The following is a 72,089-nucleotide window of genomic DNA, read 5'->3' on the forward strand; positions in this document are numbered from 1 at the left end:
GTCTTAATGTTGTCGAGGTTGTTACATTGGATGCTGCTAGGAAACTTCTTCTTAATCTAAATACATGTACTTGGAGTTGCTAAATTTAATGCACCAATTCATGTGCATAGACAATGGGAGCAAAAGGAGCTTAATGTGACCATTTGGTTCATGTTCATGTATGAGCTATATGCATGAACGTCCAAGGGGAAAGAATTCAGCAATTAATGCGGCACAATGAATGGTAACAAGCATGCACATCATGGAGGATGAATCTATAAGATGCATGTAACTAGTTCATGACCCTACATGCCATTAAAGCGCCTATTTATGAGAATGCATGTTCCATGCAAGTGCATGAATGATCCAAGGAGATGAATGAGACTTTTCATGATCATACAAGGCACTTGAAGCTTTCTTCTATGCTAAGAATTCATGCACAATAAATGGAGGAAGAATGTGACTCTTCAAGTTAAAGTTCATGCATGAATATCATTCAATGAGGTGCATGAACGTCCAAATACATGCCAATACAAGGGATGAACGTCCATGAACCATCAAAGGGGAGGGAACAACCATTTATATGCATTTAAAGAAGTTCATGAATCATTCGGTTCATTGTATGACTTGTGTACATGAACTACATCAATGGCTAAATGTTGGCCATTCATCTTCTTTTATATTTTCCTATAAATAGTTGTTTTGTAAACATTTGAAAAAGACTTTTGAACCTTTGATGAATTTTAATCTATTTGTGAGTTGTTCAACTCTCCTTATTCTTTTGTGACTCAAATTGACTTACCTAGCTATCCTAGTGGCGTCAATCTAATTCTTTTGTGAACTTATCACTTTAATGAGTGTGGCATTCAATCTATACCATTTGGTTCCTATCTCATATAGATAGTGGGTCATGGTTCAATCTACCAACCTCATTTCCACCTTAAGAGCTATTATAAGAATTAGGTTGATATTCTCTTAATATTGGTTCATTCTCCAGCTTTTAAGCCCATCCTTAACTCGTCCATTTTCCATATCAACCAAACAACCCCTTGTTAAACCTATCTTTGTCTGAATTCAGCCTTTTGACGAACTAGTCTGAATACTACTTAATTTTACGATCGGGAACACAAGCAGCTCAATTCGTCCAATGAGTACGAGATTGCATCACTAATCATTCCTTCACAACTATTATTTTATCAAGTCCTACTTATAATAAATCACTTATCCACAATTTAAGCCATAACCCATACATGACTAATCCACATATCAAGAACTCCACTAGCAAATATCATAGCCAACATACATATATACATACATGATACTTCAAATACCAAAATATCATCCAAAAATTGTAACTTGTATAACCATAAGACTCCTTAGGTACATACCATTAACTAACAAGACATCACCAACTTGTTAAGTTTAGGATCATAGCTAGATGCTGATATTGACAAATATACAAGATCGAAACGTATCTTACGCACAGAAAACAAAACCTTACACTGAGTATAACTCAATGATACTTCTATATTCGAATATTAGAACATAATATACATCACATAATGATTTTAATCTGTTAATCTGCAAGTCTTAATACATCATCTAATTATTCATCTAATTTGCTTATCTTAAACTAAGTTATAATAGTTGCAACATAAACATTTTTCCTTTCTATATATATCAATCGAATCGATGAAATCGTACAAGATCAAAATCACATTTCCTAGCTTATAGTCTGGTATCCACTATCCAACCTTATTTCAATTCATTATACTCAATTTCTCAATTGCACATATGTGATAGCTTACTTTATTATGAAATTGATTCAATTGCACATTTACAACAATATACAATATTTACAGAACTATTCAATTTTGTCCTTATTGCTAACAATCAATTCAATTTAACTCATTTTATCATTTCTAACTTACCTTATGATCTTTCCATGCAACACAGTTCATGAACACAACAATTGAAAATGTTCGGATTATAGAAATAAAAACTGTAAACTCTGAGCTATTCGTCGACGACTTTGTATTTTTCCTTTGCACTTTGGGGAATCTGGGTTGACGTTAACTACAAATTAAAATAAAAACAAAAATTTATCAATACACAAGCAATTTCACACTCAATTGCAATTTAGACAATTTTTGCATTTTATTCAATTTAGTCCTATAATCAGGACTAACATAACTTTCAATCTAAAACTCATATTTTCAATCCGTTTTCACTATAGTCCATTTAGGACCTCCTAGCACCAATTTCGAAATTTATGCATTCTAGTCCCCATTGAACAAAATGATAAATTTACTTCACAACTTAGTCCTTTTTCAATTCTAAGCTTAAAGTTTATCAATTTAACACCTATAACTTTAAAAGTTCAATAATGACATCCTTCTAAAACTTTAATAGATACGAAAAATAACACATGGGTCAGCTGGTTTAGTTCCCAGGATTTCAAAAACATAAAAAATACAAGAAAATGACTAAATTGCACTAACAAATTGAAGATCAAAGGTTGAAACTCCTAAAGGTTGAAACTTCCTTTCTTCGTCTTCTTGTTTCGGTTTGCATGAAAATAAAAAGATGAAAGTGTGCTTTGTGTTCCACTAACTTAGTTTTATCACATTTTATTTATTAATTGTAACACTCCAAACCTTGCCTAAATATTATGGCCGAATCTGGCGATGTCACATGACAGTGTGTTCGAAAACTAAATTATTACAATAAAATCATTTCCATGTTATTACCTATCTTTATCTTTTATTAGTACTAAAGGAAATCATTTTACTTATTTAAAACATTTGCTTTAAAACGTTTCTCGTTGCGGAAGCTTTTAAAACAAAGTTGTTTAAGTAATCGTGAGTTTGGAAAATACATTAGCTTTTGAAAACCGAACTTTCTACGATTAGAAATTATAATTCCACAAAAAAAACCAAATTTAAGCAAAAGTCCCAAGAGTCCTCAAATTACATCCCAATAATAATAAAACCATAAAACATAAATTAAAAAAATGTAAAGTCCAGAAACTATGGTCACCGTTGAGTCCTCCGCCGCACCGATCCGCCTAGGTCTGGGGATTACCTGTGCACATTAAACAGAGGGGTGAGTTTACGTAAACTCAGTGTGTAATCCCACAGAAAACAAACAATAGTAGACACAGTGCAAAGTCAAATACAATTTTGGGCCTAATCCCCTTTCAGTATCAGTAACGTTTTAGGCCTTAGCCCATCTCAGTACAATATTAAATATGCAGTAGGGCCTTAGCCCATCACAGTATCAGTATGCATTAGGGCCTTAACCCATCACAGTATCAGTAGCAGTCATGCAGTATTCAGTAACAAAGTCTTACCTAACCAGCCTCTATACACCATTTCCTCCAACCCTACACTCCATGTTGGGATTAAATCAACCCACCCATTCCTACATTTCAAGTAGTACCAAATGCGGCACAAAACAGTAATTTGTAGCTGAGCTGCCAGTATATTAGGCTTAAGAGCCTTTCAGTACACTTCCTCTGTTGGAACACCAGTTCCTCCAAGGCGCAGCGGAAAAAAAAAATAATTAAAAACATCCCGGCGATCCAAACCATGGATCCATGTGTAAGGAACGTATCGGGGTGATAAAAGGTTTCAAAATTACCGAAACTTCAATCGAGTAGACAATGACGCCTAGGCAACGGAATTCGAACCACTATCGAACCAAGCCGCAACCTTTCCGATGTCGGCCTCTATGTAGTCCACCAGTTGACAATGAACGGTAGAGAAAATCTCGAAACTATTTCATGATTTTTATGCTTGACTACCGCTAGACCCTTTTGCATAGTTTCGGGCTTATTTATATATTATCTCTTTAGGGTTTTTACCCTTGCCATATATAACACCCTTTTAATTGGTATATCTTTTAATGAATATTAATTCATTAAAATTAATCAACATAATAGTCATCATTAAAATAAATATAATAATGTTTAACCGAAAATTATAATTACATTAATTATAATAAAGATTTCAGTAAACTATATTTATTTAAACTTATATACGAACCAAATTCATATACTAATGAAATTATGTTCTGAATATGTGTACAACATCCTTGTACGTAGAGTATGTTCAACAATTTGATTGCCCAATTAAATTAATTCTATAATTAATTTAATTCATCTAACAATCAGAATACAATACCAACTATGTTTTACTCCGTTCATTTCAACCATAGGGTGTGACCCTATAGGTTCTTGTAACGTTAGCAGTAATATTAGAACGATTCTAATGTTACAAACAATGAGTGGCATCTAGCAATGCATCATTGTTACCTAAGTTACGAGAAGTCATGATTCGACATAACCTTTTGTGGTTAACCTTTCATGCATTAATCCTTAAGTCCTATATCTTTGGAATGGACACAAGTCATGGAATAGTCACACTTGCATAGTCCATCCCATGTTTCTTGATACCTTAAGTGAATTATGATACACAAATAAGTATGACATCTCATATCAACTTATTTGAGCATGGCCATGCATTTCTAGTCTCAATCAATCAAGTGGCCTAAGATATTACTCCTATTATGTAGGAGAGACTTATCCTATATTGATCAACCATAACCCTCTACATAGATTATGGTATATCCAACATTAGTCTTTATAGAACAACCAGTTACGATGTTCGTTTGACTATATCAAAATATATAACTCATGATGTTGGGATAATGATGATCTCAAGTATGAGGATCATATACATATTAATCACTATGAGTAATGTTGTGACAATTACATAATAATCCAAAAAACATACTCATAGCAGGTCAGTCCAATATGTTGTTCTCTAACACACATATTCATGCATTGATTTTAACACTCCATATCAATGACAACTCTTTATCATCAATCAATTACATGTTAGTCTTAATGCATTATTGTTGTCCTAGCCAACAATAATACTTGACTAAAGATCTTTTAAAAATAATCATATTATTCTCAGGACATTATTATAAAACGGTTTATTTATGTACACAGAAAAGAAATTGAAATAATAATGGCAACGCCTTATATCAAAAAACATGATAAATCAAGTATGTTATTACAACCATCTCGTGATTGATCTTTGGGCATACTCTTACATCCTCCACATATAATCAACCCAACCCTATGCAATGCAACATACAAATCATGACATGCTATCTCATGATATCAGTACATATAACCAGTTCAGTATACATGCTTACTATCATCATGCTCAATATATATAAATCAAACAGTCAATTCACACAATTAGGGGTCTAAGTGATGCTTACCGACCCTACAGTAGGTTCACAGTCGACTTGGGTGACCTATGCAACCTTAGCAATCAATTTAGTGAAAATGGGCTCACACACCCATGAGACCTGCCCGTGTGGGGCCATACACGTCTGGCCCGCACAGCTCAATTTGGCCTTGGCCTTCATACGACCTTGTCTTGCACGTACGGCCTGGCCTCGTTGATTGCACTACCGTGTGGTCGCACACGGCTTACCACACAGGCAACCACAAGCCCGTCTGGCGTCGATAGTGGGGTTTTCGGCTTTCTCCAAAACCCTTTTTTACGTTTTGGGTACACACCTGTATCATTTTCAACGTAAAAGCAACTCGAAACAATCCCCAACCTAAAATTGATGAATATTTCACTCCATTAATCACTTAAACAATTGAATTGAACTAAACCTGAACCGGGGTATTCATCTATCAAACAAAAAACCATTACCTTAGATCGAACAACGAAGTCTCTTCACCACTACGGTACCGATCGAATAACTTTAGCCCTTTAACCTTTTCCAAACACAAAACAAATCCCATTAACCATTATCCATAACCTAAAACGAAAAATGGTACTTACCACACTTACCGATAACACACGAAAAAGTGCCGAAGAACGAGATGCGAAACAACGATAGTAAGGAAAACAAAACAAAAATGAAAACAACAGTAAGAATGGGGAAAGAATTCGGCAGAGAACAGAGAAGAAGAGAAAGAAAGAAGAAGAAAAAAATGAAAAAAGAAGAAGTGGAGGAGAAGATTATCTTTTTTTTTTTGCAGAGAGAATTTTTGGAAAACTGTTTTACTCAAATCCCACTACCTACCCTATCTCAATCCCTTAATTTTCTCTCTCAACTCCCACTACACATCCACCACTCAGAATCTCAGTTCAGCATAACTCTGGCTAAACTTTAAGCTAAAATACTACTCCTTGCCATCTAGAACGACGGAAATGTGCAAGTATACAGAATCGCAACAAGTAATAAATTGACAAGTAAATGTCGAGTTATCGTACCCACAGGGACTGTGAAAAGAATTATTTATGAATGCTATTCAAAACACTTTGGTGAAAAAAAATATTTTGCTTGAATAGGGTGATTAAAAAGTAAGATTTTAAAGTAAATAAATAAATCTCAAATGCACGATTTCGAAATACGAGTTCAATCAAGATGACATAATTGTGTTAGATTAATTACATTTCTTAACTTAGAGTTATTAAACTCATGTTTATATTGTTACAAATAAATTCACGGAAACTCGGTAATTTTCTAACTTGTAAACATACTCACCTACCAAAATTCATTCATCTTTTGACTATATCCCTATGTCAATTCAACCGATTAAACAAATCTTAATAAGCAAATATGTTATTGCACATACCTACTTATTAAATCGAAATGATCTCTTGTACATATCTCTATGTTAATTTAAACGATTAATTAAATCTAATAAGGACATAAAAGACTATGTGAGGTAATAAGGTATCCCTACCTCGAAATAGTATAATCACAATAATCATGCAAGTTCTGCAAGGCAATTGTATTGTCAGATACCGTTGCTAATTTAACCCTCAGCTACCTTAGACAATTAAACATGCATTGATTAATTACTGTGTCTAATAATTACAGTTTCAATCCGTTTAAATAATTAATTCATTAGCTACCTCACAATTGTAATGCAAGAGTAACTTAGTCATGATTTTATTTAACCAAGCATCTTATCGAAGCCTATAACAACATAAACACAATTTTAACAATTTTAGGAAACGAAATGCAATCAACTTAACACGAATTAAATTAAATATAAATTGATTAAATTAACCATTCCAACAACATAAATATTCATAGATATGTTCATCATAACAACAACAAAAATTAAAGAGATAGGGAACAAGAATCAAATCCGGTGTTTTTCGGTGGCTTGACTAGTTTGCTCCATTCTTCCTTCTCCATTGTCCTTGTCGACCAAGGCTGCTATGAACACTTAATTTCTGGTCCAAATGGCTGATGAATACCCCTTTTCCAGGAGGAGAAATCGGCAAGAGAGCAAGGGAATTTGGAATGGAAAAGAAGAGAGAAAGTGGAGAGAAGAGAGAAAAGATATAAATGCTTGAAGTGTGTTTCAAATGACCAGCCTAAGGGGGTTTTTATAGCTAAAGAGGGCTGCTAAAAATAGTTAAAATTATCAGCCAAAGAGCCCTCCCTTGGCTGGCCACACATGTGGCACGGTTGATGGTTTCAACTTTGTTAATTTAGGCTTGGGGCAAATCTATAAAGCCACCAATTGTGGAGGGGTTTGTTTGCAACTTGAACAAGTCTTCAAGGGACTCTTTGCAAGCTAAATAATCAGAAAATAAGCTGATTTAGGTCAACATATGGACAGTTTTGGGCTGCCTACTTCTTGGTTGGTTCGGTTCACTCAGTTCGGCTCAACTGGGCCACTTTTCATAATTAATTAATAATAATTTATTTAACCCAAATTAAATTAGATTAAAATTAAAATTAATTATATTATGAATTAATACACATAATTTGGACCGTCTTTAGCTAAAAATTCATTCGTCTCAATGCCTCAAAAATCACTTCTAGGTTTTGCGCTTCAGTAGTGTTTGCCGAGCCAATTCTCGCCCTTTGTGCAATTTTGTCAAAAATAATCACAATTAATTAAAATTTATTATAAAATTAATTAAAATTCATAATGTTAATAATTTCAATACAAAATAATTATTTTATAATATTTATATATATTTCCACAATAATTTTACCAAAACTGCATGAATTTGAGTTAAAAAAGGCATGAAAGAGCGTGTATATTTTTGTGCTTCCACTATCGTAGAGAATCGAACACAAGCCCTCCAACACACCAACACTCCACTTAACCACTAGACTAGCTGGCCCATTTTGATATGGTTTTGCAAACAATTAAATAAAAGCTTATTGAACAAGAATAAGGCTTAACTTAGAAAAATTTCAAAATTTGCCAAAGGCATGGCTTGAACTTGGGACCTCCCACATACCCCTAGAACACTTAACCACTAAAGCAGACATATATTCGTGTTACATATTCACAAAAACGAACATAGAAATTTTGGGGTGTTACAATTCTCCCCCAAAAAGAATTTCATCCTCGAAATTTACCTGATCAGAATAGATGAGGATGTTGCTGACGCATCGAATCCTCAGGTTCCCACGTGGCCTCTTCAGTGCTATGACTTCTCCACAGGACCTTTACCAGTGGAATGGAGTTCCTTCTCAGAACCTTAACGTCGAGATCCAGAATTTGAACTTGCTCCTCCTCAAAGGTCAAGTCTGGCCTAACCTCGATCTTCTCAACAGCGATAATATGAGTAGGATCAGACCAGTAGCGCCTCAACATCAAGATGTGAAATACATCATGAATGTGGTCTAGCTTTGGCAATAGCTCCAACTGATAAGCGACCAGTCACACTCGCTTCAGAATTAGGTAAGGCCCAATAAACCTAAGGCTCAACTTACTCTTACGACCAAATCTCAAAACCTTCTTCCATAGCAAGACCTTGAGAAATACGAAGTCCCCTGAAGAATACTCAATCTCACGTCTCTTCAGATCCGCATAAGACTTTTGTCTATCAGATGCTACTTTTAGTCGATCTTGAATCGATCTGACCTTCTCCTCGGTCTCAGAAACTAACTCAGGGCCTAGAACACGTCATTCACCCAACTCAGTCCAACATAGGAGAGTGCGACACTTACGACAATACAGAGCCTCGTAAGGTGCCATCTGAATGCTAGACTGGAAACTGTTATTGTAAGTAAACTTTGCTAGTGGTAGATAATCCTCCTAACTTCCTTGGAAATCAATAACACAGCTCTTCAACATATCCTTTAGTATCTGAATCACCCTTTCAGACTGACTATAGGTCTGAGGATGGAACACAGTACTGAGTCCAACCTTGAAGCCAGAGCCTCATGCAACTTTCTCTAAAATCGAAACGTAAAATTAGAATCCCTATAAAAAATGATCGAAACCGGTACCCCATGCAGTCTCACTATCTCAAAAATATAAAGCTTCATCAGCTTCTACAGAGAATAATCAGTACGAACCGGTATAAAGTAAGCAGACTTGGTCAATCGATCCACAATGACCCACACTGAATCCTTCTTAGTGGGTGTTAGAGGCAACCCACTAACGAAATCCATAGTTACATGTTCCCACTTTCATAGAGGAATCTTAACCGGCTGCAGCAAACCCGAAGGTAACTGATGCTAAGTCTTAACCTGCTGGCAAGTCAAACATCTAGCCACAAAATCAGTAACCTCTTATTTTAATCCTGACCACCAATATAACTCACGGAGGTCTTGATACATCTTATTTCTGCCAGGATGCATAGCATAAGGGCTACTATGCACCTCTCCTAGTATAGATTGTCTCAAATTAGTATCATTTGGAACACAGATTCTCCCACAGAAACAGAGTACCCCGTCACTATTCAGTCCAAAATCCGTAGTGCTACCACTCTGAATCTATTAGAAAAAAAGACCCAAGGACTCGTCCTCTAACTTTTTATCCTTAATCTGCTCAATCTAAGTCAGTTTAACCTGAAACTCGGCTAAAAAGCTACAATAATCAAATAAACTAACTCGGCTAATAAGCTACAATCATCAAATAAATTAAGTCGAGCAAACATCGCCCTCAAATCAGTTATAACTCTACGGCTCAGTGCATTGGCTACCACATTAGCCTTGCCCGGATGGTACTCAATGGTGCAGTCGTTGTCCTTAAGTAGCTCAATCCATCTACATTACCTAGGAATTAGCTTCTTCTAAGTAAGAGATACTTGAGGCTCTTGTGAGCAGTGTAGATGATACACTTCTCACCATACAGATAATGCCTCCAGATTTTCAGTGCAAATTCTACAGCGACCAACTGCAAGTCATGCGTCAAATAATTTGCCTCATGAGTCATAAGCTGACGAGACGCATATGCTACCACCTTACCATCCTGCATCAACAGGCATCCTAGACCGACATGTGACGCATCACTATAAACTATGAACTCTTTTCCAAGCTCTGGCTGTATCAAAACAGGAGCCTCAGTCAGTATAGTCTTGAGCTTCTCGAAGATCTCTTGCTGCGCATCAGTCCAATTAAATGGTACACCCTTACATAGTAGCTTAGTTAAGGGTGCTGCAATCAATGAGAATCCTTCCATAAACCGCCGATAATAACCTGTCAATCCTAGAAAAGTACGGATCTCAAACACATTCCTAGGCTGCTTCCACTCCAACACAGCCTCAACCTTTCAAGGATCGACTTGAATCCCCTCAGCAGAAACTATATGACCTAGAAATGTCACCTTCTGTAACCAGAACTCGCACTTGCTAAACTTAGCATAGAGTTACTTTTCCCTCAAAGTCTGAAGAACAACTCTAAGGTGCTCGTCATGCTCATTCACAGTCCTCGAGTAAACCAGTATGTCATCAATGAACACCACTACAAACCAATTTAAATAAGGCTGGAATACTCGGTTCATCAAACTCATGAAAGCTATTGGTGCAATGGTCAATCTAAATGACATCACTAGGAACTCGTAATGACCATAACGAGTCTTAAATATCGTTTTATGTACGTTAGCCTCCTTGACCCTCAATTAATGGTACCCATATCGGAGGTCAATCTTGGAAAATATCGAAGCTCCTCGAAACTAGTCAATAGGTCATCGATCCTCAATAGTAGGTACTTATTCTTAATGGCCAGCTTGTTCAGTTACCGATAGTCGATACACATCCGCATGGATCCTTCTTCTTCACAAACAGTACCGGTGCTTCTCACAGAGATACACTAGGGCGGATGAACCAATGATCCAATAACTCCTAAATCTGAGCCTTAAACTCTACAAGCTCTTTTGATGCCATTCGATAGGGAGCGATGGACACCGAGGTTGTACTAGGAAGTAGCTCAATCCCAAACTCCAATCCGCGGTTCAAAGATAAACTTGGTAGCTACTTAGGAAAGACTTTTGAAGAATCTTTTATCATTCTGATGTCCTTAACAGAAGAGTCCCTAGAATCAGAAACAGTTACGTAGGCCAAGAATGCCTCACAACCCTTACAAACCAACTTCTCCACCACCAGCGCAGAGATCACATTAGACAAAAATTTCCAGCGTTCTCCAATCAAGACTACCTCATTATCCTCCTCAGTCCTCAATACGACCCTCTTAGTCACACAGTCCAAACTGACACAGTGCTTGACCAACCAATCCATCCTCAGAATTAAGTCAAACTTCCCAAGTGGAAGCTCCATCAGATCAGCCAAAAAGATTGTCCCTTGAACCTCTAAAGGGACATCTCTAAACAACTTGTTGACCCTTATAAATTGCCCCGATAGACTCAGTATAGTAACCTCACTCGTAGTGCTCTCAACCAAAATCCCCAAGTTTTCAAACACAATACAGGCTATATAGGAGTGAATGGATCTTACATCCATCAATGTAGTATAAGGTATATCATGAATAAGGAACATACCTGTAATGACGTTTGGAGCATCTCTATCATTTCAACGACGTGCAACGTATACTAGAGCCAGCTGCGTCACCTTAGTCTATCCAACACCTCTGCTCGGTGCTCTTTGTCTGTGGCCCATACCATTACCACCCCTAGCTTGACCACGGCCTCTCGATGGCTGTTGTGCTACCCTCTGTGGCTGTACATTACCAGTACCCTGAGCTTGTATTTGATCATCCCTCAGCAGACACTCTCTTATACGGTGATCTAATGATCCACACCTCAGACACGCCCTAGTTTTTCTCCAATACTCGCCCTGATGGCCTCTACTATAATCAACACATGGCTGCTGTCCAGTAGCAGCAACAGGGGGCCCAGCTCTAACCGGTCTATCAACTTTGGCCTTTTTCTTAGGCCTTTGTACGGAACTTGAGGGCTCCAAATCCCTTTTGTTCCTACCTCCTTCTTTGTCACAGTTTTGGCGTTCAGCGCATTTAATCTCTTCGGTGATCTTCGCCTTCTCAACCAGTGAAGAAAAATCACGATCCCTCTGCAGAGCTATCAAGACTCAAATTATCCCTGAAGCCATCCTCGAAGTGAACACATCGCTCATACTCAGTCGCTACCATACCTCGCATATAACAACTCAGTTGTAGGGATTCGGTCTCATACTCCGCCACAGATCAATCTCCCTAAGTAAAGTTCATGAACCTCCTCCTACGGGCATCCACGTAGCTCGCCCCCACATATTTCCCCTAGATGTTCAGGCCGAATGCCCTCCTTAGTAGTCAGCCACCACTGATAAGCCTCATCTATAGCAGTGAGACTGCACCCTTTAATTTCTACTCGGGGGTGCAATCTAGATCATCCATGATGCTCTCTGTGGCCTCGATCTAGTACTCGGCCACATTAGGAGCGACTCTAGTGACACCCCTGAATAACTTACCTCTATTGGACCGGAGTCCTTCCGTAATAGACCCTCAGCCCCCAGATCCAATATTGGGCCCAGCGACCCTCTCCAAAATCTTGAGCATAGCCTAAGACAATTCGTCGTCCCAAGCCATGAGATCTTGAGACCCAGTCTCAATAGCGGGTGACACTAGCGTCTCACTCGTATCCAAATTTGGTAGGCTGACGAATGATGAGGACTCAGCTCGAGCCCCTCTACGGTTTTTACCTCGGCCTCTAGTACCTCGTTCGCGGATACCTTGTGTGCTCATATCTAATCGAATTTATCTGTATTAAAAGTTTTACGAATCAATTATAGTTTCAGTGTTTATTAACAAATTTTTATGTAAAACAGTACCAGAAGTTCAAAGTTTGTTTTTGATTGTCACAGTCTCTAGTAGTTTACTATAGTTTCAGTTTAACTACAGTTTCCAACATATACTAACTAAAGTATTCACACATTTTACTACCTACAGTAGTTTCAGAATATCATAGCATTTTCAATTTAAACAAAAATCAGTTTCAGAATACTTACAAGATTGGCGCCGGAGACTCGATGTACCACATACTCAGTAGAAACATTTCAAATCATTTTGAGAATCAATTCTTCAATGGTTGACACAAAGGCACAAAAATCTGATTTTGGGCCTAAGCCCTTTCAAGATCGAAGAATCGTTTGGGCCTTAACCCATCTCAATACAGTAAAAAAAATGCAGTAGGGCCTTAAACCATCACAGTATCAGTATGCATTAGGGCCTTAGGCCATCACAGTATCAATAGCAGTCATGCCGTATTCAATAACAAGGTCCTACCCAACCAGCCTCTACCACCATCTTTGTCCAACCCTACACTTTATGTGGGGATTAAATCAACCCACCTATCCCTACACTCCAGATAGTACCGAATGCGGTACAAAACAGTAATTTGCAGCTGAGCTGCCAGTATATTAGGCTTAAGAGCCTTTCAGTACACTTCCTCCACCTATAATCAACCCAAAAACAAATCATGACATGCTATCAGTACATATAACAAGTTCAATATACATGCATACTATCTTCATGCTCAATATATATAAATCAAACTGTCAGTTCACGCAATTAGGGGTTTAAGTGATACTTACCGACCCTACAATAGGTTCACAGTCTACTTGGGCGACCCGTGCAACCTTAGCAATCAATTTAGTGAAAATGGGCTCACACGCTCACACCCGTGTGACATGCACGGGCTAATTTTGCCTTGGCTATCACATGGTCATATCTTGCAAGCACGGTCTGGCCTCGTCGATCGCACGACCATGTGGTTGCACATGGCCTACCACACGGGCAACCACACACTCGTGTGGCATCGACAGTGGGATTTTCGGCTTTTGCCAAAACCTCGTTTTCTACATTTTGGGTACACACCTATATCGTTTCTTACGTAAAAGCAACTCCAAGAAATCCCCAACCTAAAATTGATCAATATTTCACTCGATTAATCACTTAAACAATCGAATTGAACTAAACTCAAAACAGGGTATTCATCTATCGAACAAAAAACCATTACCTTAGATCGAACAACGAAGTCTCTTCACCACCACGAGATCGATCAAATAACTTCAGCCTTTAACCTTTCCCAAACACAAAACAGATCCCATTAACCACTATCTATAACCAAAATAAAAAATAGTACTTATCACACTTACCAATAACACACGAAAAAGTGCCGAAGAACAAGACATGAAACAACGATAGTAGGGAAAACAAAACAAAAATGAAAACAACAGTATGAATGGAGAAAGAATTCAGCAGAGAACAGAGAAGAAGAGAAAGAAAGAAGAAGAAAAAAACCGAAAACGAAGAAGTGGAAGTGAAGATGATTATTTTTTTTTTGCAGAGAGAATTTTTGGGAAACTGTTTTACTCAAATCTCACTACCTACCCTATCTCAATCCCTTAATTTTCTCTCTCAACTCCCACTACACATCCACCACTCAGAATCCCAGTTTAGCACAACTCTGGCAAAACTTTAAGCAAAAATACTATTCCTTGCCATCGCAATGAATCAAACACAAGCCCTCCAACACCCATCACTCCACTTAACCACTAGACCAGCTGGCCCATTCTGATATGGTTTTGCAAGTAATTAAATAAAAGCTTACTGAACAAGATTGAGGCTTAACTTATAAAAATTTCAAAATTTACCAAAGGATATGACTTGAACTTGGGACCTCCCACATACCCCCAGAACACTTAGCCACTAAAGCTGACATATATTCGTGTTACACATTCACAAAAAACGAACATAGAAATTTTGGAGCGTTACATTAATTTAATTAAATTTTATCACATTTTCTATTTACTATTAGAAAGTCACCATCCACTCAAATTAAATAGTGATAAAATTGTCACTTTAGGCCTTACTTTAAGTTCCAATTAAAAATGTCTAGCAAGTAGTTTCTATACTTTAATTAATTACTAATTGATAAAATTATCTATTCGAAGTTCAATTCGCCTATAACATAACTCTATAAATATTAAATAAAAATATTTACGGGCTTAGTTCTCAAAAATAGGGTCCTGAAAAAATATTTACGGGCTTAATTTGTGAAAACGGGGTCCTGAAACCGCGTTTTTCGTCACCACTGATTTTCGGGTCGTTATATTAGGGATCTTATATTTTATATTCTTATCACTATTTCATAAAAAAATTTATTTTATTCAATTTAGTTCCTAACGTACAAAGATAACAATTAAGGTTTACAATTTAGTCATTTTCATAATCTATACTTAATTTTTATCAATTTCACATCTAATTCATCAAATTTTCAACAATGACAACTTATCAAAATTTAAACAAATTGATACATGGACTAACTAAATCAAACTCTCATAATCATAAATCTATAAAATTTACATGGAACTAGATTAATTTGTTTATTGCTTTATAATGACCGAATGCTTTTCAGCTCAACAATGGTGGTTTTTATTTTCCTACGAGTGGACGGTGAGGCTTGAAAAAGATGTGGTTTTGTTTCATCTTTCCACTGACTTTAATATATATATACATTAATTTATATTTAATTAATCTAATTTAATTAAATTAATTAAGTTTTAATCATGTTTATTTCATTCTTAATTAATCTAAGTATAAACATCATCAATGTCTATTATCTCATTATTAAAATGGTTAAATTCTCATTTTGGTCCCTTTGGTTAATTGTTATATAAGTCTTCAATCTTTTCCTAATTAAAATTCTATAGCAATTGTATTTTTACAATTTAATCAAATTTTAAATATCAATATAATAATTTCAGTAAATATCCATATTTAATATTTATAGACTTGGTTTACAAAAATAATGTCCCAAAACCGTATTTTCAAATACCATTAAAAATCGAGTCATTATAGGGTCGGTAGTGGAGCAGAGCGTGTCAACTATGAAACGAGGGTGGTTTTAGTAATATTTACGCCTCGTCTTACTCCATTGTCATCCCTAAATATAATACAAAAAAGTTTATTATAATAGAAAATAGCATAAACATAAAATCTATTAAAATATATAACACAAGTAATTAATAAATCAGTTTTTTTATAAAAATTTAACATTTGAATAATAATAATAATAATAATAATAATAATAATAATAATAATAATTAATACACGAAGCTTAGTATGAGCTCAAATTTCTATTCGGTGTCTACAAAGTAGGGCTGCTGGAGAAAATTATGTCACATCTCAACCTCAATTATATATATTTATATTATAAACTCAAGTATATGTATATATGTAAAATTATGTATTTAAAACACATAAATATATGAAATGTATTATTTGAAACTAATTAATAATAATATATATAATATGTACAATATTAAAACATATGAATACATCAAATTAAAATTACTAAATGAATACAGTTATTTATTAGGATTATATCATCAATTCTAAGTTGGTGTCGATGTAATTTGTGACACCATCTTAATCAACAACATTATTAATACGATGTCAAACGCATTCTAGTTGTTTATCCTAACATTGTCATTTTTCCTAAGTTGGTATCTTATTGATTTGTGACACTAAGTCAATCATTGATATTATCAATAAAATTATGGCATACCAACCATGTTAGTGAGAATAATTATATAATATATTTATTAAGAATTCATATAAAAAAACAAATGTTATTGAAATGACAAAGTTGGAAAGTGTATTTTTGGTGTTTTGGTTATAAATCCTATCATAAACATGATTTTTTTCTAGATTTTATATAAAAGGTAAAAATATCCTTAAAATATAAAGATATTTTGGTAATTTAATAATTGAGTTGGATCCTCATTATGGGTGACACCAATTCAATCAAAATTTTTATATATAGTATAAATTTAATTATTATCGATATTTCTATACTAATATTTAAAATGAGTTTATATTATTTTCAATCGATCTCAATTTAATTTTGAATTCACTAATTTTTTTTTTACAAAGAGTAAATATTATTTTGAAGCTATTTTTGTCTTTTTATGTTTTTATATAAAATAAAAGAAATACAAATGATAGATTCAACCTAAAACTTCACAAACTCTACTCACTTAATTTTACCATCTCAACTAAAGATATTTTTAATGCTTACATAACTTTTTATAAATTTATTAGATAAATTTTTTCACCCGTGTATCATTATCAAATATGAAATTGTTTATTTTATGTCTTGATATAAAATATGATAATGTATATTACAAAATACAAAAATATAATCATAAAATATACATATTACTAAACAAAAATATATATAATCATAAAATATACTATGATTGAAATAATAAAGTTAAAAATTTGATTTGAATGTGTACAATTGTAAAATATGTTAATTTGCAAGGAAAAACTCAAATTCCAAGATTAGAAACAATATTGCTTGGAGGTACAACTACAAAATAATTATTTCTTATGGAGTATTAGATATTATGTGTTAATCTCACCTACTCTTACACTAAATTCAGTAAGAAAAATATGAATGTTAATAGTATCAACATAACTGTTAATGCCATGTATAAAAAAGGTCTAAAAGTTAATGACATATTTACAGTATTGTATAGTCGTTAATATTGTATTATTACAAAATTAACATGCAATCGGAGGAAACTTTGGGAGGAGAATCTAAAGTGGCAAGGGCTACAAAAAAGTACGTTGGTGGGATGATGATCCTCCGGACGTAAGTGATATGGAGGTAGATGAAGGGACAGCAAAAGTGGTTTCTTTCAAAGACAAATTACTTGGTTAGGTATCGAATGATAATCAAGAGGAGGACTTTGATGAGGACAAGTTTGAACTGATAGAAGGGGATGTGATAACCGGGCTTGTTGATGGAATTCCAAATATCAAATTCTCTAAGAGAGTGCACACATCGATTCAGATGAGTATGGCCAAAACGGTGATTATAAAACTCCTTGGGCAAAAAATTAGATTCAACAATTTTTTTTTCCAAACTAAATAGTATGTGGAAGCCGAATCGTTCATTTCAATTGATGGACTTAGAGAACAATTACTACTTCGTTAAATTTCAAGCAAATGAGGATTATGACAAAACATTGATTGATGGTCCTTAGACAATCTATGGGTAGTATTTAACAGTAAAACCATGGTCATCGTCCTTCAATACTTTTGCGAGCTATCCAAAACACTTAGTGGTTTGGATTCGGCTCTTGGGTTTTTCGGGTTCTTATTACAAAAAAATATCTTTTGGAGGCGGTGGAAAGCTCGATAGGTCAAGTGATCAAGGTGGACAATCAAATTGAAAATAGAATGCGAGGCTAATTTGCTAGGATGACGGTGAGTGTTTATCTAAATAGACTGTTAATTTCTAAAATCTGAGTGGAAGGGAGATTACAAAGGGCAGAGTACGAAGGCTTACCAAATGTTTGTTTTGGTTGTGGCTACTATGGCCACCAGAAGGAGGTGTGCCCTAAGCTGTAGAAGGAAAACCCATCGATGGATCAGGAGCAGGAGGCTACTGTTGTCAAATCACTGACGGTGGTGAAGATGAATCGTAGGGCGAAAACATAGGAATTTGGGACTTGGATGGTTATTTCACGTCAACCAAGGCGTTTTGTAAGGAGGGATGCCAAAATGGAGACTAATCAGTAAAAAATGAATAATGAATCAAGATTTTCCTTGATTGCTGATTTGAATGAGGAATCAGGGGATGGTGTAGCTAGAAATATGGATGGGAAGTCATCGGGTACAATAAATGCTATTGTGCCTCTGTTAGGCTTTTCCTTGGGTGAAACTAGTGGGCCATCTTTGAGTGGGTCCAAAAATAAAGGGAAAGCATTGCAAGGATCTAGGCTTAGGAAGAAAGGTTGAATGGGGTTAAGTTTAGATCTAGTGGGCCACAACAAAAAAAATGATCAAGTTAAAAGAGTTACGTGAGGAAACTAGTCTTTTTCAGGCATTAGGGGAAAATAGGAAAATTATAGAAGAACAGGGAGATCACAAGGTGGTTATGGTGGAGGAGAATTGGGACCCAAATATTATGGTGGTTGAGGGTGAGAGTATGTCGAATAAGTTGGGGCTAAAGTTTTTAGAAGGTGGACCATCCTTTTTCGTCCCGCCAGAACCTTCTACTGTGAAATGGGGCAAATTTAGGGACCAAAACCATCATGGGTTGTGAAACAAGAAGGTTGATGCTATGATGCCGATAGTGGATCTAGTGGAGAACATCTCAAACTAGATTGATTCTGAGATTAGAAATATTGAAGTGTCAAGAGAAGATGGGATGGAGCTTTTGGAAGCAGAAAGCGAGGAGGGGAACTTCTAGACTAAATGTTAAATTCGAGGTTAGATTTTCTTTTCTACCTAATTTACATGTTTATGCTTCCAAATTTTTTAGTCTGGAATTGTCAAGGATGTGCACACTCTCGATTTAATCGTATATTGAGAGAATATGTTCGTGAATTTGCTGTGGATGTGGTTGTACTGTTAAAAACCAGGATAAGTGGGGTTCGAGTAAATTCAATTATCTTGAATTCGGGTTTTAAATCCTCTCATAAAGTAAAGGCGCAAGGTTTTGCTGGTGGTATTTGGGTGTTATGGAATGAATCAATTTCAATAGATATCGAAGTAAGCTATTTCTAATTCATTCATATGTCACTCTTTATGGTTCAAAAGGCCAAAGCATCTCATTGGACAGTTGTATATGGAAGTCCAGATGTGAGGAAATGTGAAATTTTATGGAATGCCCTAAGTAAGATAGCGGGGTTATGAGGGAACCTTGGATGCTAGTGGGAGACTGGAATGCCATTTTGGACACAGTTGATTATTAAGGTCCAAATTTGATGAGGAGACAGGGGTGCAGGAGATTCAAAGCCTTTTTGTCTAATCACAGTTTGATTGATTTAGGTTTCTCTGGCCCTAAATTCATTTAGAATAGGGGTACAACTTTTGAAAGGCTAGATCGTGGAATTGGAAATATGGAATGGGTTAACAAATTTCCAAATTATGCAATTCATCATCTCCATAGATTAAAATCAGACCATCGACCTTAACTTATTACATTTGATAGGATGGAGAAGAAAAAAAAGTTTACGTATGTTTTATTTTTTTTGATGGCTGGTTATCTCATAAAACATTTCCTAAATTGGTTAAAGGAAATTGGAATTTTAATGGGGATATTATACAGACTGTTAGTAATTTTATGGGCGCAGCAAAATAATGGAATATTAACACTTTTGGTAGTCTTTTCAAAAGAAAGAAGGAAGTAATGGCTAGGATTAAAGGGGTACAACGTATATTGGAAGATAAACCAATGAGGAATTTGAAGAAGTTGGATTTTCGACTAAGGCAGGATCTAAAATTGATTCTAGATTTGTAGGAAATGTTATGGAAGCAGAAGTCACGTTGTGATTGGCTAATTAGTGGGGACAGGAATACTAAATATTTTCATAGACGAATGCTGAATAGGAGGAGAAATAATAGGATTGAGGCTTTGAAATTAAGAAATGGGTCATGGAGTTTTAACAATGATGTTTTGAAAGAAGAAGCTATTAATTTCTTAAAAAATCTCTATACTATAGAAGGACCAATTAACAGGAGATTGACGTGCATGAATTACTTTCCCCCAGCTAAATGATGGTGAAATACATAACCTTTGTATGGAGATGACAGATTTGGAAGTAAAGGAAGCTTTGGATAGTATGACACCGTTGAAGGCACTGGGAATTGATGGGTTGCATGCAAAGATTTTTCAGAGCCAATGGAATATTGTTAGCCCCTCAGTGTGTCGTGTAGTAAAAGATGCGTTCGTGAGTCAACCTTTGAATCCAAGTCTGAATGCTACTCTGCTAGTGTTACTATCAAAGGTGAATCACCCGGAGGCTTTTCCTCAATTTAGACCAATCAGCCTTTGTTCAGTGTTACATAAGATCATTATGAAAACTTTAGTCAACAAGCTAAAATTAATCATGCTGAAGCTAAAGTCTCCAAACCAAGTCAGTTTTGTGTCAAGTAGCTCAATTTTGGACAACATTATAATCGCTCAGAAGGCTATACATATGACGCGCACTTCAAAAGATAGGATTGCTTAGATGGCGATCAAAATAAACTAAGAGAAAGCCTATGACCGAATCCGATGGGATTTCTTGAAGGATACTCTTGAGACTGCTGGGTTACCATCAATAAATTGTAATTTAGTTATGAATTGTGTAACAACATATTCAATGCAAGTATTATGGAATGGAGAGATTACTCCTGAATTCATACCAACCTGAGGGGTGCGGTAAGGTGATCTAATATCTTTGTAGTTGTTCGTTTTGTGCATGGAGAGAATGGGTCACTGTATTCGACAAGCAGTTGAAGAAGGATTATGGAAATCTATGCAGTTTTCTGTAGATGGACTTGGGTTATCTCATTTGTTCTTTGCGGATGATCTTGTGCTCTTTTGTAAAGCAGAGCTTGAACACGCTAGAATTGTCAAGGAAATACTAACGCAATTCTGTTATTTCTCAGGGCATAAAGTCAATAATCAGAAGTCTCAAATTTATTTCTTAGCCATAGTGGATAATACAGTAGCAAATGAGATAAGAGAATACTTAGGAGTGATAAGAACGGATGATCTCGGTAAGTATCTGGGCGTTCCTCTATTACATTTATGAGTTACGAAAGATACTTATGCATTTTTTTATTAAGAAACTAAGGAAATGACTTTCTGGATGGGAAGGGAAACTTCTGTCATTAGCAGGTAGGGTTACCTTAGCAAAATCAGTATTGCAATCAATTCCCAATTATTTTATGCAATCGGCTCTTATCCCATTAGGTGTTTGTAAGGAGGTGGAAAAGTTTATTTGTCAATTTATTTGGGGTTCGAGTAATATTTCTCAAAAAACAGCACTAGTCGGATGGGAAAAATGTTATCTACCACTAGACCGAGAGGGATTGGGACTAAGGCGAACTGAATATCAAAATAAGGCATTCCTTCTTAAACTTGGTTTTCAGAAAGAAGCCTTGTGGGTCAGGATACTCAAGTCAAAATATAAAATTGATGAGGATTGTCCACAGAATGTTGAAAGAAGATGCTGCAGTTTTACTTGGAAATCTATTTTGAGTGTTTGGGCTGATCTTTAGGGTAGCCTTTTTTGGTGTGTAGGAGACGACAGGAGAGTAAGGTTTTGGACTGATCACTGGATTAAAGAGTTGGGACCTTTATCCAACTATTGCACTAATACAAGACTTATTTTTTTGGATGCCACAGTATATGCAATGGTAACATTAGAAGGGGAATGGAACTGGGAGTATTTTAAAAGGGATCTCCCAAGGGAAGTTCTCTTGTATATTGTAGGTATTTATTCCCCAAAAAATGATGCAGGGGGAGACCAAGTACTGTGGAGGTTAATAGATAATGGCAAATGCACAATTGCAAGTAGATATAGTAAATTCACACATGGTGATTGGCCCTTACGAGATCAAAAGTGGAAGTTGATATGGAAATTACATGTTCCTTAGAGGGTTCGACAGTTCCTTTGGCTTCTATTACACAACCGATTCCTATCCAATTCAAAACGGTGTAAGGAGGGAAATGGCTAATAGCCATTTTTGTGATTTATGTGGGAGTGGGGTTGAAACACCTTTGCATGCGATGAGAGATTGATTGGTAGCTCGAAATTTCTGGGTAAAATTTGTTCCGTTAGACAAGTTGGATACTTTCTTTTCATTGAATTTGGAAGAATGGTTGATAACAAATCTTTTAGATTTTAATGAGGCCAAGGTGTCTGTTGGAATATTTTATTTAAGATTATAACTTGAAGAATATGGAAACGATGAAACAACTCGCTCTTCAATGGAGAATTTGGTGAGGCTTCGATTGAGGTTGCTAGAATTATTGCCTTCGCGAAATTCGTCACCCTAGCGAACAATAGGAGAAATTAGCAGAATGATTCGGCAATGTCTTTTACTAGTTGGCAGCCGCCACCTAGCGACTGGTGCAAATTGAATACAGATGATCAATGGATCAAGGCACTTGATTACTAGTCGAGCCTCTGTTGGGGGTTTTTTCTGGATCATTAAGGTAAATGGGTTACTAGTTACAGTCGAAATATAGACATTTGTTATGTACTTGATACGGGATTATGGGCAATTATGGACAGATTGGATATAGCTTGGAAAAAAGGCGTAAAGTAGGTATTAGTGGAAAGTGATTGTTTGATTGCGATCAATATGCTTAATGGTCAAACAGAGGAGACAAAAGGGAGTCTAGCACGAATCCTCATAGAACTGTTAGCAAGAGATTAGCATGTTTACTCCACGCAGAGCGAATAGATTCTATGGCAGCATTAAGAAGAAATGTTCCTCTTGATTTGAGAATTTATAATATTCCCCCAAGATAATCGAGATGGAGATTCTACAAGAGAGTGTTCGTGTTAGATATAATTCCTCTTATGGCTAAATGTATTTAACTTCCTTATCTAAAATAAAAAATAAAAAATAAAAGTTTGGATGCCATTTTTAAATGGTCGCTCCCATGTTTTCTTTCTATTTTCAATCTCAGACTTTACTTCCCTTCCAGGTCCCATGTCTCATGTCACAACCAGTGTTAGCTCTTCCGGTTACTACTCTTACCTTTATTTCCTTACCTTCCACACGCACGGTACCCAAATGCATCTAACTCTTGTTTTCTCTCTTTTTCTTCAAACCCATTTCAAAAGTCCTTTCATTTTTTAAGGTTTTTTGTTTTCCTTCCATCACCAAGAGAGAAAAGAAAAGATGACCCTTTTTCATTTACAGAGTCCTCAGCCATGTTTCTTGCCCCCAAGAATTCCCAGGCTGACTCAAACCTCTTCTTCTTCAACAAGGTACTTTTCCAGGTTCAAGAATCTTTCTTTTTCTTTGTTTTTCTTTTCTTTTTCAATTTGAATTAATGAACTTAAGCTTCTGATGTGATTGGAGTTCTGGTAGTAATCCATTGGTGATCCTACGAGTTTAAAACATTCATTTTTCTCTAAATCTTTATGTTGATGGTCTCAAAGATTAAAGTCAACTTCTTTGTATGATTATTTGTGTTTTGTTCTTGGGGTGTTTCGTGTGATCTGCCTTGGACCAAGTTTGCTAAATCCCCTAAGCATTGACATTTTATGCACTATCATGGCTGCAGTATTACATATAATAGTTAATCAACTAGCTGAAGAGAGGGGTGACTAGTGAGCAGGGATTTTTATTTCTTAATCTTAGTAGTGAATGCTTCCTGATCTGTCATTTCTTCTTTTTGACTATTTATAAATCAAAGGAGGGAGCTTATTTAGTGGGGTTCTGAATGTGGTTGTGGGATTAATTTCAAGAAGTTGAAACCTGTACTAAAAAAGTGTTGTTACAGCACTGGGATTAAAAAGCATCAATATTTTGACTGTTGCACTTTCTCAGAACTGTTGATGCGAAACATCCTTACAATGCTGATTTGTTCTTGAAACATCTATGGTATCCATGCCACTTCTGTAATTAGTGATTTGAGTTTAAACAGTTTGGTCAAAGAAAAAAAAAAAAAGAAAGCTTTTTCATTTCATTTTCTTCACTTGTCTTTTTGTCGGATCAATCAGATAATTATTTATTTCCAAAGTATGGTTTGTGGTTTCAAACAGAACATTTGCCTTGAAGGGTTGCCTTCTCATTTTCAATGTAGTTCGTTGTAGGTGAGCTCGGCTGCATGACTAAAATAAAAAAGATGTTTGGATTAAGCATATGATGTTCTTGAATTTTGTTTTAGAAAACAAGGCACAAGAGGCTCAAACAATATGATACTTCTCCAGAAATCAATGCCATGCAGCTATTGGTGGAACAATTCTTCACCTAAAAATGCACCAAACTGTATACACAAAGGCGGTGAGTCCTACATCTGCCTTAAGAGTTTGTCAAATCGATACCTATGTTCAGTTTATCAACAAGTAATTAATCTTTATCCTTTGATGTTACTGTTTTAATCAATCTGTTAAATTTCTGTTACATAGGTAAATTTGGAATTTGGGATAGTTAGATTAATTGAGTCCGCATAACATGATTACTCATTTTAGTTATTTTGTAGTTGTGCAAGCTAATCCAAACTTGTTTGATAAGAATGTTAAATGGGTCAATCTATTTTGGCAACAATATGAAGGTAAATCAACTTGTTAACTTTGTGCCTGGTTCAACTTATGATATGAGCAATTGTTATCCATGTTGGTTTGGGAACATCTACAGAAAAACAGTAGGTTATGAAGGAGAAATATGCTAGTTGGTGTTTTACGAGACCATTGTTACACTTCGAATTCCTTTTGAGTTTATATTTATGAGGGTTAGTGGCCTCATGTTCATCTCTTTTCATAGCATGTTAGAATCTCTTCTCTTCTTTTTTTTTCTTTAAAAACATAAATATATTTTCATGTTTCAAAAGAAATGTGATAGCTTCCCTTCTCCAGGAAAATGGAAACCTTCTAGTCAAAAAGCAACAGATAAGTTGGAGTGTGTTTCAAATAATTCAAATGTCAAATTCTTTAGGATTGATCTACGGAATAGTTCTCAGGTCAGCCTTATATCCTGGATTCCAAAAGTGTTAACGTGGATTTGCTGTTTTTTCTTCGTCTTTCTTTATTTTCCAGGGGGAGCTGGATTCAGTCATTCTTAATACTTATGCTGCCTAATCTTTTGTGTGCATGTTAGTGTCTGTAATATGACTGATATAGTTTCACTCACATCAATCAGTATCAATATGATAGAGTAATAGAAACAGATCTTAAACTGTCAGTAGGGATTGTGTTATCAGGTTGCTTACTGATTTTCGGTTGCTTACTGATTTTCTTTTCATATGCATCTTATATTGTTTTGTAGATGAAAGTAATTGGACTGAGGTATAGCATAAAAACTTCAGTTTAATCTGCTTATTCTGCTGAAATAAATTTGATTCATTATGTAAGCTTCATACTACAGTGGCACCTTCCAGGATGTGAGGAAATTTTGCAGCCTAAATATAGTGGTAAAGAGTCGAGTAGCAATTAGTGGAAGGATTTGGGAAATTTGTAGTTGGTTGCGGTTGGAAAGGAAAGTCTCTCGTAGACATTGGTGAAGCAATAAGAATGCCGTAAAACAGACAGTAGATGAACTTATTGAGGAGCAGGAACAGTGAAGGGTGAATTTGAAGCGGTAGAAGCAAGACCAGGTAAGAGAGCAGGAAGCATTAGAGAAATTTGTTCTCTAGATAGGATAAAATCACAGGGACCAAAGGATTTTAGGTTTTACATAAAAATTGGAATGCTGCAGCAGAACAAAAATTGCTTTAAGATCAAATGAAGATAATAGGTGCTCCAACAGTATATGCTACCTATGTTATTTGGATTTGGTTAGTGTTGGAATGAGTATGTATCTAACACAGGTCTGTTCAATTTTTCAAAGTTTTCCTTGCATTTGGAGGGTCCTTGGAGTGTCATATTCCTATACCTGTGTTTAGATATGCATAATATGGTTACTTCAAGAAATATGAAGCATGGAGTAACATAGTATGCTACCACAACATGAGTCTGCGTTGATTTCAATATTGTCTTCCTCTTCCATTCCTCCCCCACCCCCCAAAAAAAAAAAAAAAAAAAAACGATCTTCCTCTTTAGTAAACAAATTTGGAGAAAGAAAGAAGAAAAATCTGATCAAGGGAGCTAGTTGAGTATAAAGCAACTTAGTGGAGATTGATCAGGATATGAACCTCTTCCTCTTCACAATGCACAATGAAACCCGATGGATTAAGTGCCATCTTGGATATGAACCAACTGGATTTATAACACAGTAGAATGAAAAGGACAAAATAAATCTGAATAACCTATTGTTGGGTTGAGGATATAAATGAGAGAAAACCAAACAAAAGGAGATATGTTTTCTGTATGGGCCCTTCATTCTTCATAAGAAGATTTGTTACAATATTCTGGACTGCTTAAAATAAGGCAATCTTTCCATTTACTGGATTTGGCTGCTGTCATGTAGTGGAAGCTTGCGCTAGTATCCGTTAGTATTTCTGATTTTCCATCTTTATTATCGCACCTCTATTTTGCTACAGGATGTTGTTTCTACATTATTATTAGTTTATCTTCTAGCAACTTGCTGCGTGGTCATTCTTTTTCTTTTCTTGAATGATACAACCATAAGGTTGGTTATTATAAGCTACTGATTTTAATGTCCTAATTTTCTTGACGTCATCCTTGCAGCTGCAGGGTCATCAAGCTAAACTGACCACTGGAACTGTGTCGTCATTTTTCTTACTAAGTCTAATTCAATTAGATTTCCCCAACAGATTAGTGAAGATGATCCATGACTTATTTCCACATCTACTTCAGATTTTGGCAGCTAGAAGCTTACCTCTTGCCTTAATATCTAGTTCCTTGAATAAACCAACGCCTCTTAACCTGGACTTGTCCTTGCCGTCGATTCAGGATATTAGATGGAACTTTGCGCGGCTACTGTATTTATTCAACATTCAAATGGAGAAAAATGTTGCCACGTAAGTGAAGGTTACCATCCTATGGAGAAAAATGGATGCTCGTTTGGACCTGCTTTACGAAGATCGATGAGTGATCTCTTTTAATAAGCATGAACTTATTTTCAGAGTAAATTCTTAACATGCAAAGTTGGCAGGGATCAAAAATGTTTTTGAGATACAATGCTAGTTTGGCCACCATTTCTTAGTGTAAGCTTTTAGGCCTACTGTTATCATGGAATTAAAACAAGGTTAACTTAATGTCCAGGGCAACCCATTTTATGTTAACCTTAATATTATTAAATGGTAAGTATAGGGTGTCTTGGACCACTTCCATTTCCAGAAGTCTGGGCTTGCAAGCGAAGGGAAGTGTAAAGAGACATAATGTCAGTTTACCTCAACCTATCAATTTAAGCTTTTATTCTGATGTTTGCTTTTATGGAATAAATTTACTAAGAAACTAATATTAACTGAATAGTAATGAATTAAGCACGTTAAGAAGGCAATATTGATTCTAAATTATGTATCTTTACTTGCCAAAAAAGGCTTATGGATTGTTAGGTGATTTTATCTTACTTCAGTGTGTCTTAGGTTTTTTTTATTTGATATATATATTCACGTTTGGCCTCTTCTACTACATATTAGATTGGATGCTTAACATCAAAGCTCAAATTTATTCTGTTATTCATGTTTGTTACCCCATGTGGGGTTAAGTGGTTTTTCCCTCTGGTCTTGTATTCAAGTTAGGCCTTTCCACCTACTGACAGTAGGTTTTGGTTAGTGCCAAAGTATAAGGTATTGAAATAAATCTTGGAAAAGATGTTCTAGGATGAAACTAGAAAATCTCATGTAGAGCTTCACAGGAGACCTTGTATATGACGTGTTTAATATATTGCTAATTAGTTTAAATTCTTGGTAGATCCCAAAAGATGTAAATTATGTATGATCACAATCAACTTACTTTTGCTGAATAAAAATGTCGCAGGTTAAAAGTTGTTTATGTTGCCTTTGTTTTCTTCAATATATATAAATTCCATTCCCTTCTTGAGTCTGTATGGACTTTATAGTTCAGAATTTGTGTGTTAAGAATTGAGTTATTCTCTTGTTTCTAACGTTTGTAGGTTTCTTGTGGTTCTCCTTGTAGCATGCTGCTCATTTGTTATTATTGGTGGTTTCCTGTTCTTCAACTTTAGGTAATGTATTTGAATATTAATTTATAGATGATTGTGGAAAGTTTATGGTAAATGATATGTTAGGTAGTGAAGCTTTTTTATGTTTAACTTTTGTTGCAAAATCTTTTATGCCTTGATTATATTTCTTCAAAAATTTATAATTGTCCCCTTTTAGTGTCTCTTCACTGAAATTTATAATATGATCACAGCTAAAGAGAAATGAGAGAAGCAATGTGATGTTATACATGTGATCTTATTTGTCTTGACATAGCAAAGAATTCCTTCTATCATTATCATGTCTTCTGTTCTTTTTATCTTCGATGTTTATTTGTTTATGATTCCTCATATGTTGCACTTTTATGAATGCTTTGAATAATGCAGGGGAAATACACAATCACTCGAGGATTGCTTGTGGGAAGCATGGGCATGCTTGTGTTCATCATCTACCCATTTAAGAGTGCGTGATGTGTTATGAACCTAGTCATTTTGTTTCTTTCAGATATGATCACATTCATATTCCTTGCATGGTTATAAAATTGAAAATTTAGAACTTTATCATCTGAAAAACATATTTGTATGTTGAACTACAGCAAAGAACGCATATTGAACGTGTTATTGGCTTCATTCTTGCTATATGGGGCATATTATTTTATTCTCGGTTGTTAAGCACAATGACAGAGCAATTCAGAGTACGCATGGCAATCTAGAACACATTTTACCTTTTTCAGTTTTACAAAGATCCTTATTATTTACTTAAGCTACCGTAGATGCCGTTAACATTTTGATATTGGTTGGCAGAACAACATGCAAAAACTCAGGGAAGGTGCACAAGTACAAGTTTTGGAGACAGATCATATAATCATTTGTGGTATAAATGGTCGTCTAGCTTTCATACTAAAGCAGATAAATAAATATCATGAATTTGCTGTGCGCTTAGGTACTGCTACAGCCAGGTAAACTATTACACCACCATTTTCGACTTTTTTTTATTTCTTTCTTTATTAGTTTTTTTATGAGTAGTTATTGGCTTTGACATGCATTTTGCTTTAATAGGAAGCAAAGAATTCTTCTTATGTCAGATCTTCCAAGGAAGCAAGTTGACAAGCTGGCTGACAACATTGCCAAGGATTTTAACCATATTGATATCCTTACAAAGAGGTATAAGAACAATGTCTTTCCTTCCCTTAATTTACAATTTCCAACTACGTTTCCCTTTCATAGTTATTTTCAGGCCTGGGTAAACACCAACTATGTTTCCCTTCCATAGTCAATAACCACTGTAAAACATTTCAAAATATTCATCAGTATCGTTTTAAATTAGAAATCGTGTTAATGACAGGGCGTCCTTTGTTGGTGATGCACTTTAGTAGAGGGCCTTGTCCTATTGATCTAACTAAAGAAATTATCCCGAAAGAGCACAATGTGAGATAAAATAATTGACCCTTTTATGCGGGGGGGTTGTTGTTTCTTCTATATATCTTAATCTAAATTTATTCTGTACGACTCAGTACATGGTAGTGCACAAGAAAAGCTTCTGATCCATATTGGTGTTCATGAAACAGACAAATTCTAATTAGTTGAGTTAGAATTATCTATTATCATTAAGCTTCCTCAACATTGTTTCTACTTTTGTAGTTGTAGCCTTAGTTTGACAAAATCATTTGAAAGAGCAGCAGCCAATAAGGCACGGGCCATTATCGTACTGCCCACAAAAGGAGATCAGTAAGACTTCTGTCAGCTATATATTAAATTATTTTTAACTGCTTTTATTTTTACTTTCTCTTCTGCAGGTTGTGTAAAATAATTTGTAATATTAGTTTCATTTTTCTACTTTTTTGAGTGCTACATTGTATCATTTAGAATATCCTTAGCTAACCTGGTTTCCTTGAACCTTTTCGAGTCAGGGACCACCATCCTATGCAAGCCACGACCTATGGCTGCTTTGCATAATAGAGCTCACGCTGGCCTGCTCACTCCAATGATGCAAAGTTTAGCTGTTTTATATTTCTAGATAATCAGTAGTTTGAAAATCAAACTTAACAGTGCAATAGTTGACCCTTAAACTTAGACTTGAGGGTTTGGAAAACTATGAAGAAATCCAGAAATTTTGTTGTATATTGCATTGAAGAATGGAGTAAAGATAATAGCTACAGCAGCTATTAGACTATCCTGAGCTCTTTTCTATCCAGTTCTTTGCATGTTCATTTTTTAATTAGTCCAAAATACAGACAATTTTTCTTTAGGGGAGTTTAGTGACAGCAGTTCGTTAACTGATTAGGTATGAAGTTGATACTGATGCATTTCTCTCTGTCCTAGCTCTTCAACCTATTCCCAAGATGAATTCTGTCCCTACTGTTGTTGAGGTATATGCATTTGCATAACCATAGGCTCAATATTGTACTACCAAGAAAAATTGAGTTTAATTTCGGCATTTTCTTTTCTGATGCAGGTTTCAACCTCCAACACTTGTGAGCTCTTGAAGTCAATCTCTGAATTGAAAGTAGAGCCTGTAGAAAATGTAGCTTCTAACTTATTTGTTCAATGTTCTCGGCAAAAGGGGCTCATAAAGATCTACAGACACTTGCTTAATTATCAAAGTACAGTATTGATTCTTGCTAATAGTTTTTATTATCCTGATATCTGAAAGCTTTAAAGATTAAGATTCATTGTTGATAGCCACATTTTCTTTGTCAAGAGCATAGACATCAGCACTTAGACATCTTCACTCTTGGTAAATTTGGGATGGTTGTGAACCCAAATAATGGACAAATAAGGGGGTAGTTTTCCTTCTTTGATCTGCAAAACCATTCCTAGTTTCTTTCTTGTTTAATAGCACTATTTAGCTTGGCTACAGAACTTAACCGAGTATTCTCTGTTGCGTTAAAGAAACTCTAAGGTCCATTTATTGGGAGTACAAAATTATTTTTCAAATTTCAATTCTTGTTCATACCATTATGTTGTAGTTTTCTGCTCCATTAATTAGGATCATGTTATTGCAGAAAATGTATTCAATCTTTGCCATTTTCCTAGACTAACAGGATTGACATATCAACAAATAAGACGTGGTTTTCAAGAGGTAATGCTTTTTTGCTAAAGCTTAGTGCTTATCAGTGCGAAGAATAACATCCATGCTGTTTTCTTATATTGATTTCTTTTCAGGCAATTGTTTGCGGTCTTTATCGGAGTGGTAAGATATACTTCCATCCTGCGGATGATGAAATTCTTCAGCAAACTGACAAAGTACGTAGACAATATGAGTTTTTGAACTTTTACATTCATATTTTTTGACATTTCAATGTTAAGATCCAAAATTTGGCAGTATTTTCATGGACTGAAATGTAAGTTCCATTTTAATAGAAATATAATGTACCAATAATTGATCGTTGAAGTCTTCTACACTGTAACTATTTAAAATTGTTGTCCTTTTATCTCCGTGTGTGCAACTGTGATAGTTTCATGGTGATACAACTACTGAAAATGTTTTGCTTGAAAAGAACTACTAAGCTGAAATTTCTAGTCCATGCATTCCTTCTCTGATCATATCATGTATACTTCCCGACATATTTCTCTTTTATCCATGTAGGTATTGTTAATTGCACCTATTCATAGGACAACAAAACACCAACTTGCATTGTCAGATGTAGGAAATCAAACCAACACACTACAAAGTCCAAATGTTCTAAAAAACAACAGTGATACTCCGACTCCTGCTTTAGAATTGAGACAAGAACAGCTTCTGAATGTTGTGAAACGAGCCAACAAGCTGGGGTCAAAGGTAAGCTTTCCAAAGGGATAGTGTTTTAAGTGACCACATCTGTTGAATGTTCTGGAAGTCCCCTTATATATTCTCTTGGTTTCAAAGCAGGCATCGGATTGGAGTCTAGGCCCCAAAGAATACATACTTATGCTTGGCTGGCGCCCAGACATTGTACAAATGATTGAAGAGTATGATAATTATCTCGGCCGTGGAAGCGTGTTGGTATGCTTTTAATTTTCTTTTTGGATTCTTATTAAGTCCAGTATTTTAATCATAACCCTTCCCTCATATCCTGTTGGATCGGATGCTGTTTTTAGCCCCAATCGATCATGTTACTTCTTGATGAAAAACATCTTTAATATATATGCATTTGTTAATTTCAGACTATTCATGTGCTATCTGTGCTTTACAGGAAATATTATTAGATGTCCCATTAGAAGAAAGGAAGAAGGCAAGCTACATATCTGGTCAAAGAAAGCTAAAAAATGTCCAGGTTATCCACAGGGTACGGTCTTGTTCCATTGATCTTGTGGAACTTCTCGGTACTTTTATTTGTACTCGGAATGACGTAATGCTAAGCCTTCTATCATTTCCTTCTAATCTGTCAGTTTATTTTCATGCATTGCAGATTGGAAACTCCATGAACTATGATACCTTGGAGGAAACCATAATGAACATACAAAATTTTATCAAGAAAGTGAATCAAATTCCTTTATCTGTAGTTGTGATTTCCAATAAAGAATGGCTTCTTGGAGGTATTGGTAATTGATAGAGAATGTTTCTGTTGGTAAATTTTAATCCTTCAGCTAACTCTTTCCTTCTCAGATCCTTCAAGGGCTGACAAACGATCGGCATACTCTCTTCTTCTTGCTGAAAATATTTGCAACAAACTCAGAGTGACGGTGAGTTTAGTTTAATAGTATCTTTGGTAACCTCATTAGCAAAAAACGATATTAAAGCATTTCCTTGGAATTATAATTTGAAAATCAAGTATTAAGAGGATCAATTTTTCTGCAGGTGCAAAATCTAGTTGCAGAGATTAGTGACTCAAAATTTGGCAAACAAGTAATCCTTTTATTGACTTTGAGAATTGCTTACTTTGTGGTCTTTGATTCTCTAAGGTTTTTTTCACATATTTAATAAATCCGTAAAACTCTGCAGATTACAAGAATCAAGCCATCCGTGACTTATATTGCGGCTGAGGAAGTGATGAGTCTTGTAACGGCTCAAGGTCTTGAAAGTTATAATTGCCAATAGTTATATTTATACTATTGGCATATGTTATCTTAAGAAATAACTGTATGTTGTGTTGTGCATGACAGTCGCTGAACACAGTGAGCTGAATGAGGTGTGGAAAGACATTTTAAATGCTGAAGGTGATGAAATATATGTAAAGGTAAAGACAATCTCTCTGATTTTTTTTATTTCATGCTTGAACTTACTGAAAATGAAGGGATAATTTGGTGTTTGAGGTTAGCCATCGTCAATTTCCATAAAAAAAAAATCTGTTTTGTTATAGCGTAAAACCAAGCATTTCATGTCAATATGTTATGCGAGAGTGTGGAATAAAATATAGGTCGTTAAGTAACTCAGGGTTTAGTGCAATCGTTTCATGTAGGTACCTTTAAGAGACGGCACTCAGTGGATTTAGTAACCCCTTTTTCTATCCCTAGATTACAACCTCTGTAAGGCAACTGGATCAACTTTAGGTAATTCAACATTTCATGAAGAGGAACTAGAGCAGTCAGATTGCCGCGTTGGATTCTTCTCAAACTGGGCCAAGAAGATTAATGACTTAATGAGAGAGATTAATAGAAATAATAGTTTTTGGTATAATTTGCAGCCAAAGCTTTTGTTTGTCATACGAAGAATAAGTTTTGGATTGCTGCTTACCTGTGTCTTGACAGGATATAAACCTATACATGAAAGAAGGGGAGAAGCTGTCGTTCTCAGAGCTATCCGAAAGGGCATTTTTGCGAGGAGAAGTTGCAATAGGATATATCAAAAACAACAAAACTGTATGTTCCATTAATGACCGTTTAAAAAGCATGCTTTTAAGATATTTAGGTTTCATAGTTAGTAATATCTTTATCTGTTGTTGGTTACACTCTGCAGGTTATTAACCCAACTCCCAAGTCACAACCTCTGTCCCTAGAAACGATAGATTTACTAATTGTTATATCAGAGCTGGAAGGAGAGCAACCTGTTGTTGTCTGAATACTAAATACATCATCCTTGCTTGTTTATCTTTTCAGTCTCATAGTGAGGATTAGAGATTGAGAGAAACTTCTTGAATTTGCTGACTAGTGAAATTTAGAATTGTTGTTTGAAGAAAATGTAGTATTTTATGATTGTAAATTTGAAAAGAAAATAAAGAGGTTTATTTTTCACATTTCAAAAAATTTGAAGTTAAACATGTAATTTATACTTGTCCAATCAATTATTAAATTATTCGTTATGATAATATTTGTATCTTTAGATTAATTGTGCATGACTCTAGAGGTTAATTAGCATTAATTTATATCTAGGTACTAGTATAAATATGTTTTGTAGTATAATGTATATACACAAATATTTTCAAGATACCCTTTTCTCTCTATTCTCTGCTTTTCTTCTTTTTCACGGTTGATTACAACCAAAACAGTGACAGCAAGGTTGTCTTCTTTTTCTTCATTCTTTCTCTCTCTCACTTGATTTTATATAGTATCAAAGCCTATTGACCCTCACCCCCCTACCATTAAAAAGCCCAGACGCATGAGAGTGCTTGGGCCACCCCTTCGACCACTCTTTTCCTCCGCGAATCTTCCCATTGTTTGTCCGCCTTCATTGGTCTTGTCCCCTGTCTGATTTGAGGTTTTTTTTTTTAAAATTATTATTCTCTCTTGCTATGGAACCTTCTACCAAATTATCTTTTTGATGTTTTTAATTTTCCTACTATTATTATGGTTGAAATACGTGAATTTCCATATATTAAGATATTTTTAAAGTTATTTAGGTAGATAAATTTTAGAATAATTCATAGAGAATTTTAGAAATATTTTTTCATGTTTTAATAGTTTACTAGAATAAGGGAATTATTTTCCCAATTAGGTTATGAGTCTTTTTTTTATTATTATTTAAATTCAGTTCTTTACTTAATAAAATCATAACAGTTTTATTGAATACTCTCTTCAAAACTTTCATGACATCTGAACTAGGTTAAATCTTTAGTAACATCATGGTTAAAACAACCTTCATTGTTCATTGGAGATAAGAAATCTAGCAAACAAATAGAGATAGAAAGTTCTACCGTCAGAACAACTATCGAGAGTTGAATGACTCAAGAGATAGAGGCGTCTCACCTCTTTTTTAGTTGATATCTCACAAGTTGAATGACAAGAATTACCTCAAATGGTCGTAGTCTGTGAAGTTAGCAATTGATGGACACGATAAGCTAGGTCATTTAATGGAGAAGTCAAGCAACCACAAGTAGGCGATCCAAGGATTAGCACGTGGAGGTTAGAAAATTTTATGATAATTGCATGGCTTATTAATTCTATGGAAGCATCCACAGGTGAACCTTTTCTTTTGCTTTCGACTGTTAAAGATGTTTGGGACGCTGTGAAAAATACCAATTCAGATTTAGAAAACGCTTCACAAATCTTTGAGTTACAAATAAAACTCTGGAAGGCTAGGCAAGGAGAAAAAGGAGGTTACTTTTTATTATAACGAGAAGATGTCTCTTTGGTAAGAACTAGATCAATGTTATAATGATGAATGAGAGTGTCCTAGAGATAGTGTAAAAGCTATGAAAAAAAGAAGAGAATGAGCGTGTAAAAGCTATGAAAAAAAGAAGAGAATGAGCGAGCTTATTTATTTCTGGCTAGTTTAACTAAAAAAGTTGATAAAGTGAGATTTTAGATCCTAAAACAACTGCTTCCAACACTCCGTGAGATTTTTTCTAAGGTTAAAAGAGATGAGACTAGGAGATGAGTAATGTTAAGGCTAGGTTTTGAAGTTTACGATGATAATTTTGTTCTTGTGATTGTTAAAAATGATGATGACAGTGAAAAAAAAGGAAAAAACCTTGGTGTGGCCACTGCAAAAAATATTGGCACACTCGAGAAACGTGTTGGAAGCTCCATAAAAAACTGACGAATGAGAGAAAGAATAATGGCAATGGTTGTGGTTTACAATATGAGGATAACAAAACTTTCCAAAGGACTAATGAAAATCATGAGCAACAAAGTTCTTTGAAAGGGTCTCCATTCACTAAGGAACAACTAGAGCATTTATACAAGCTTTTTCAATCACCACTGTTTCGAATGAATTCTTCTATTCCTAACTCACCCAATAGTCCTTGCTCCTTTGCCCAATCAGGTACTGATTTTTTTTATTATTTTTAGTGTCAAGCCTTATAAAACAAACACATGGATCGTTGATTCTAGAGCTAGTGATCACATGACTAGTAGTGTAATTGTGACAGCCTAAATTGACCCTAGTCGGAAAGTGGTTTCGGGACCACTAAACCGAGTCATAAAAATAATTAGCCGTCATAGTGGATGCTCATTATATGTACATATGCATGTGTGAAAATTTCATGTTTGAATTTTGTTAATTGTAAGTGAATTTTATCAAATAGGACTTATGTGAGAAAATTTAGAAATGTGCTAGGCAAATGTAAAGTGGCCTGTTAATGCATGTTGTGAAAATGATGGGCTTGCATGTCAAATTTCCCTAAATTAAAGCCTAGTGGTCGGCCATGACAAAGGGTGATGGGCAAAACATGTCATAAAACATGTTGTGTAAATGGGTTATGTTGGAATAAATAAAATAAGGAGTATGGGTAATAAAGAAATGAAAAAAGGAAAGAAGGTGTGTGATCCCCCCCCCATTGCCGTGAGTTGAGGGAAAGGAAACAAAAAAAAAAAAAAAGTGTGTTCATCCTTTTCATTTCTTTTGGCCGAAAATTCTAAGGAAGAAAGAAGGAGTTCTTGCTCCATGTTTGGTTTAGAAGAGGATTAGGAGGAGGTTCGGCGATACTTGTATCAAGATTAAGGTATGTTTGATGTTGTGCCATGAGATTCATGCATATTTTTTTTAGTTGCTAGCTTGATGTTCTTATTAGCCCATGGTTCAAATCTTTGCTATGTCATGGGGATGGTATTCGGCCAAGGTGGATTTTGTGTTGATATCATTGCATGCTAAATGTGAAGCTTGTTAATGATGCATGTGATGGTGGATTGATAACTCTTGAATCTCCTTTTAGCATCCTTGAGTGAGACATTAAGTTCCTTATTCAACCATGACCAAAATTGAAATGGTAAGGTGTTGTGATGCATTCGCCATGGTAGGATATAGAAGAGAAATAAGGTTGTTGTTAGATGAAGTAGAGTCTAACAAATGAGCTCGTATGTGCATTAGTTGCTAGATGGAGAAGAATCGGCTAGCAAGTTGTGTGCTAAGGCGAATGTAATTTGGTATATTATGGGTAATGCATGTGTTGAATTAGTGTAAAGGAGAGGATGCTTTAATAGTGTATATATGTGTATTAGCCAAGTTTTGAACTTGAAACAAATGGTGTTTAGTCAACACAAGTGACCATACTTGTAGAATGTATTAAGTGTGCAATCGGCCTTAGCATAGATGTGTATGTTCGCCATTGGTAGCCTATTGATGGCTTTAGCTTGACTTAGAAAATTCGCTAAGGGAAATATTAGCTAGTATGTTGAATTCTATTCGTGATTTCGTACATATGTGACTCTAATGTCTAATGTATATATGGGCTAAGTACCTTGAGCTTCTCTTTTGATGTTCGAATGAATTGTATTAAATTGTTGATGTGATTAAAATGCGTATGATCATTGTGTATTTGAGCTAAAAGGTGGCCATATGACCTATCAAACTCCTTGTCATATTCGCCATAAGCTAGCAAAATGAGACTTTGATAAGTTAAATTTGTTTGAATTAGCTCAAGAGCTTAGGGACCACAGTTGGATAAGGAAAGGAAAAAGTGATCGAATAGCCGTTGAAGCCGTTCGACAACATCCGAGGAAAGTTTTCGAGTAATGGAACTTAAATTATGATTCGATTAGATTATGTCTTAAGTAAATCAAAATCATGCTCTTTGTATGTGGCTATTGAGCCGAAATTGTAAATATGATAAGTGTCTTGTGTTGAGCTTTGGTAATGAAAATGAAATATGGATGTGTCATGATTTATTGATACATGTGTGCATGGTTCTTCGAATGATGTCCGGGCTAAGTCCTGAAGGCTTTGTGCTAAGTGACTATATCCGGACTAAGATCCAAGGCATTTGTGCGAAGTTACTAAATCCGGACTAAGATCCAAGGCATTTGTGTGAGTTACTAAACCGGGTTAAGTCCCGAAGGCATTTGTGCGAGCTACTATAACCGGGCTATGTCCCGAAGGTATTTGAACGAGTAGCTATATCCGGTTAAACTCCGAAGGTATGTGATTCGGGAATGAATGAACTTGCTGTAAAAATTTCAGTTAATACGCTTGTGAAATCCCAACAATGAGGTATGTTTCAGTATGTGCTTTGAATTAGTTGAGCCCTTACAAATAAGTATTCGCCGGTTGATAAACGAGCTACCGCCTTTGGCTAAGTTGATCTTTGTGTATGAACATAAGGGTTGGTATTGTGAAGTAAGTATGATATTGAGAATTTGTGCATATGAAATTATCCGTTTAGCTATATGAATGCTATGCCTTTGTTGTGCTGGAATCCCTTGCTCAAAACTTACTAAGCATAAATTGCTTACTCTATTTCTTTGTTTCTCTGTTTTATAGATTTTGGCTCGTCACTATCGGACTGGATTTTTGGAAGTCGAAGTCTCCACACTATCAAAGCCCCTTTGGTACAATTTTGGTTGAACTTTGAAATGGCATGTATAGGACTACCCTTTTGTTGTTGGTCATGTACCCATGGATTTTGTGTAAATTTGGATAGCCATGCGAAAATGGCTTATATCGTTTTAGCATAGTACTATAATCGTTTTGTATGTTGATCACTAAGAGGTATGGAAATGTTTGGAAACGATTAGCCATTGGAATGGTTAATCATGATTATACTTTGTGCTATGTATGCAAAAAGGGCTAATTGAATCATGGAAACTATGAAATAGGTAAAGTCTACCTTAAAGGCAGATGCTGACAGCAGCAGCGATGTGGATGTGAAAAATCACTAAAAATAGTAGGAATGGAATTAAATAGTGAATAAATTATGTAAATGAACCTTGATGAATCTACTTTCATATGGAAGAAACGAAACGGTCATATGAGTTGTATGTTAAGAGATATTTAGGTTTTCGTGAAACAGGGCCAGAACGGTTTCTGGATTCCCTGTTCCGACTTTGGAAATTCATTATAAATTAACCAGAGATAATTAGGAGTCATGCCATATATTTATAGATTCCTATTTGAGTCTAGTTTCTATAGAAACAAACGGAATCAGTATTGAAGCCCTGTACAGGGAGATATCCAAGTCGTAATGCGCGAAGGTCAGTGTAGTTGATCCCTGTAACATGGGAGACTTTAACTAATAAACTGTACTAATTGGCCCAACCAAAAATTCTAGAAAAACATTTGTAGATGCATATATGAGTCTAGTTTCAGGGAAAAATCACAAAACTGATTTTCGAGTTGTGGAACTCAAGATATGATTTTTAAGGTGACAGTGACACAGTTAGCCAGCTGTCTGGAAATTTTTAAATGGACTGTGAAAATAAATATATTATGTCTGTTAGCACCTCGTGTTCGACTCCGGCCACGGTCTCGGGTACGGGGTGTTACACACCTGCCCTCAACGGGTGCTGCATTGCGCGCTTCGTGCTGCTGCCCACACCAGGCCCTCGTCCCGCGCATTGCTACTTGCACCCAAGTCCTGCGTGCACTCACGCTAGGTCTACTCAACGAGGATCCTTACGTTGCTTGCACATCCAGCCTAGCCTACGCACGTTACTGCTTACTCCCAACGCCTGCTTCGCACTACTACCTCACACACCTGAACGGCACCACCCTCTCACCCATCCTTAGCCAAATCCTCCAACCTACTTCCATTTGACCTTTTTTGCTTTCTAACTATTTATTTTTAGGAGTTCTAAAAAAAAAAAGGTGGTAAGACCGAATTTTCTCCTAAATTTTTAATTTTATTTAATTTTTTAATTTTTTAATTTTTTAATTTATTAAATCATTAATAATTTTTATTTAATTAAATTTTTGACAAAATAATTTTTTTCCATCTTTTGTTCAAGTTAATCATGCCTCGCAAGAGAACTCATGCCTGCGCCCAAATTGATGAAACACAAAACAAGTTCCATTTTGAAGAAGCCAAAGCAAGATATGAGAGTATCTTCAAAAATCAACAAATGCATCCAGAGAAAGGCTTTACATTGAAAGAGAGAAACTACAAATATTTTATGGCACGTATTCGTCAAGTTGTTGAAACCCTCAATTGGGAATTATTTTGTGAGAAGAGACCTAGTGTGGATGAGGAACTAATTCACGAGTTCTATGCGAATTTAACCTCAAGTGAGTTGATGAAAGTTCTAGTTCGCGGAATCAAGGTACCAATTACTTCAAATGATATTAATGAGTTCTTTGAATTTTCTGATTTCGAAAACGATGATTATTCTTTCTTGATGAGCAATATCAAGCCTGAAAGTTTGGAAGAAATTCTTGAGGAACTTACAATTCCAGGTTCTAAGTGGATTGTGTCAAAGCAAGGAATCCACACTTGTCGAAGAGAATATTTGACACCACTCGTAAAGGTATGGTTTTATTTCATCCATTTCAGCCTTATGCCTAGCTCATACGGGACTACAATTTCATTAGAGTGAATGGTCTCATTATACTCAATTTTAACTGGAAAAACCATTGATGTGGGAAAAATCATCCTGAGAGAAATGCGAAATTGTGCCGTTAGACGTTCTGGCCCAGCCTACTTTCCCTTTACGATAACAATTTTGTGCTTGAAAGCTAAAATTCTTGCAAACATAAAGAAGACAAGCTATAGCCAGGGTAGAATGACAGATTGGGACCTTTACCGAATAGCTGGAGATTTTTTTCTACAGTAGCAAATTGAAGAAAGTGAGGATCCCAAAGAAGAGGAAGAAGATCCCACAGAGATCGAACTAATGCAATTGGCTGAAGTCCCTGATAAGGTGGAGCCATTGGAACAAGAAGTTTAACTTGATGATGAAACCTCAATGTTCAGAGCCCAATCACCTAGCCCAAATCTTCGAGATGAGTTGTCAAAGTTGATGGACATAATGCAGCATATGCAATGGCAGCAACAAACTTACTAGAGATACTCAAAAATAAGGGATGACTCGATGAGAAGTGCTCGTAAGAAAATTTACAATGACCCATTTAGTTTTGTGCCTAAATTTCCAAATTTTATATTTGAACCATGGAGTCAATTATCGAAGAAGGAGCAAAGCGATTCATGCAATTGCAATAATGATGGAGCAAAAGATGAGTCAAATTTGGAAAGGTCTGCAAATAAATAAAAAGGGGGATCTTGACCTTATTTTATTTCTGTTCGTAGGTTATTTTAGGATTAGGTTTAATTAGGAATTTTTATGTTCGCAGAATAAGATAGGAAAATCATAAATAAAATTTGAACAAGTCGCAAAGTATAAAGTGTGGCAATAGGTATATACATGACTAGGATTGGATCTAGAGAGAGCTTGGTACTTAAGCAGTCAATTTGACTCACCTCCTCTTTTCTAGAATCCTACCTGGTCTATAGTATCTATTCACTTTAAACAATGAGGACATTGTTCATCTTAAGTAGGGGGGACCAAAAACTTGAATTTGAATTATTTCCACTTAGAATAAATTTTTCTTTTAATTATGATTAAGATATATTTTGTTTAATAATTTGAAATTTTGTTAAGTATGCTAAACTTCAGTATAAATAATGTTCTATTATTTCAATAAATTATTATGTGAGCTTAATAATGATATGAATGTATTTCTAATAAAGCATGCAAATCGTACCATAAATTCTTAGTTCCTTACGAAAGTTAGGCATGCATGACAATTTAAGTCTTTAGAATTAACTTAGTAGTTTCTTGAGGCGAAATCCTAAGAAGCATGGAACATTGAAAATGATTTAGGCAACTTTTGCTTGAACCTTTTGAGCCTTTCAAGCCAACCATGATGAAATTTTTATCCTTTGAAACCTAACTTTAAGACTATATGGCCTAATTTTATTTGAACCCTTGCAAATTTAGCCATCACTTCTCTCTTAACTATCTTAAAATTGTCCCAAACACTAGACTCGGTACTATTGAAGTATTCTTTAAAAATAAGTTTGGGAGAGTTGAAAAGAAGTATTGAATGCTCTAAAATTGTAGTACATTCAGCAAAATACTCAAATTTTAAAAAAAAAAGAGAGAGAGAGTATGAGTTCTTAAAATAAGATGTACAAAGGAGCATATAAAAGCAAAGTAAGTTGGTGTATTGAGGGAAATTATTCCAAAGGTTCAACTGAAGTTGAGTCTAGGGTTTAAAAGCCTAAATTTATCTATCTTTTACCTACCGTGAAGCCCAGCCACGTTACAACCTTGTTAAAGACCTATTGATTCAAAAGTTTCAATGCTACCTACATTAGTGGAGAGAAATTGCTACGTACAACATATGAAGACATAAGTTAAACTTAATGATTGCAGCTTAATCTTGAATAAAGAGAATAAAATCACATTGGTAAGGTTTAACATGACTTTATTAGGAATCGTTTAGTCTAATTTTTGCTATCATAATACTTGTTGAGATTAATTTGAACAATATGTATGCTTAAGTAGCATAACTATCAAATTTCTTGTCTTTGAGCACAAGTATATTAAATTCATAATTTTGGGAAAAATGTTGTTCTAAATGAATTTTTCAAAGGTGTTTCTGAGAAATTCTTTTCAAAATTTCTGCATTACTCGGGACGAGCAATGAACTAAGTTTGGGGGTGTGGAAACACAAAAATTTACACACGTTTTCATACCCTTTTAAACTTAAATTCATGCGAATTCGATTAAATTCTTGTCGAAAAATAATTAATTTTTATAAAATAATTAAAGTGCACTTAAAATATGAACATGTTGAAATTTATTTAATTTTATAATTATTTTTGATGAATTTTGGTTATTTTCGATAGATTTGTGCAAAAGGCAAAAAATGACTCGGTAGACAATGCCAGAAGCACAAGACGGAGAAGCAATTTGAATTGAAGAGGTGAATTGATTTCCAGCCTAAGACGGTCCAATTAAGTATATTAATTCATAATATAGTTAATTTTAAATTATACCCAATTTAATTTGGGATAAATAAATTATTATAAATTAATTACGGAAAAAGTGGTCCAGTTGAACTGAACCGATTGAACTGAACTGGCCAAGGATTGGGTAGCCCAAAACCATCCATAGTCTGACCCAAATCAACTTATTAGCTGATTAATTAATCTTGCAAAGAAGCCCTTGAAGACTTGTCAAAGTTGCATTCTAGCCCCTCCACAATTGGTGGCTTTATGGATTTGCCCCAAGCCATATTTAGCAAAGTTGAAGCCATCAACTTTGCCATATAGATGGCCAGCCAAGGGGTTTTTCTTTGGCTGCTATTTTTAGCAAATTTTAGCTGCCACATTCAGCTATAAAAACCCCCCTTGGCTGATCATTCAAAGCACACCTCAATTCATTCACATCTCTTCTCTCCTCTCTCATTTTCTCCTCTCATTTTTCCATTTCAAGTCCCTTGCTCTTGTTCCAATTTCTCCCCATGGGAAAGGGTTATTCTTCAGCCATTTTGGAACAACGTTGAAGTGTTCATAGCAGTCTTGATCGGTAAGGACAACAAAGAACGAAGACAAAGCAACCTAGTCAAGCCACGGAAAAACACCGGATTTGATTCTTGTTCCCTATCTCTTTAATTTTTGTTGTTGTTATGATGAACATATCTATGAATTTTTATGTTTTTGGAATGGTTAATTTAATCATTTTAGCTTGAATTTAATTCGTGTTGGTTTGATTGCATTTCATCTACTTAAATTATTAAAATAGTGTTTATATTGTTATAGGCCTCGGTAAAATGCTTGATTAAGTAAAATCATGCCTAAGTTATTCTTGCATTACAATTGTGAGGTAGCTAATGAATTAATTATTTAAACGGATTGAAATTGTAATTAATGGACACAATACTTAATCAGTGCATGTTTATTCTTCTAAGGTAGCTGAAGGTTAAATTAGCAATGTATCTGGCGATACACTTGCCTTGCATAACTTGCAAGATTATTGTTATTAAACTATTTCAAGGTAGGAATACCTTGTTACCTCACATAGTCTTTTATGTGCTTATTAGATTTAATTAATCAGTTGAATTGACATAGGGATATGTAAGAGATTAGTTCAATTTAATGAGTATGTATGTGCCTTAACATGTTTGCTTATTAAAATCTGTTTAGTCGTTTGAATTAACATAGGGATATGTTAAGAGATGAATGGATTTGTGTAGGTGAATATGTTCATAAGTTAGCAAATTACCGAGTTGCCATGAATTTATTCGTAACAACATAAGCATGAGTTTAATAATTCTAAGTTGAAGAAATGTAATTAAATCAACACAATTATGTCATCTTGATTAAATCATATTTTGAAATCGTGCATTTGAGATTTATTTCTTTAGTTATTTAGTTTAAAATCTTATCTTTCTTAATCACCCTTTTTAAAAAAAAATATTTTTCTTCACCAAAGTGTTTTAAATTACATTCATAAATAATCCTTTTCACTGTCCCTATGGGTACGATAACTCGACATTTACTTGTCACTTTATTACTTGTTGCGATTGTGTACACATGCACATTTTTGTCGTTCCACATACCAAGATATACCATAATTGACCTTATTGAACTACACCAACATATACCCAATTGGTCATTTTTTATACAAGCATACCTTAATTAACCATATTACGAACATGCCAAACTTTCATCTTTGGTCTTAAATTCATGCATCAACTTAACCATATTAACACCAACCATCAAGATACCATAGGTACATTAACCCTAATGACACTTATACATACCAAAAAAATAACTAGATCATTTATACACAAATCCGCCTATACATGCCATTATAACTTTGATCAAGACATCAGAATCTACCAATATAATCGCTGGAAAGTGTGATAGATCTCCGATGAGTTTTTAAATCGATTGAGCTTTCGATAGTCTGCAAAGTAAAAGGTAGATGACTACATAAGCAATGAATGCTTAGTAAGTTCGTATAAACTTGAAACATAATTTATCACTTTAATACTATCATACATAGATTAAACATGACTCAACACCAATGCTTTAAACTTAGTTAAACCTATTGAACACCATTTGACTCACAATTGAGTATATTTATAAACATTACATACACCTTTCATTCAGAACATAATAAGGTCTCATAGGTTGCCTTACATAATTATCAACCTTTCCTTAAAATGATGAACCATTTCATCTACTTACTTACCATTCCATTTACTTAGTATAAACTTAATTACATTATTAACTCACGAACTAGTGTATTTATTCATGACATAAGTAAACTCACATATAGTATAAGTAAATATCTTCCTTACAAGTAAGTCCTTTAACTCAACAATCATTTCTTTTCATCACATTACATCTCAAATATAAACGTATCATTTCATTACCTATTCTCACCCATTTCATTTGCATAACATACAAGGCATAAACATAACATTAACTATAGCCACAAGCTAGTGCATTTAAGCATAACTCTTTTAGAATCAACTAAACAATAAACCATTTCATGAGAAATTACATACTTAGATTCTTACCACTCTTTAATGCACATAAGCATATTTCCATTTTGCCACTTACCATTTCAATGCATTTCTTTAGAACCAACATAATACAATCCAACCTATAGCTTGTCACAAGCCTAAGCATTAACAACAACACATGTTAATGCATCAAATTCATAATTCACTTGAATAACATAAGATAAGCCATTAAACATTAATAACCTCACCTGAAATCATCAATTCCATGAACATAGTCATACTTTCATTTAACATTTCCTTTTCATTTGTTTTCATAGTTTTCTTAATATAAATCATTTGAATACTTACCATTCCTTCCCTTTTCATGCCCATTGAATCAAATGAAATAACATCGAATATTAGGCAAACACTCGAGTAACCATTTGCTTCTTTAAACACACTACAACATCACGATTTAATGTATTTATAGACATAATAAGAATATATAATTACACCAAGGAATTAACGTGCATTATTAGACTATACTAGTCAAACATTCAACTCGTATTCATACTTACGATCCATACCTCACTTGAAACGTGTTGCCTAAATATCAAATGATCTGAGTGTGCCATGGTGCCTCTCAATTATGGTATTATTTATTCTCATCTTGATGCCACAGTGTCTTTCAACCACGGTCTTATTCATTTTTCGTCGCGTTGCCATAGTGTCTTTTAGCCATGGTCTTATTCTTTTGATTGGTGATTCCAAAGCGTCTTTCAGCGATGGTCTTACTCAATAGAATCGTGATGCCATAACGTCTTTTAGTTATGGTCTTACTCAATAGAATTGTGATGCCATAACGTCTTTCAGTCATGGTCTTACTTAATAGAATCGTGATGCCATAACATCTTTCAGTCATGGTCTTACTTGATAGAATCGTGATGCCATAACGTCTTTCAGTCATGGTCTTACTCGTTTCTGGTATGGTGCTATAGTATCTTTCAACTATGGTCTTATTTACTCTCTGGTATAGTGCTATAGTGTCTTTCAACTATGATCTTAATCATTTTCCTTCAAGCTAGTAAACTCAATTCATATATAAAATATTAGATATTAAACAATCAAAACCACAACTAATTGATTTAATCAAGTTATGAACTTACTTGGCTAAATTGCAGAAATGTTAAAGTACAGGGGCTTTTTGGTAATTTTTTATTTTCCTCGCTTTTTCACTCGATCTTGATCTAAATTAATAATTTCATTCAATTTATTAATTTATAAGTAAAACAATTTATTTTATACAGTTTAGTCATTTTGACATTTTATAAATTACCCTAATATTTTACTTTTATTCAATTTAGTCCCTAAGCCTAAAACATACAAATTAATCATTTTTAATGAAAATTCATGCCAAAAAATATTCATGGAATCCAATAGAGCTCACATTTGTAATAATTTCATATCAATCCTTGTATTTTTACTATTTTAACAATTTAGTCCCTAATCGGTAAATTCATCAAAATTACTTAATAAAATACTTATAAATAACAATTAATACTTCAAATTCACCATTTAATATCTAAAATCACATAGATTCAACAATGGCAATATTCAATATCTTTAACAATTTTAAAATCGAAGGTACGAGCTAGTTAGACCAAGTTGCAACGATCTCAAAAATATAAAAATTATGAGAAATAAATAATTATATCACCTACATGCAACATTTGAATGTTGGCTGAATGCTCCTTGCTCCAAAAATGGAGTTCTCATGGTTGAAGAAGAAAGACATAACAAAATAGGTTTTTACTTTTCTTTTAATTAATTTATTACTTATTATTTACTTTATTAAATTAAAATATATTATTTAAACTAACATAAATTAGTCACCAACAGCCCACAAATTTATAGCATGGTCTATTTTCTATTTTAGCCCATTTAATTACCTTTCCTTAGCTATTTAACACCTTTAATTAATAGAATTTAATTTTTGCATCTTTTATTTAGTCCTTTTTGCTTAATTAACTATCGAAACATTAAAATTTCTTAACGAAAATTTAAAACAACCTTAATTCCACTCGTAAATATTTATAAAAATATTTACAACTCGATTCATAGAAATGAGGTCCCAATACCTCATTTTTTAAAACCACTTGACTTTAGGGTATTACCACTTGAACTTAATTAATCATTCATATAACATAAATTATCATATCAAAAACCTTTGTAAAACCATAATTGACTCGTAAATATTAAATAATATTATTTATGATCTTACCCATCGGATTTGTGGCCCTGAAACCACTAAAAAATGGGTTGTTACAACTCTCCCCCTTGCAAAAATTTCGTCCTTAAAATTTCTCACTTAATAATAGCTATTAAGTCGATTCTTTCTTCCACATTTTTAATGGTAGTGCATAAATAAATCAATCATAACTTGTCTCAATTCAGAACTCATATCAAAACTTGATGCTAAATTTGGACTTAACTGAACAGCTATGATGTTCTCCTATCATAAATTTATCATCAGTAATACCGAGAAATTTCCAACAATCATCTGGTGAAACATAACCGAAAGAAAATCCAGATTGTCTAATTCTTGACACATTAGACAATTCATAATGTTTAGTTAAAGTTTGTAATTTTCACAACCAACTCTAATTGATGTTTTTGACACATCTGCATTTGTAACTTTTAACCAATGAATGTTCCATTTCACGAAAAGCTTCAAACAATATCATTTAAATATAAATGTAATAGTTGTAACTATCGAGACGTTTCGATTATAACTGATCTGGTAGATATATTCTTGTATCATGTCTTTTAGAATATGAATTATTCAGTCTAACTGTCTATCTATTTACTTGTGAATCTGTAAAATTTATTCTCGAATCTAGAAATGTACTCGAATATATATACAAGTCATCTAACTTTTCCAGTGAATAATTCGTTCTTACTAAAATAATTGAGTCAATCTTATCAATCGTATAATAACATTTCAGAATAATTCTTTCTTCTTGTTGTCAAGATATCCCAGACACAAAGTTTATCATAATTCCCTCATAATACCAACTAAAGATCATCACAAACTGCATAAACTCATATAAAATATGATATCCCTTTTTGACTCATTGACATAAACCGAGATTACCTGGGTAATGGGAACCAATATGTAAGATTAAGTTCGATCATCTACCGTCTCTACTTTTGCTGTTACATATCCTTTTCATGAGAGCTAGAAATGGGATATATAATGAAACTATTTCAGTTATTAACATCGAAGCTTTCAATCATATTAAAGTCAAAATCATCAGATGAATTAAAACCATAGTCCTTTAATAAGACTAACGTTACAATCCGTATAGATAGAACAATATGTAACAGCACGGTTTTAGCTTAAATCGTAACAGTAGTTTTGGAACCATAAATACGAGGTTAGAAAATTATTTGAATACTATTTTATGTGTTTACAGCATGTGAATATATATGTGTGAAAATTTCGTGAACTAATTTTATCGTTTAACAGCTCAATTTCAAAAAAAGGACTAAATCGCGTAAAACGCAAAAGTGGCATTCTATATGTTAATATGTTTAATTGTTATGGTTTATTAAACCAAAGGTCCTTATGTTGATATTAGACCATTGATAGTGGAATTTGACATAAATGCTCATTAAATGAATGTTTTTAAATGGTTTTAATTAAGGTTAATTAAATAAAACAAAGTGAAAAATTAGCTTCATTATCATCATCCATAACCGAACACCAAGAGAAAAAGAAGAAGAAAATGTTGTTTTAGGGTTCGACCCTTGTTCTTCTTGATTGAGGTAAGTTTTGAGCTCGGTTTTTGAAGATTTCTATGTTTTCATGATCGTTGCTTCATGTTCTACCTAGCTCATTCTTTAATTTTTGAAATTTTTGATGATTTTTTGAAATTCCATTGATGAATGCTTGAGTTTTTGGATGTTTTATGATGAAAAATGAATATTTGTTTATAGATTTTCATGTTTTGTAAAGTGATTTTTTATGAAAATGCCTAAATAGGATTAAATTCTGAAATATGTAAATCGAGGGGTTAAATGTGTGAATAAATGATAAATATGAGCTGATATGTACATTAGGAAAAATTCGGCTAGCATGTATTTTGATTTAATTGTGTGAATTTTGTGTATTTGTGAAATAGGGACTAAATTGTGAAAATGTGAAACTTTAGGGGCTAAAGTGTAAAATTCCCAAATAAGTGTTTGTGGACTAAATTGAGTGATTTGATGAATAAATAAGTTAATTTTGAATGTATATAGATCAAAAATGAAAGAAGTCAAATTTAGATCGGGGAAAATCAAAGGTTATCGAATAGTCAGTCCAGTCCCTCTATTTCGACTACAAGGTAAGTTCATATGCAAATAAATATCTTTAAATTGATTTATAAATGTTCATTTGTCATTGACTTACTATGAATGTTGAACGATCAAATACAAGTAAGTATCGACGAAGTTATGTTATCCAAAAGCCCAGTACGAACCCTAGGAATAGTATAGATACAAATATTATGACATTAGGATTACCGAGATGTGATTACATGTAAGACCATGTCTGGGACATCGGCATCGATATGTGATAACATGTAAGACCATATCTGGAATATGGCATCGTACGAGCTATATGTGATTTTCGAGTATCCTTAATAATTCTGAAAGGTTCAACAGGCAAAGTCAAGTCGAGAAAGAATGTGTGAATGAGTTAAGCGATTCAAGTACATACGAGATTTATACGAGTATTGAAAAGGGAAGTATTTGATGAATTCACATTTGACATTGAATATGTATGCATTCGGAAAGGTTTGTGAACTAATATGTGCTTATTCATAGTTTTTCTATTTGATGGAAATGGTGTTGATACATGTGGTAATTTTATTTGTATATGGCTTTACTAAGCTTTTAAAGCTTACCTTGTATGTTTTTTCCATATTTATAGGTTATCGAAGCTAGCTCAGACATCGGGGATCATCAGGAACTGTCATGACATTATCGACTACTTGTTGGTATTTTTTGATGCTTTGTAAATATGGTATATGGCATGTATAGCCTAGTGAGTTGATGATAAGTTTTGAGTTATGATATTAGCCATGTGTGTTGGCTTGTGAAATGATGTAATGTTGGTGTGTATTTGGTTATATAAGTTGGCTTATTCATAAGTTTGATAAGTGATATATGATGCATATAATGTCTTATGTTTTGGCAAGTTTAATATGGATTCACGTGTTTGCTAGATGGTTAATTGATTTGGCTAATTATCAATGATGTGTCATGGTGGAGAAATGCCATGTTGTGAATTGGTTTTAAGATGATGAATTGATATGTTTTGAGACATGAAATAGTTAATAAGACGGTGAGAAAAAGCATATAGAAGTTAAGGTTATGGCATATTGTTTTGGCATGATTTTGGTTATGGATTTGAGTAATGAAATGGATGGAATTTAAATGGCATGAAATGTGCATGAAATGGTCTTTTTGGTTTCCTATTGTATGTGAAAATGATGCCAAATGAATGCTTTTAGGTACATGAATGATAGGTGGAAATAATGGCTTAAATCAAGCCTATTTTCGTGCCACGCGGTTGAGCACATGGGTGTGTGACTCGACCGCGTGACCCCTGAATCTTAGTTAAACAAGTCCGTAAGTTACACAACTTAGACAAACGAGAGTGTCTACTGGCAGTGTGTGGCACACGAGCTAGCATATGGGCATGGCAAGTCATGTGGCCAAGTCAGTAATCCTCCAGATTTCACACGGATATGGCACACGGACGTGTCTCCGGCCGTGTGATGCAAGTCAGTATGTATGCCATGTTTCTACACTGCTTATGACACAGGCATGTCTGGTGGTCGTGTGAGGCACACGGCCTGTTCACACAGGTGTGTGAACCTTGTATGCATGAAAATTTTTTAAGTTTCCCAAAGTTTTCAAATGTTATCGATTTAGTCCCGAACCTCTTCCAAGCATGTTTTAAGGTCTTGTAGAGCCTTATAAGGGACAATATGTTCATGTTTGATTAATGTTTATGTGATAATGGATTCATGTATGAGAAATGTATGTTGTCTGCTGTAATTGATTGGTAATGCCTCGTATCCCTATTTTGGCAACGAATACGAGTTAGGGGTGTTACACAATACCTCAACCTTCAATAGTGCACTCCGATACAAATGAGAAAAATTGAATGTAGTCCCAACAACAACCAGTGTAGTAATACAACCTCTATTATTTAAGACCTATATCATCGTGCTCACATGATCCAATTAAGAATTATACCTGTAATAAATATACTTATCTCAAGTCAATATATATATCCTTTATAGATGAACCACATTTGATAGAATAGACCATAAGAATGATAAGAAAGCCGAGATAATGAAATCCAATATGTAAAGCTCTATTGAATTTCCGAGAATACAGCCCATATTAAATGATAAAAAGATCAATGATACCCTAGAGAAAATCGAGAAGAATAATATCGCTCATACACACTGGAATCGATCATGATAGAGACAACATAAATTGTATATATATAATTCAGAGTATCAACTAGTAGAAGAAATGAAATAATATCATATGAGTCTTATTGTTGAATCTTCTACCGAACATAATAAAATAGAATGCCAAAGAAAAATTAAGTAATGCTGATCATTAATCAACCAGACTAACAATACTTATGTCTAACATTATGGTTAGCTAGCATTCTCATATGATAAGAATCACATTTGAAAATGAACAATTACATATGTCTCTAAGGATAAAAAAACATAAAGAATATCCAGAGGAGATCATTGTAAAATACTAGACCATAACAATTGCATTCAGATATATTTGCAGTTCAAATAGTATTCCACTGACAACTAAAGTCATCAATGATCCCACATTATCCCGTTCCACTAAAGAAATCAATTTAGAAGAAATTTCGATTAATCTATTCCTTAGATATCATACTTGATAAAGTCGATTACCCATGAATCACTTATTCTTTATTAGCGACATTGCATATCCCGAATGATCTTCAGAAAAATCTAATATCTCTTCTAGAAATCTCTTTACTTTCTAATCAAGTCTCAACTCTAACCACATTATTACTAATTCAATCGTTGAATTATTTAGCTTCTCTTTTGCAGACTTAATCAACATAAATCTTGTAAATTATGTTGTATAAGACTTTGACAGTGAGGGGGTAGAGATCGTAAAGCCTCTAAGTTTAATTCTCAATAATGCACAAAACATAACATTCACTATCAACATAACATTATGAACTTTTTCTTTTACCTTTATGAGTTTCTACTCATCCTTAGCAACTTTTTAATCACACACTTGAATATCGCTTTCAGTATTATCGGAATTAGCTCAATTGGAAAACATCCCTGTCTAAAAATGAACAAATCTCATCAGAGTCAAGAGATATCACACTATCATAAGTTATATAATGACATGTATTTCTAGACTTCATACATGCTACGTTCGGTTTGAGAACCGACAAAATTGTGCTTTGATACCACTAAATGTAATACCCCTAACCGGTATCCTTCGCCAAAATACGGTTACGAAGCATTACCGTAAAATTGTAACTTAAAGCATTCATTTCCAAACATTAGATAAACCATAACATTAGGCAAACACTCAAGTAACCATTCGCTTCTTTAAACACACTACAACATCACGATTTAATGTATTTATAGACATAATAAGAATATATAATTTCTCCAAGGCATTAACATTCATTATTAGACTATTCTAGTCAAACATTCAACTCATATTCATACTTATGATGCATACCTCACTTGAAACGTGTTACTTGAATATCAAATGATCGGAGTGTACCATGGTGTCTTTCAACTACGGTCTTATTTATTCTCGTATTGATGCCATAGTGTCTTTCAACCATGGTCATATTCATTTTCTGTCGTGTTGCCATAGTGTCTTTCAACCATGGTCTTATTCGTTTGATTGGTGATGTCATAGCATCTTTCAAATATGGTCTTACTCGATAGAATCATGATGTCATAACGTCTTTCAGTCATGGTTTTACCCGATAGAATAGTGATGCCATAACATCTTTCAATCATGGTCTTACTCGATAGAATCATAATGTCATAACGTCTTTCAGTCATGGTCTTACCCATTTCTGGTATGATGCCATAGTGTCTTTCAACTATAGTCTTAATCATTTTCCTTAAGGTAGTAAACTCAATTCATATATAAAAAATTAGATATTAAACAATCAAAACCACAATTAATTGATTTAATCAAGTTACGTGCTTACCTAGCTAATTGTAGAAATGTCAAAGTACATAGGCTTTTTGGTAATTTTTCATTCTCCTCGATTTTCCACTCAATCTTGATCTAAATTAATAATTTCATTCAACTTATTAATTTATATAGTAAAACAATTTATTTTATTCAATTTAGTCATTTTTGACATTTTACAAAATTGCACCTAACATTATACTTTTATTCAATTTAGTCTCTAAGCCTAAAACATATAAATTAACCATTTTAATGCAAACACATGCCAAACTGAATATTCATTGTATTCAATTCATCCCACATTTTAATAATTTCACATCAAATACTTATATTTTTACTATTTCAACAATTTAGTCCCTAATCAAGTAAATTCATCAAAATTACTTAATAAAATACTTATAAATAACAAATAATACTTCAAATTTACCATTTAATATCTAAAATCACATAGATTCATGGGAACATTCAATATCTTTAACAATTTCAAAATCGAATGTATAGGTTAACTAGACCTAGTTGCAACGATCTTAAAAATATAAAAATTACGAGAAATAGATAAGTATATCACCTACATGCAACATTTGAATGTTGGTCGAATACTCCTTGCTCCAAAAATGGAGTTCTCACTGTAGAAGAAGAAAGACATAACAAAATAGGTTTTTACGTTTCTTTTTATTAACTTATTACTTATTATTTACTTAATTAATTTAAAATATATCATTTAAACTAACATAAATTAGTCACCAACCGCCCACTAATTTATATCATGGTCTGTTTTCTATTTTAGTCCATTTAATTACCTTTCTTTAGCTATTTAACACCTTTAATTTATAGAATTTAACTTTTTCACCTTTTATGATTTAATCCTTTTTACTTAATTAACTATCAAAACATTAAAATTTCATAATGAAACCTTAATACAACCTTAATAACACTTTGTAAATATTTATAAAAATAATTACGGTCAATTCATAGAAATAAGGTCTCGATACCTCATTTTTTAAAACCACTTGACTTTAGGGTCTTACAACTTGAACTTAATTAATCATTCATATAACATAAATTATCATATCAAAAACCTTCGTAAAACCGTAATTGACTCGTAAATATTAAATAATAATATTTACGAACTTAATCGTCAGATTTTGTAGCCCCAAAACTACTGTTTCCGACACTATTGAAAAATGTGTGTTACATAAGCAGCTTATATTTAAGTGTATTAAGGAATGCAAATGGTAGAAATGTTATGATACAACTCGATAACAACTGGGGATTGTCTGAATATTAAGAGGAATTTGTTAATTATTGAACTTGAGGTGTTTAGATTGATATTTCAATATATTTAAAAGTTGGAATGTGTTTATGAATGAATGGAAATGAAACAAAAATCTTTATGCATGTTCTAGAGGTGTTTTAGGCTTGAGTTTAGGTCCACTATACACTTTTATATCGATACCAGGAGAATTTGTATAGGTAAAAGTATTCTAGACAGTAAATGTAACATCCTGATTTTGGGCTTAGTCGGAACAGTGGTTTCAGGACCACAAATTCGACGAGGAAAATTTTATTTTTATTATATTTTTATGGTATACAATTTCACGGAATGATTTCATGAAAATTTCGTTCAAAATTTTCAACGTTTGGACACTCAATTTGGTCAAAAGGACTAAATTGTAAAAAGTGCAAAAGTTGAGTTTTACATGTTAGAAGTGTTTAATTGTTATGAGTTTTTAAATAAAAGGTCCTTAAATGGTAATTAGACCATTTTGAAGTTTGTGGACAAAAATTGGACATGGATGGAATTTTTGTGAAAGTTTAGTAGTAAGGGCATTTTGGTCATTTGTATATTAAATGAAATAAAATGGGAAAAATAACACAAAATGGTCATCTTCTCCAAATGGAGGCCGAAATTAGCATGGGGGAAGCCATGGCTAGGGTTTTCAAGATTTCCAAGCTCAATAGTAAGTCCGTTCTAGCCCCGTTTTTCAAGTTCTTTACGTTTTCGGAATCCCAGTAACTTGATTAAGCTTATGCTAGCAATAATTCAACCTAGGGTTCGTATTTGGAAAAATACCCATAGGTGAAATTTTTGTATTTTGGTGTTTTATGGTAGAATATGAGGTTTTAAATTGTGTTAGACAACTTGTGCTACTCGGTTTTAAGTGAAAACGAGTAAAAGGGCTTAATCGGTAAAAATACCTAATAGTCATCAGTGCATGTTAGAGTGTGAATTTGATGTTGTCATAGAAGGGAAAAATTATCAGCATGTCATAAAACATAAGAATAAGGGATGAAGTTTAATTCCCGAGCCTAGGGGCAAAAGTGTAATTATGCAAAAGTTTAGGGCAAAATGGTAATTTTGCCAAAGTTCAGATAAAGGTTTTTTGATGAATGTATGTATTAAATAAATTAATTTGGTATTATAGATCAAGAGAAACGAGATTCAAGTCGTGATCGAGGAAAAACAAAGTTTACAAGGAATAGGCCGATTGCTAATATTTTGTATCGAGGTAAGTTCGTATGATAATAATAATGCAATGTTATGTTTGAATTATATTTCTTACTATTATTGCATATATTGTATGATTTAATATATTGGAGAAGTTTATGGAATGGTGTTTATGATGTGGAAATATGACATGAAAGAATGTTACATGAAGTGCAAGAAAATGATGATACATGACAAGTGATATATGAAATATGTGATTTATGTTATGTAAATTCTTAAAAGCTGATTTTCTATTTGAGTTGTGTCTTATTATACTATGAATGGACAATTGGTACTATGGATAGTGAGATCGACACTTCGAGTAAGTTCGTATATAAATAATCTATCGATTCTTTTTATGTTAATATATTTTGATATCATATGAAATGTGGCTGCCTATCAAATGATTATTTGATGTAAATTATGAATTTAAATTGATTACGGACAATTTAGTAAAATGTTGAAAAGTGAGGAATTTCCCGGTTGAACCTTCGGAATAGAAATGATACCAATGAGCTATTGTGAGGTCACGTGTGTAGTACTAAGTGCAGGCTACTACGTGTACCAGATAATTGGTCGCATGTGTAGTACTAAGTGCAGGCTACTATGCGTACCTGATAACTTCGATCACGTGTGTAGTACTAAGTGCAGGCTACTACATGTATCAGATGGTTAGGTCACGTGTGTAGTACTAAGTGCAGGCTACTACGTGTACCGGATAATTGGTTGCATGTGTAGTACTAAGTGCAGGCTACTATGCGTGCAGCAACGACCGGCTACAAGAGTGGAAATGAGAAAATGTGCGAGCAATTGTGTATCATTATTATTCGATGAGTTCAACGGGAAATCGATTAAGTGAAAATAAATGTGAAAGTGATTATGTGATGAACAAGTGCAAGTATATGTTTATTTGAATTTATGAGCAATATGCTCGATATTTGAGCGAACCTCGGTAAAATGGAAGGGATTAAGTGAAATTATGCAAAAGTGAACTTTAGTAGTAAAACAGTGTTGGACAACAACAGTGCATGAATTTGAAAATTTACCAAAAATTGTGTAAGTTGAATTAAATTTCAAATAAAATATGTAATTAACTTTTATTGAGTCTATTTTCACATAAAGAAACAGGGGAAGAAAAGAATTTCATATTATGTGATATTTGAATTCTTGTGAGACAGTGTCTGAATGAACTCGAGATCCCCTGTTCTGACTTGGAAAAAGTGTTAAAAATTATAGAAAAATAATTTTAGGGTATAATTTATATGCCTAGAATCTTGGATGAGTCTACTTTTAGTAAAAACAAACAAGAACATCATCTGAGTTTTGTACTATGAGATAAATAAATTTTAGTGAAGAAAGGTCGAAGCTGTTAAACAGCAAAACAGGGGAGATTTTGAATAATGAACTGTACTTATTGGCTGGACTAAAAATTCTGAAAATTTTATGGTGGAAAGATATATGAGTCTAGTTTTTGGAAAAATTTATGGATCTTAATTTGGAGTTCCGTAACTCTAAATATAAATGATTTAGTGACTATTACTCAAGAAAACAGCTTAACCAGAACATGTGTAAATGTACAAATGAGTTAGTTTTATTGTGGGAAGCATGTTAGTAAATTGCTTATTATTATTTCATGTGAGCTTACTAAGCATAAAGCTTACCCCCTCCTTTCCATTTCTTTTAGTGTTGTCAAGTTAGCTCAGGGTTGGAGACCGTCGGAGGCAGCATCACACTATCAAGCCAACACCTTGACAGTATAAACACGATGCTAGATTTATCAAGTGAGTGGCATGTATAGGGACCTAATTATATAACATGTGTTATTATTATTTGGCCAAATATATTGGTCTTTAGTGAGCTAATGATTCTGACTTATAAATCTAGCTATTTATGTTATGTTTGATATTGGTGATGTGCATATGCTTGGTTGTCATGCATGGTTGGTAATAAGTTGTTTAAGTTGTTTAATTGATGAATTAAGTTTTGTAACACTTCGTGCTTGACTCCAGCGATGGTCTCGGGTACGGGGGCATTACAGTAAAAATGACAAGTTCCAAGTGGATTTGTTCATGAGTCGGGTTCTTCGTCCAAATCCGGAAGTTCACCCAAAATTTGCGAGGGTTTGGACAAAAATATTAGGTCTGAAAAATAGGCTTGGGCAAAAAAACTAGGCTTGCTTAAAATATGGGTTGGGCTCTCGGTTTTAACCTTCAAGACTCGAGCTTGGCTCGGCCCAACCCATTTTTAAGTTAGTAATATTTTATATTATGTTATTTTTATATATTATTTAGTTTATAACACATAAAAATTAAATCTATTATATACTACTATAATGTAAACACTAAAATTGTTAAGATAAGTATATATAAAAGTTTAATAAATAAACAATATATTAAATTACTAAATCTTAGATTAAAAATAGTATGGGTAGAAACGGATTCGGGTTAGTCATTTACAAATATAAACGAGCTTGAGCAAAATTTTAAATTCATATTTTGAACCGGACCAAACTTGACCAAACATAAAGAATGTTAATATTATGCATAAGCCTAATCTGACTCGGCCATGAATACCGCTGAAGTTCTTCACTCTCAACTTTCTATTTTCTTTTTTTTCTTTTTTCTTTTTCATATTCTTTTCATTTTTTAAGCCTTTATGGTTCATAACTCTACTCTTTAAATCCTTCTAATTCATGAAATGAGTAATTCAAAAGTTTAAAATAAAGAAATAAAAAGAAATGAAAAATTGATGGCGGTTGCCGACTAAGTAGGGTACAATGAAGCAGTAAACAGTGAAAGGGTTGAAGCAGCAGTGAAAGCAGTAGTAGCTTAGACTTCTTTCAATTTTTGTTCACCAACTGTTGCATTCTGCCTTTAGTTTTTTGTTAAGCTTTTTATTTCATGATCATTGGACTGATTTTAATTTTTAAAAGATCTAGGTTTTAGTTTTTATTCGATTTTTTATCAGGATAATTTAATTGAATAATTTTTTTTCAATTCATTCAATTTTTAGTTCGCAGTTTAATGATAATTCTTTTCAATTCATAGGTTAATCGAATATTTAATTTATTCTGAATTAATTTATCAAACCGATTGAATCTAATTTTCAAAATTACGATGAAAATAACTGTTAATAAAAGTCACATGTAGCACGATTTAATCCATGATAATTCTAAATAAAACTTGCGCATAATATTTTGAACTAGAGAACTCTGCCCTCGGCCTTTGCCAATTGTGTGATAGCTTCATTGATAATTTTTTAAAATTACTAAATACAAAAAGCCCATAAAACATGCATTAATATATAATATTTTAAAGGCATGTTTGGTATAGCCAAATACAGCGTGCAATAAAAGTTTTTAGAATTGATGAATTAGATTAAGAGTGATCGTTCAATCGAATCGAGTTAAATTGAGTAAAAAATTTTTGAGTTGATAAATCTTATTTTATCATCTAACTCGATTTAAACTTTTCTTGAATCGAGTCGAGTGAAATGAAATTTGAGTTGAGTCCAATCGAGTGAAATTGTTCGAGTTAAATTAAAATCTTGTTACAATATAACTAATTCTATGCTAGAAAGCACGTAAATTTGAAACTATATATATTTGAAAAAAATTCAAAGAAAAATAAAAAAATACTTTAGTATGATAAACTTAAATTGTTAATTAAATTATTTAAGTTACTAAAATTATAGTTTTAGAAAAATTTAAAATTTAAAATTTCTTTAGATTTTTTAAAAAATTTATATACTTTTTAAAATATAAATTTTTGAATTTTTATAAATATTTTGAAATTTTAAAAGTTATTTTAATTTTTTTGTAATTTTTGTTGAGAGGAGATCAATTTACTCCTTTTAAAAACTGACAAGGACGGAAGAAGTATTTGATGCACACACATTAGCAAAATAAACATTAATGTAAAATATATATTTAAATTAGAAGATCGAACAAGAACAATATAAATATACATATATTAATATAATAAGAAAAGAACAGAAATAAATACTAGAACGAAATATTATACTCGTAGGTAGGCTAGGAAAACGGATTGGTAGTTGAGGTCCGTTTTCACAGTTTCCTTAAGCTAGATTCGACCGCTCCTATGATGCTGGAAAAACGTTGGTCGACTGTCTCTAGGATACAACAACAAGATGAGCACTACAGTAGCACGGCTGCAGTGATCAACAAACAGTAACCCTGCCTGTCTATCATCGAAAACAGTTCGAAAAAAATATACAGGGAAAAAATCTCTTGGAATTTTGAAAAATTTCAGTGTATCTCTTTTCCTGCATATTATTTGGCTTTAAATAAATTCAAATGAAGAACTTTTGGAAATCTTTAACTAATGGAGCCAAAACCGTGTCTGTGAATTAATGAGTCATTTAAACCTAAATTAACGTTTGAATTAAAGGAGCCATTAACTCTTAAGTTGGTTTACGTAACCAACGTGAGACTAAGCTTTCTATTTTCCTCAACATAAGCATCAATTTCTGATTCATCACTCAACCATTTTGAGCATATGATATACCATTGTAAAGGTCTCATGGAGTACAATATAAAACCATAGTTTTATGATTCAAATCTCTACCTTCACTAATCGAGAATATACCTCAAAGCTTCTAAAAAAATCTATTTTTTCCAACAATATTTACACCAATTTATTTTGAATTATTCGAGTTATTCGAATTATAAAAGTCAACTCGACTCAAACTCAAAATTTAATTATTTATTCAAGTTGACTAAAAAAATCGATAACTCAATTTGGTTAACTCAAAATTTAATTTTTTTTTATTTTTTGAATCGAATCAAATTTTGGTGAAGAAAAAATTTGGAACACCATGTTGACTTGGAACCACCACCATTATTCATTTTGTCCCAAAGCCGTTGTCTTGTATTTGATCCTTTATATCTTATTCTTCATTATTTTCAAATGATAATTTGAGGATTTTTAAACTAGATAAAAATAAGGAATCAGTTTAGGTAAAGACAACAAGATTTAAATTTTTATCAAAATGATTTGCTTTCAATTATATCAATATTTATATCTTTCGATTGGATCAACTTCAAATACGCACAGTGAAGGATTTTGGTATTAAGTTTTGAGCAACTAAAATTTAAAAAAGACATTTGGGGTTTTGTGAAAAATTTTAAAAATTTTGATAGGTTTAATTAAAATTTTAATTAATAATAGAATTAGCACATTTATTTTATTGGTGAATTTTAAAATGAAAAGTAAATGATATGATTCTTTTAAGAATAATAAAAAGTATTGATGCGTGCAGTTTAAATTAGTATATAAGTATGGATAATATTAATGTAAGAAACATGATTTCCACATCTAAATTTTTTTAATGGTTGGTTGGTAATGATGGTGGTTCCCTTTGAACATAAAATAATTGGGAATTGCCACCGACCAATACAAAACGTTTTTATATGGTAAATTCGAATTTTGGTTTTAACTGTATTAATATTTTCTTTATCGAATGTGGCATGTGATATTATATTTGGGGATTATTTTATTCTTATATGATTTAAGGTTTTAAATTGTCTATTGATGTTTATTCAAATATGCATGAAAAATTAATTTTATTAAAACTAAGAATTTTTTAATTTTCTCACTACAAAAATATAAAGTTTATTTTAACAAAATATAATCTAATTTTTTCAAAATAAATATTTTTACTAAAAAACTCTAAATACACTTAATGATTTTAAAATTTAATATGGTATTTTCTTGAAACAAAGCAAATAAATCGATATCACTATACTTAAATTAAAAAGTGAATGATTTTAAATAGAAAAATAAAATAAGAGCGTTTTTCGTGCCATTCCAATGGCTAATGTAACTTCAAGATTCATCCATAATATAAAGCTTATTTCTGAATTGTTGATAATTACATAAAGCTTAGACTCGCAATGACGAAATGAACACTTGAGGCGTATGAACCCATGGCATGCGAGCCCAATGAGCACATGGTCGCGATGCCCAAATTGAATTATCTATGTCTCAAGTACGTACACTTGAGCCTGTGGCCAAGCACATTGAGAACTTACCTATCACTGAGGGTTGTAGTCAGGAGCCTATTGATGATGTTGTATTGTAGGCCATGCTTAGGGTGCTTTAGCGTGTGATTGGAGCCCAAACTAGAACTGGTGGTCGTGGTACCATTGCTGAGATGCTTCGATCTAATAGAGCCAAGTTGTTTAGGTGCACTGTCGGGACAACCCCTGACGGAATCTATGGAAAGAATTCTGGATGACATGGATTGTACGCCAAGCATAAATTGAAAGGTACAATATCATTACTGAGGGAAAAGGCTTACTGATGGTGGCAGTCCATTATGAGAGGTACACAGGCAGAGAGATTGACTTGGGACTACTTTCAGAAGGCTTTCCATAAGAAATACGTAGACACTAGATATGCTGAGGCTCGAAGGCTGGAATTTATTAAGTTGAAGCAAAGAGACATGTCTGTGGTCGAGTATGAGGCCGAGTTCTTGACGTTTAGTCAGTAGACTCAAGGGATGGTTGCGACCGAGTAGGATAAGTGTGCCAGATTTTAGAATAGGTTAAGGTATGATTTGATTATCCAGGTAACTCCACACCAAGAGAGAGTTTTCAAAACTTCGGTGAAGAAAACCAAGATCGTTGAGGAAGTTAATTGTGTGAAGCGTGAGAGAAGAGTGAAGGTTAAAGCTCTTGCTAAAAGGGATGTGGGTCCTATTATCACGGGTTGTGACCAATTAAACTAGCCAAAGATGACCTTGACAGAGTATTGCGATAATTGTACTGAATGTAGAACTTAGAACTATACTTACTGTGGTAAGCGACATCTAGGTGAATGTTGGAGAAGGATGGGTGCTTGTTTGAGATGTGGGTTTGTGGACCATAAGATTAAAGATTGTCTACATTGTAATGAGCAAATGCAAGCTCCCGTGCAAAACATAGTTCAAAATCAAAAGGTTGGGCAGCAGTTGCAAAGGAGTCAGATCAGTACAGAGGAGGTAATGCTAGTCAAGGACAACGAGCACTGGGTCAGGATGCAAACCAGACTAATACTAGGTAGCCTACACTTGTTTTATGTGGCCAAATGTAGAAGGGGTCGTGATGCAGCTGACGTCATAACAAGTACTTTTACAATTCAATTTACTCAGTATTTTGCTTTGATAGATAGTGATTCAACACACTCATTTGTTTCTTGTTTGATGGTTGATAAACTGGGAATTGGGGTAGAAGAAACTGTTAGTGATGTAATTGTAGCCAATTCCTTAGGACAGTCTGTTAATGTGAATAAGTGAAAGAAGATGCCTGTTTGAAGCTTAGGGAGAAATATTTCAGGAAGATTTGATGGAGTTGCCTTTCGGGGAATTTGATCTCATTTTAGGTATGGACTGGTTGGTAGAACATGTGACACACCAACCCTAGCTCTCGAGAAGGGATCCAAGATTGGTGCATTATAAGTGTTTTTTTTTTCATCCTCTCCAATCCAATAACATTTTTAAAAAAATGGTTGATTCGAAAGGTTATTTGTGGAAGAAAAGATAAATTCATTACGGACTATGAATTAAAACTCCTTTAAGTCCCAAACAAAACATTTACATAGTAAAATTCTAATTAGATAAACCTTACACTGTAACATCCCGAAATAGGGCCTAAACGGAACAGTGGTTGCGAAACCACAAATTTGAGATATAAAATTTTATTTTATTATTATTTTGAGGTTCATGATATAATTGCATGATTGTGTGACAATTTCGTGATGAAATTCTATGCATAAAGTGCTTAAGTTGAGATTAGGGACTAAATCGAATAATTTGCAAAACTTGCATTCTAGAAGTTTTTAGTATGAAATTGCTTTGGAATATTAATGAGGAGGTCTTAAATAGGAATTTGACCAATTTCTAAGTCTATGGACAAAAATTGGACATGGATGAAATTTTTGGAAAGTTTAGTAGTAAGGGCATTTTAGTCATTTAGTTATTAAAATGAATTAAAATCAAAATTAAAAGCCAATTTTTGTCCATCTTCTTCATTAGGCCGAAATTTCAAGGGTTATCCATAGCTAGGGTTTGTTTCAAGCTTTCAAGCTCCATAGTAAGTGATTCCAAGCCCCATTTTTAATGATCTTTACGTTTTTGGAGTCCCGATAACTTGATTAAGCTTATTCTAGCAATAATTCAACCTAGGGTTCATATTTGGAAAAATACCCATAGGTGAAATTTGTGTATTTTGGTGTTTTATGATAGAATATGAGGTTTTAAATTATGTTAGACAACTTGTGCTACTCGGTTTTAAGTGAAAACGAGTAAAAGGGCTTAATCGGTAAAAATACCTAATAGTCATAAGTACATGTTAGAGTGTGAATTTGATGTTGTCATAGAAGGGAAAAATGATCAGCATGTCATAAAACATAAGGAAATAGGATGAAGTTTAATTTACAAGCCTTGGGGAAAAAGTGCAAATATGTAAAAGTTTAGGGGCAAAAATATAATTTTGCCTAAGTTTGGGTCAAGGAATGTTTTAATAAATGTGAGTATTAATTAAGCTAAATTTTTTTATTATAGATCAAGAAGAACAAAATCTGGAGTTAGACCGGGGAAAGAAAAAGATAGTGGACTAAATCGATATAGTTGATCGTATTTTGTTTGAGATAAGTTTATGTAAATAAATGCAATATTCTATTATTTTATGTTAATTTTGTTAATTTCAGCATATGTATATTTATTTTATGAAATTATTCAAAGAAGACTCAAGCATGAATTGACAGAGAAGTAATTTCAGAAAGTCCTGGTTGAACCTTAGGAATGTGTAGGATACAAATGTCATGACATTAGGGTTCAAGGATACCATGTAAGACCATGCTAAGGTATGGCAATTGGTAAGGTTTCTAAGGCAAGGAAATCATGTAAGACCATGTCAATACATGGCATTGATAAGTTACTATAAGTCAAAGGTCCCATGTAAGACCATGCCAAGGCATGGCATTGGTGAGTTCATAAGGCAAGGATACCATGTAAGACCATGTCAAGACATGGCAATGGTAAGTTTCAAAAGGATACCACGTAAGACCATGACAAGTCATGGCAATGGTAAGGTATCCGTGTATCCTTAGTATTCCAAGTGGTTCAACGGGAAAAATTTAAAGAGAATATCAAGGTAAGGTAATGTAAGACGATTATACTAAAAAGGTAAGACAAGTTCATGCTAGAAGAGTAAAGGTAAGTACATAATGTTCATGTATGCTTGATAAGGAAAAAGGTAAGTAAAATGTATTAATAAATTTGATTAAGTAAGTAAGTATTTAAGTAAGTGAGTAAGTGAAGAAGTTTAAAATATGTCTATGACAATTAATGAAGTTGCATTATGTAGTATCATGCCAAGTAGTAAGAAAGTTCTTATGAATGTTGTTATTTATTTGCATGCAAACTTACTAAGCTTAATACTTACCCCCTTTATTTTCCTTCTTTTATAGTTTTTCAAGCTAACTCGGGATCGTAAAAGTGCGTCGGAGGTCAGGGCACACTATCATGAGGATTATTTTGGTATAGCTAGACATTTCATTTTGAGTATGGCATGTATAGCATCGTAGCCATTTTGTGTGTATGATCTTATGATATGGCTAATGATTGGTATGTAAATGCTTGATAATGATTAGCTGTTGGAATGGCTAATCAAATACATGTTTGGTGTTATGTATGCCTAAATGCTAGTTATTCCATGGAAATTATGAAAAAGGTGAAATTAGCACAATCAGACAGTAGCAGTGACGTGAATTTGAAAAATCACTAAAAATAGTAGAAATGGAATTAAATGATGAATAAGTTATGAAATCAAATATTATTATGTCTATTTTCAAATGGAAGAAACAAAATAGGTAAATGAGATATATTTTATGAGATATTTAAATTTTTGTGAAGCAGGGCCAGAGCGATTTCTGGATCCCCTGTTCTGACTTTAAAAATTCATCATAAATGGTAAAAAAATAATTAGAAGTCATTATATATATTTATAGATTTCTTATTGAGTATAGTTTTAAGAGAAACAAACTTAATAGTCATTGAAGTTGTATACAGAGAGATATCTGATTTGCAATATACAGAGGTCAGAGCAGTCGAACCCTGAAACAGGGGAGACTTTAACTAATAAACTGTACTAATTGGCTTGACCAAATATTCTAGAAAAAAATTAGTAAATATATATATGAGTCTAGTTTCATGGGAAATTTACGAAATTGGATTTTGAGTTTCGAAACTCGAGATATGAATTTTTAAACGACTATGATGCAGATTGCTAGCTTAACTAGAAATTTTAAAAATAAATTGTTTGAGCTGTTTAAGTAATGAATTAAGTCCGTTAACACCTCGTGTTCGACTCCGGCGACGGTCTCAGGTACGGGACATTACATTTTATTGGTATCAGAGCAAAGGTTTAGTCAGTTCTCGAAATATTTAGTATGAGTAAGAGTCTAGCTATACATGCCATACTTATGTGTTGATAGTGTGACGACTCCTGACGATTTTAAAATGTTTTCTTTTATAGTTATGGATCCTGAACAAGCTGGTGCAGATGATGTACAGAGTAACATGCCCGATCCCACAGAAGGGACGGTGCCACCAAATAGTAGTGAAAGGCCCGCTACAGTTAGTCAGGGAGGCGGGGCTCGAGAAGCCTTCTTCCAAGCTATGAATGAATGGTTTGCCGAGTTCGTTTGAACGAATCCGGCTGTTAGACCTCCACCCCCTCATGATCATCAGACCACCCATGTAGCTCCCCCAATCATAGGTACGGTTATAAGAGAAAAACCCCCAGTTGATAAAATCAGAAAACAAGGAGCCGAAGAGTTTCAAGCTACAAAAGATGATGATGCAGAAAAGGCAAAATTTTGGCTCGAGAATACTATCAGAGTCTTTGATGAGTTATCCTGCAGACCTGAGGAATGTATGAAACGTGTTGTATCATTCCTTAGAGATTCGGCCTACCATTGGTGGAAGACACTTGTATCAGTTGTACCGAAAGAGAGAGTCACTTGGGACTTCTTTCAGGAGGAATTCCGTAAAAAGTACATCGATCGGAGGTTTGTTGACCGAAAAGAAAAGAGTTTCTAGAGTTGAAACGATTGCAATATGATGATGGATGAATATGAGCGCGAGTTTGTTAGACTCAGCAATTATGCTTGAGAGTGTGTGTCTACAGAAGCTATTATGTGCAAAAGATTTGAGGAGGGGCTTAATGATGATATCCGATTGTCCATTGGTGTCCTAGAAATAAAAGAGTTTGTTATCCTAGTTGAGAGAGCCTGTAAGGCAGAGGATGTAATATCTTGAATTAGGGCTTAATCGGAATAGTGGTTTCGTGACCACAAATCCGAGATAGAAATAATTATTTTACAATGATTTTGATGTTTATGATATGATTGCATGATTGTGTGAAAATTTCGTGATGAAATTCTATGCCTAAAGTGCTTAAATTGAAAGTAGGGACTAAACCGAATAAGTTGCAAAACTTGCATTCTAGAAGTTTTTAGTATGAAATTGTTTTGGAATATTAATGAGGAGGTCTTAAATAGCAATTTGACCAATTTTAAGTTCATGGAAAAATTAGGACATGGAAGGAATTTTGGAAAGTTTAGTAGTAAGGGTATTTTGGTCATTTAGTTATTAAAATGAATTAAAAACAAAATTAAAAGCCAATTTTGTCCATCTTCTTTATTAGGCCGAAATTTCAAGGGTTCTCCATAGCTAGGGTTTGTTTCAAGCTTCCAAGCTCCATAGTAAGTGATTCCAAGCCCCGTTTTTAATGTTCTTTACGTTTTTGAAATCCCGGAAGCTCGATTAAGCTTATGCTAGCAATAATTCAACCTAGGGTTTATATTTGGAAAAATACCCATAGGTGAAATTTGTGTGTTTTGATGTTTTATGATAGAATATGGGGTTTTAAATTATGTTAGAAAACTTGTGCTACTCGGTTTTGAGTGAAAAGAGTAAAAGGGCTTAATCGGCAAAAATACCTAATAGTCACAAGTATATGTTAGAGAGAGAATTTGATGTTGCCATAGAAGGGAAAAGTAATCAGCATGTTATAAATCATAAGAATAAGGATTAAAGTTTAATTCCCGAGCCTAGGGGCAAAAGTGTAATTATGCAAAAGTTTAGGGGCAAAAGTGTAATTTTATTTAAAGTTCGTATTAAATGCTGTTTTGATAAATGTATGTATTGAATAAGATTAATTTGGTATTATAGATCAAGAAAAACGAGATTCAAGTCGTGATCGAGGAAAAGAAAAGATTGTGGACTAAATTGCAAAATCTTTATATTTTGGTACCAAGGTAAGTTCATGTGTAAATAATGTAGCAGAATTGTTATTTTTAAGTTATTGATGTTAATTATATGATATGCTGATTTTTTTGTCGTGAAATATTATGCTTTGTGGTTAATATTGAGTAATATGCAAATTATGTTTACTACTTGATAAATATGAATTGCTACCGAGTATCGGTTCTGATATTCCATGGAAGACGACAATGTGAGATCGAGGAAAAAATCCCGTTTGAACCTTAGGAATAGATTAGGATACAAGTGACATGTCACTAGGATGGTTGAGCATCCGAACTCGTTGAGTTGAGTCCGAGTTCACTTATGGATGCGAATGTCCGAACTCGTTGAGTTGAGTCCGAGTTCGTGAGATGTAACTAGGCATCCGAACTCGTTGAGTTGAGTCCGAGTTCATTTATGGATGCTAACGCCTGAGCTCGTTGAGTTGAGTCCGAGTTCACTTAGGGGCGGGTTACATGATTTCTTGATTACATATGTAGCACTTATGTGCAAATTATCCATGTATCCGAGTTGTATTCCGATGTGTTCAACGGGTGAAATTTCTAGTTTAATGGAAGAGCACTTAAGATATAAGTGACGTTTTGGGTAAGTGTTGTGAAATGGACACTTTGGACAGGTATGTTCTTAACCCTCGGGTTGAAAATAGATACAACAACGATAAGGTGGTAAGATGATGAATGATGTTTAAAGATATGATATATGTTTTGGTGATACCATGCTAAAGTTGTTTGGTATATTTGTATTGTTATGTTACTTGTTATTTACATATGAACTTACTAAGCATTTATGCTTACTCCTTCCTTTTCATTCACTGTAGTTTTGAACAAGCCATTTCGGGAATCGGGACAGTCGAAAGTTCGATCACACTATCCAAAGGACTTTTATCTTGGTAAATGGCTTGTACAACTACTTAAGTATGGCATGTATAGCAATATACCTATTTTGTGTAAATAATTTTATGATATGGCCATGTTTGGTTGAGAAAATGTTTGATATTGATAAGTCATGGTGATGGCTAATTTAGATCATGTTTGATATTATGGAAGTTTAATAGGTTATCTAGTTCATAAAAATTCATGGAAAGATGAAACTTGCCTTAAAACAGAATATTGCTGCAGCAATGACATGAATTTAAAAATCACTAAAAATAGTATAAATGGAACTAAATAATGAGTAAGTTATGAAATTGAAGCTTAATGAGTCTATTTTCATATGGATTGAGCAAAACAGGAATATAAATTATATTTTATGAGATATTTAAACTTTTGCGAAACAGGGCTAGAGTGATTTCTAGATCCCCTGTTCTGAATTTAAAAATTTATAATAAATTTTACTAAAATAATTATAAGTTTTTATTTATATTTACAAATTCCTTATTGAGTCTAGTTTTAATAGAAACAAACCTCATAGTCATTGAAATTTTGTATAGAGATATATCTGATTTGTAACACACAGAGGTCAGAGCAGTCGAACCCTAAAATAGGGGATACTTTAATTAATAAACTGTACTAATTGACCCAATAAAAAATTCTAGAAAAAAATTAGTAAATAGATATATGAGTCTAGATTTAGGGAAAATTTACGGATCTTGATTTCGAGTTTCTTAACTCGAGATATGATTTTTCTTGTAACTGTGACGTGAGTAGCTAGAAAGCTATGAATGTAGAAACAAATGATTTGAAGTTCTTAAATTGATAAATTATGTTCGGTAACCCCTCAAGCTCGACTCCGGTGATAGTCTCGGGTATGGGGGCGTTACAGAGGAGCTGTTAAAAAGAAAGAGCAAAGTTGAAATTGAGACGCAAGACACGAAGAAAAGACTAATGAGCAAGTCATTTCAGTCTACATCCAAGAGGCCTAGAGAGTTCTCCACTAGATCTAATTTTTCAGCTGGATATTCTAGCCGAAACAGAGGCAGAAGATTTATGAGTCTGAAAGCTCAGACCACTTCGATTGCAAGTGTTGGCAGTGTTTAGCCTGATAGACCAGAGTGTCCCCGATGTGGTCGACGTCACCCAGGTCAATGTCGAGCAACTGAGACACGTTGTTTCCGATGTGGTGCACCAGACCATTTTATTCGGGAGTGTCCTGAGATGATTAAAAGGGAAGCAATACCGAATGTACGATCAGGAAAAGCTCTTGTCAGAGGCAGACCACTGAGAAATCTGGGAGCTGGGGCAAATAATAGAGGTGCATCTAGAGATTTAGCAGTGAGGCCAGATGTTAGAGTACCTGCGAGGACTTATGCTATCCGTGCTCGCGAAGAGGCATCCTCCTCCGATGTGATTACGGGTACATTTTCTCTCCATGATACTAGAGTTATTGCTTTGATTGATCCGGGTTCAACCCATTCATATGTTTGCATGAAATTGATGCCTAGTATAAGTATGCCTATAGAATCTACAGAATTTGTGATTAAAGTATCGAATCCATTAGGCAAGAATGTATTAGTAGATAAAGTATGTAGAAATTGCCCTTTGATGATTAGAGGCTACTGTTTTCCGGCTGATCTCATCCTATTGCCATTTGATGAGTTTGATGTGATTCTTGGTATGGATTGGTTGACCACACATGATGTGATAGTGAATTGTGGAAAGAAATTCATTGAGTTGAAGTGTGAAAATGGTGAAATTC

At 33.9% G+C, this 72,089-nt stretch overlaps 1 protein-coding gene and 1 long non-coding RNA gene across 6 annotated transcripts; one reads left to right on the forward strand and one right to left on the reverse strand.

The window, feature by feature from the left end:
- Positions 1–2,863: 2,863 nt before the first annotated feature.
- LOC108475881 (uncharacterized) lies at positions 2,864–18,725 on the reverse strand. Its single transcript, XR_008272537.1, has 7 exons — positions 18,593–18,725; positions 14,249–14,312; positions 13,824–14,150; positions 13,239–13,684; positions 5,721–5,785; positions 5,275–5,622; positions 2,864–3,063 (listed from the first exon to the last, which is right to left on the reverse strand). It is a non-coding gene; the product is annotated as an uncharacterized LOC108475881 (long non-coding RNA).
- Positions 18,726–19,380: 655 nt separating this feature from the next.
- Positions 19,381–35,048, forward strand: LOC108475879 (putative ion channel POLLUX-like 2). Of its 5 annotated transcripts, XM_053020469.1 has the most exons (26): positions 19,396–19,517; positions 23,738–23,818; positions 23,956–24,023; positions 24,929–25,044; positions 25,617–25,720; positions 27,387–27,679; positions 28,777–28,848; positions 29,209–29,284; positions 29,418–29,516; positions 29,626–29,780; positions 29,881–29,985; positions 30,463–30,549; positions 31,106–31,190; positions 31,277–31,424; positions 31,827–31,903; positions 31,987–32,067; positions 32,411–32,602; positions 32,693–32,806; positions 32,997–33,089; positions 33,213–33,339; positions 33,410–33,486; positions 33,602–33,649; positions 33,746–33,815; positions 33,907–33,980; positions 34,492–34,602; positions 34,700–35,048. In XM_053020469.1, the coding sequence occupies exons 1-26, from the start codon at positions 19,452–19,454 to the stop codon at positions 34,799–34,801; spliced, it is 2,721 nt and encodes a 906-aa protein (XP_052876429.1). In that variant the 5' UTR covers positions 19,396–19,451; the 3' UTR covers positions 34,802–35,048. The 5 variants fall into 5 exon arrangements, with proteins under 5 accessions (XP_052876431.1, XP_052876430.1, XP_052876433.1 ...); XM_053020470.1 differs by lacking the exon at positions 23,738–23,818 and having other exon boundaries at positions 19,392–19,517; XM_053020471.1 differs by lacking the exons at positions 23,738–23,818; positions 23,956–24,023 and having other exon boundaries at positions 19,381–19,517.
- Positions 35,049–72,089: the final 37,041 nt, after the last annotated feature.

Source organism: Gossypium arboreum, chromosome 10 (assembly GCF_025698485.1).
Source record: "Gossypium arboreum isolate Shixiya-1 chromosome 10, ASM2569848v2, whole genome shotgun sequence".
NCBI lineage: Eukaryota > Viridiplantae > Streptophyta > Magnoliopsida > Malvales > Malvaceae > Gossypium > Gossypium arboreum.

Coding starts and splice junctions, on each gene's coding strand:
- LOC108475879 (XM_053020469.1), top strand. CDS start 19,452: ATGGGATGGAGCTTTTGGAAGCAGAAAGCGAGGAGGGGAACTTCTAGA. Junction 29,285..29,417: donor CATCATCTACCCATTTAAGA/GTGCGTGATGTG, acceptor GTTGAACTACAG/CAAAGAACGCATATTGAACG. Junction 29,986..30,462: donor ATTGATATCCTTACAAAGAG/GTATAAGAACAA, acceptor CTACTTTTGTAG/TTGTAGCCTTAGTTTGACAA.